The sequence below is a fragment of the Strix uralensis genome, chromosome 12 (genome assembly GCF_047716275.1).
Source record: "Strix uralensis isolate ZFMK-TIS-50842 chromosome 12, bStrUra1, whole genome shotgun sequence".
Classification (NCBI taxonomy): domain Eukaryota; kingdom Metazoa; phylum Chordata; class Aves; order Strigiformes; family Strigidae; genus Strix; species Strix uralensis.
Window position 1 is genome coordinate 13,399,576 of NC_133983.1, and position 60,948 is coordinate 13,460,523.

General features: G+C 40.4%; 2 protein-coding genes and 1 non-coding gene across 8 annotated transcripts in view; all 3 read left to right on the plus strand.

The window, feature by feature from the left end:
• The window catches only part of WDR88 (WD repeat domain 88), a 15,158-nt gene extending 7,383 nt beyond the window's left edge, over nucleotides 1–7,775 (plus strand). The window contains 6 exon segments of the mRNA XM_074881321.1: nucleotides 226–355; nucleotides 447–631; nucleotides 1,990–2,072; nucleotides 4,194–4,262; nucleotides 4,650–4,742; nucleotides 6,171–7,775. Coding sequence (XP_074737422.1) covers nucleotides 226–355; nucleotides 447–631; nucleotides 1,990–2,072; nucleotides 4,194–4,262; nucleotides 4,650–4,742; nucleotides 6,171–6,308 — 698 coding nt within the window. The 3' untranslated portion in view covers nucleotides 6,309–7,775.
• A 1,307-nt stretch (nucleotides 7,776–9,082) lies between these two features.
• TRNAT-AGU (transfer RNA threonine (anticodon AGU)) lies at nucleotides 9,083–9,156 on the plus strand. Its single transcript has one exon. It is a non-coding gene; the product is annotated as a tRNA-Thr (tRNA).
• Nucleotides 9,157–31,165: 22,009 nt separating this feature from the next.
• LRP3 (LDL receptor related protein 3) lies at nucleotides 31,166–60,499 on the plus strand. Of its 6 annotated transcripts, none has more exons than XM_074882065.1 (7): nucleotides 31,166–31,618; nucleotides 36,782–36,829; nucleotides 42,559–42,697; nucleotides 52,324–52,532; nucleotides 52,817–53,903; nucleotides 55,073–55,205; nucleotides 56,098–60,499. In XM_074882065.1, the coding sequence occupies exons 1-7, from the start codon at nucleotides 31,555–31,557 to the stop codon at nucleotides 56,908–56,910; spliced, it is 2,493 nt and encodes an 830-aa protein (XP_074738166.1). In that variant the 5' UTR covers nucleotides 31,166–31,554; the 3' UTR covers nucleotides 56,911–60,499. The 6 variants fall into 6 exon arrangements, with proteins under 6 accessions (XP_074738166.1, XP_074738168.1, XP_074738165.1 ...); XM_074882066.1 differs by lacking the exon at nucleotides 31,166–31,618 and adding an exon at nucleotides 33,596–33,831; XM_074882064.1 differs by lacking the exons at nucleotides 31,166–31,618; nucleotides 42,559–42,697 and adding an exon at nucleotides 33,595–33,831.
• Nucleotides 60,500–60,948: the final 449 nt, after the last annotated feature.

Sequence of the window (60,948 nt, forward strand, 5' to 3'; positions counted from 1 at the left end):
GGTTCGTATTTCATACTGACTGCAGTAACTCTGAGGCCTCTCTTCACGGAGAGGTAGGTGAGGAGGTGTCCTAGCCAATGAAATAGCAATTTTGAAATTACTGTGGTTTGGAAATAGACTGATGCATAGATGCTATGGGTAGTTCTGCCTTTCAGATCTGTGTTCTGAGCTCCAGATGTAATTATTCAAAATTACTAATAGTCTCACTTGATGTTTTTTGTATAGGTCATCATAAAAGTACAATCACAAGATGTTGTTTTGACCCTGATAACCAAAGAGTGACTTCTGTATCATATGATAAGACCATAAAGCTATGGGATATGATAACATGATCTGCCTCAATTGCAATTAATGAGTAAGAAACAATACTATAGTTAATTATCCATGACAGCATTTGCATCTTCCACAATTATCACACTCTTCCTGTGTTTTTGTCTGTGTTTCAGGGGACACAGCAATGCTATCTCAGATTGCTGCTTTACCTCTGATGGTCATTACTTGTGCACAGCATCCTGGGACAAAAGCTTAAAAATATGGGATATAAAGGTAGAACAATTTCAGTGTCATGAACCAGTTTCCTTGGATCAAGGACATGAGGGTTCTGTTAGTTCCTGCCTTTTTAGCCAGGATGGTGAGTTATCTTAATACTAGTGCATGACGTGTCTCAATGCCTATGTATAGGACATCTCAGATAAACCATGAGTGACCAATCTAATCATGTAGGTAATGAATTCATTGTTTCTGAGATAACACGTTTAATTATGAGAAAATGATGTCCATGTAAATAACTAAATTGAAGTTGATGGTCTGTGTTCTGTCTTAACCAGGCAACTGGAACACTTGCTTAATTGATATACCCATCCAGAGGTACAATGAAAAGATCATAATGGAGTAAAAGCACAATACTATGTTAAAAGATTAACTTAGCACTTGTGGATATTCTCCTAACATTAGTTGAAAAAACATGTTCAGTAAATACTGTACTGATCTGTAATAATTAGGAAAATGTGTGTGTCTCTCTTAGTACCCCCAACAGTAATGTTACTTCACAGCCCAAATAACATATGCTAGTAATGTACTTCTGAAAAACTTCATGGATGTTCTCAGCTACCCTGATGGAGCACATAAACTACCATGTTCAAAGTAGATGATATCTATGACTTACAGCAAGACAATCTGGCACCTGGAACTCAATGTCTCCTTGATGCTTGGATGAATAGGAGGAAGAAACAGACTCCCCAGTTTACCTGTATCTGAGTGGAGGTAGTGGGGAGCTGTTTCTCACCACCCTAGTTCCATTATTTTCACTAGATCATAGACAACTCTGAGTCCCTCCACAACATGAAACTGGTGTTACTTCAAACTGCTGCTGCACTGAAACAGCTTGTCTTCTCTTCACTGGGACAGACTAATATGAATTTCTGTACTTTGTAATCTAATTGGCTGTTTTTCTTATGCAATTTCACATTTGAATACTCCAGTAAAAATTACTCCTGAACTGCTGACAGCGGGTTAATCTGCAGTCATACCCAAACAGTGCCTTTTGACTTAGGCAACTCAAATAAATAAATAGCAGCTCTGTGGGGAAAAAGATGTCTGTGGCATCAAGATGTGCAGATGCAGATAAGCCTGTGAATATTGGAATCTGAAAGTATGCTTTCCACAGTTTTATTCACAGTTGACCTAATAATTCTGGAAGTATTCTCTATGTTTTAATTTTTAAACAAGTTATCTCCTTAATTTTCTAAGTCAACAGAATTGTCATGTATGGTTTTTTCCACTGTTTGCTAAATTTATGCATTAATATTTACAAAATTAAGAACATTATCAACAGGTAGCCTAAATGAACTTCTACTATCTTGTTAAGGCATGACTAATACCACATTATTTAAAATTTTTTATAAAGTCTGACTCACTGTTAGAAAGAGCCTCTTTTATTAGTGTGTATGACAAAGCAAAGATAAAATATATTCTGATTTTATATTTCAGCATCACTTGTTGTGTCTGGCGGATATGACGAAACTATAGCTGTATGGGATACAGATGCAGGCTATAAAAAGCTAAGCTTAAAGGTGACCTCTTACTTGGTCACTAGTTTGATGAGAAGGTGTCAAATGTATTGGTAGTTTAAAAGCATTGTATATTATCTGACAAATACTCTTGCCCATCCTTTTTAGATACAGGCAGGAATATATCCGGGACTTGTGCAATTTAATTTCCTAGAACAGTATATTCTTATACAGTTAGCTACAAAGATAGTACCTTTGTCAAGTCAGTTGTTAATAAACTATTACATTTATCTTTTTATGAACAAGCTCATTTAAGGATTACATTAGATGGAGTTATGCCTATGTTTTAGGAGAGAGTTTCTTCCAGCAAGTAACAAGGGCCTGCATATTGCGTATATTAATTTTGAAACATCACACTCCTGTATATCTGTATGTTTACATGCTTGCTTATGTCCACAGAAAACAGTACATTTAAAAGGGATGCATTCAAAAAAATGTAAATACCAGTGTTGAGGTTGTCAAGCTTAGGTCAGTCCCTAGGTTACATAGTTTACGTTACTGCTTATAGTGACAGGGATGTGGTCCACCATCTTACAATATTTTTTAGGATGGACAATTCTGTAAATGAGGTAGCTGTTCAGTATTTAGCTATCCCTGCTTAGAGCTAGGCCTCCTCTTTTCTTCCATATCCATGGTAATACTGCCCAAAATTTGAGGCAGTAAGTAATACCTGCATAAAATTTAAAAAAGGTCCAACTCTCACCAGGTTTTTTTGTGCCATCATGACTTTATTTTTTGCAAACATACCATATTGTATTACGATACCTTTCATTCGTTTCTTATTTTAGTGGAAACGATGCACAAGACTTGAACTAATGTTCAGACATGTGGATCAAAGAAAAGGATTAACACAATTCATAAAGTTACGTGCATGCATTTTGCTTTGTCAGAGTTCAGATCTGCAACTGTGGTTCCTTCCTGTCTTACGAATTTTATGGACTTTCCTATCTTATGAATGTTATGATTTTAATGGACTTTTTTTTTTTTTTTTACTTACTGCATACACTATTCAAGGCTTAGTTAAACCAGAGATCAGAAGCCTGTGCCTCACACTTGTTACCTTAAATGTAAGCTTACCTACCCTCTGGAACCGGAATTGTACCGATCAAACCTTTTGAGCCCTAACAGTACACATTCTCCACCAGCATCAGTGCTTTACATAATGCAGCTACTGCAAATTTCCCAGTTCACAACAATCACTGTAACTAACTCAGTTTCCCATAAAAAAGAAGGCATCTGTTTAAATGCTAATGTCTTTGTAACTATGGAGAATTCCAGTTCAGTATGTGTGCTTTGGTATAATTATATTCTGGGCTCATAACGAAATTTAAAAACATGTTTTAAAGATTCTGCTATAAAAACCACATTTTATGTATGCATGTTTGATGACTACTCTGTGCTGGAAAAATATATGTTCATCTTTTTATTGTATTTCTCAGATGTGTCATTTGTCTATCAAAACGACACCATGCCTTCCTAAACTCTAGGAATTTTATCTGTCAATAGCATTCATGTTTGAATAACCTCCCTAGCTGGAATAAATAATTTTAGATTTTAACCTGTTTCTATTCTTATGCCAACTCAATGTTGTTAACCTCAAATCAGCTGTGCTGCTGTTGTCAGAACAAGGATATCCAATACAGCTGCTTGACTTGGCCTGCTTTCAGAATTGGTTTCCTTCCCTTAAATGGGGAGAAGCTGCTGCCTGTTCCCACAGCTCTGCCCCTCCATTACCACATGATAAACAGCCTCAAGATTTTTTTAGGTAATAAGTATTAGAAGTCAACTCTCTCTTCACAATTCTTTATTAAACTGTTTAAAAAATAGAAAAGACCTGTGCTTAAATGGAGCTTAAACCCATGGTAACTGTGTAGCTGTCATTGTTCTAAGTGCTACAACTGGTGGTCTGGTTACCAGAGATAGTAACGGTCACCATTTTCAGGTATACGTAGGAAAGGATGAACTTCATAACAACTTCTTTTCTTGACTGGACATGAGGCAGTCTAAATAAGAATTTTCTTACTGCATTTCAAAATGGATTTATGGTACAAATAGGTTTTTTTATTATAATAAAAATAATAAAGTTTTTTTCATGTGTTATAGTTACATTTTGCTTTACTGTAGGGTCATTGGGACTGGGTGACAGATGTTGCAATTAGCAAAAACAAGAAATGGATTCTTTCAGCCTCAAAGGTAATCGCTAATTCCTGATGTGGTTTCAGGAGCTAACTTACAAATGGATGTGAAGACTTCATCTGTTATTTTCAGCTTTTTTTTGGCTTAAATTTAACAATGGTGTAGTTGTTCATAAAAGTGCTAAGTTGTAGTCAGTATTTACCAGAAGTAATTAGAGAAAATCTTTAAAAGAATTTGATAAGTATGTTTATTTTTGGTTATTTAAAAACGTGCAGGCAGTTTTAAGATTGATAAAGATTGTTTCCAAAGACATGATACTTAAATGTGAGAGAGTTTAGCTCTCAAATTGAGAGGGTTCCTCTAATGAGATGAGATTTCATCCCTTTGGAAATCACTGTTTTGCTAATATGCAAATACATCAAAATAATTGTATCTTTTTCTCAGGATTCTACTTTGAGATTGTGGAATATTGAAAAAATGGATCATATTCCTTCAGTGATAGAAAGTAGAAAATCAAGAGGTTCAAAAATTGCTCAGGTTCTATCACTTTGTTTTTTAATTACACCTCATACTTTATTCAGAAAGAAAAATTGAATGTTAAAGGAGAGCTGTCAGATTTCTACGCTAAAAACACAAACTGATTGCAAAGATTGTCAAGTTGTTTCTTGTGAGTTGGATGTAGTAATAACAGTTCTTTTTAAAACTGATTTTGGTAAGGACACCAGTTTTCATATGCAAGTGCATTTTTGGTTTTAGAAAACAAAGCCTCCTATGTGTACTTCTAAAATGAAATATGTTTTGGTTTTCTATACCTAATGCTTCTGCAGAGTAATTGGCTGCTTATATAGGAGTATTACCAAACCAAGGCAGGTAATATTCATGTGCTCCTGGACATAAATCAGCTTATATGAATTCTGAGGAATGTCTTTTCAAAGCTGAGACTGTAAGTATTCTGACTTCTAAAACATGAATTATAAAAAGATAAGAAAGAAGAACACTGACAAGCTTAATGCTATTGAAACATGCTTTTTGTTACAGTCCTTCAATTTGTTTTGGTGGTGGATTTGCAAGACCTTGTATATATTTTTCTCATTGTTAATAACCATTAAGTGAAACTGCATGAAAAAGACTAACTTTTTTTACTATTTCTGTAATATTTATCAGACTTTCTTGTTGAATAGCAGTTATTCAAAAGCAGTGTGCAGCTTTTAAGCTTTTAAATAAGTTTTATAAATGTGCCAGCAGTAAAAATGTGTACATTCCTAAAGTATCAATTAACAGAAGTTTGAGAATTTGGTTAAAATTGGTACAGGAAAGGATCTTTTGGTGCATTTTAGCAATACTTAAAGCATACCAAACAATTAGAAAAATGTCTCAAATTTTTTGTAAATAGTTTCACAAGTAGTGAATTGGGAATCCATGTTATGCTGACTCTGATAGAAGTGGATTAAACTTCAAGAGTATGAGTGTAGCGAGCAGAAAAACTTCTTTGTACTGACTACAGTGCATTAATATTTCATCTGAAATCATTGTTATGTATCAGTTTTCCTTTCTTTTTAAAATTTTTCTTTCTACATTTCTCCTTTAGTCAGACAATGATCAGGTAAAAAAAAAAAGTAAACAAAAAAAGCCAGAAACCACATAGTGATTATCATCAAGACAGAACAGCTAAAAACTGGATACCCATCAAGCCACCCAAAAAGTATGATACTGTATTATTTGAAAAAAAAAATAAATCAAAAGTTCACATAAAATACAGTTTTATTCAGGAAAAAACTCCATTACAGGAATGAATTTTGAGCAGCACTATCTGTGTCAAGTTTATGACAGCTATATGCACTCAGTGCATCCCAAAAATCAGGCAAGATACATGTGTGTATACAGAGCTGTACCTTCATGAGTGAAATAATGCACATCTGTCCCAGATGATTAACTGAAATGCCATTTTTATTATATTTACGCCAGTGTGAAGAATGTGAAAAACCTTTCTTACGCCTGCAGTGTAGTGACTCAGAAGTGATAACCAAGTGTGTATTCTGTTGTCTGTCTTCTCCAGTGAGAAAAATTTTGCCATTGCCACCTTCTGTTCCTCCTGACCTTTAAATTAATCTAGCAGTCCTGGGATGTTAACACATTTAAGTATAAATGGAGTGTCTGTTCATCTTTATGTAATACACATATAAAGCTAAGACTTTCATCTAACCTTGCTCTACTATAGTATTGTGTATGAAGAATAATAAAATACACTGTTCTAATCCATTAAATAGCTGTGACATATCAAGTAAAGAATAAAAATCCCCAGGAGTAGAAACTATATTTATGCTGCACGGTACTAGATAATAAAATTACTTGTCCTTTGGAAAATTTTAAACAATTTTAAATGAATATACTCGTTCCAAGTTCAATTTACTAAAGAAAATATATGGATATGTAAATTATTGAGAGGTTTCTTTCCATTCTTTAGATAAACCATTCTTCTTTACCATGGCAAGCAAAAAATCTTTGCTGTCAGTGGACATCAGAAAAAGGTTTTTGAATGAGACCGTGAACTTTTTTCTAACTTGTTGCCATACCACTTACAACAGTTTTGTAAAGGAGCTTTCAGGCATTGAGAGTAAGTTGTGTTTCATGTCTGACATGTTCCAGCACAAATTAGTTCTGTATAATAAAGGCTTCCTCCAGCAAGAAACATGGTATTTTTTTCTACCCTCTCTTAGGAGCAACCCTGAGAGGATTATATCTATTCAGTATATGTGAAAATGTCAATTAATAAAAGATTAACTGTTTCAAAATGTTTGGAAGCCTTAGTCCTAAAAATAGTGTTTTCAACCTATTCAGCATGTCTTTCTAAAAGGAACTTAAAGTGGGGAAAATAGGGGGGACAGGGCATGTGACAGCCTGGAATGCAGTCAAGCTGTAGAACACAAAGAAATCTAAGTAGGTAGATTTTTTTCTCTTGTTTAAATTATGTGAATTGTGTAGCAACAATTACACTTGAATCCAAGGTTAAATGAAAAATATTTCTAGGGAATAGGATGTTTTGTACAGATTTATAGCTTTGAATTATTAGGTGATAAATTGTATTATTTTCCAGCATTCTTTCCCCCTCTTTACTCCTTAATTAAATACTACTGTTTTGTTACGGGAGCTAAAACAAAATGCTGTGTCTATGGTCCTCATGTTTGTTTGTTTGTTTGTTTTTTAAACAGATCACATAAAATACGCATGGTTTATAGCTGAATTAATTTGGCTTTAATGTAGTTAGTAATACTGATCTAATTTCTCTATGTTAGAAAAGATTAGTCCTAGAAGAATTAATGTTATATTAGAATTGAAGGTGTTATTTGTTTCTTTCTTTATCCTTTTCAGCTGGAAAAATCAAAGCTCCAATTTTTTCTGCTGAAACAGGAAAAAAAAGCAGTTGCTCTGTAGAGGCTTGGTTCATTTTGCATTAGTAATGTGAATAGGTTGGAAATTTTCTTCTGAATGAATCTTTTATTTCACAAATGGAGAAAAACAAGGAAAAAAATAATTCTTGCATTCTGGCTTTAATAAAATCAGTAAGTTTTATTACTTATTGCTCTTTTCTGTCCATTATCATCACCTGTTTAGTGCTTAGTGCCACGTGAGTCAGCTTGTCCTCAGCCCTGACCTGATCTCACCTGCAGCTGTAGGCTTGTATTTGTATGCAGTATAGGTTTTGTGGAGAATGGGATAGTTACAGACAATTCATAAGATGGAGATTTATCTGCATTTTTTCTGGATCTTGTACCCCCAGTAGTTTGACTAATTCACTCAGTCCCTGTTCTAACTTGATGAGAAAGTTGTAAAACTGTTTTAGACCAAGTCAGCGTGGCTGCCCTTCCGTAGGGGTTGTTTGAAGAGTAACATCTATAATTTGGTTGTAAATATGCCTCAGATGCCTGTTAAATTGCCAAAGCCATTTCTGTGCTTTGCAGATTCTGATTACGCTCCAGGCCTGTAATCAGGCCTGTTGCTGAGCTGATCCTTCCCGCTACCCTTGGCTTGTGGGCCAGGCTCCGTGTTCGCTCATGGCTCGTTCCTGCCCGGTAGCACTGTCCGTTTCTTGGCCTGGCGCACCCTCGTTCTCTGCCCTGCACAGGTACGGGGTGAAGGGCCGGGGCCCTGAGGGAGGGCGTTTTACTGGTGGCATCAGTTCTGTGTTAAGAATTCTAAGTAGCTCTGTAGAAAACTACCCACTTCACTTTTTCTAGTTATTAAGCTTGTGTGAACGTGTGCGGGTTTGGTCAGGCGGCCTAGTGTTCAGTGTGTGCACAGATCATAAAGCACATAAGCAGTGTGTGCATGTGATGTTGCAGTTCCATTTTTTGCATCATTATAGATGATTGCAGCGTGTAGTCGGGGTCCGAGCTTCCCGTGGTATCTTCTGCTGTGAGCCCGGGGCAATCGAGACGCTGTGGGCTACGGCGGGACTGGAGCCTAACCGTAAGCAAGTATTTTTTTAGAAATGCTGCCATTTACGTGTTTCCCCTCGGTCTCTCCACGTGTTGTGCCGAAACAAACGCTAACGCTCGCGTGCAGTTCCCAGTGGCGCCCCGAGCCGCCCAGTCCCGCAGGGCGCTCGCTGCCCTTCTTGTCCCGCCTGCTCACAGCTGCGGCACCAGGCGCCGTCCGCCCCCCCCCCCCCGCGAGCCGCCGCCGCCTGTCAGAGCCTCGGCAGGAGCTGAGCGATCCTGCCGGCCTGCGCGGGCAGCGCCGCGGGCAGCGGGCGTGGGCTGAGCCGGGCCGGGCCGGGCCGGGCCGCAGCACTGCCTGAGGCACCGGGGCAGCGCGAGCGCGGCCGCGCGGGGCCGGGCCGCTGTGTTGGGGCCGCGCGCAAGCTAAGCCTATCGCCCGGCGCCGTGGCTTAGTTGGTTAAAGCGCCTGTCTAGTAAACAGGAGATCCTGGGTTCGAATCCCAGCGGTGCCTGCGCGGGGTAGAGCTCGCCTTTTGCTCCGCGGGCGCTGTTTTATCGACGGCGCGGACGGGACGGGGCCGCCCATGTCGCCGCGACGGGAGGGGGCGCCGGGCCGCAGCTCCGCTGCGATTAGGACGAAAAAATCCGGGGTGTATATATATATATATATAGAATCATAGAATCATTCACGTTGGGAGAAACCGTTGGGATCATCGAGTCCATCCAACCCGCTCTACAAAGTTCTCCCCTACACCGTATCCCCCAGCATCTCATCTAAACGACCCTTAAACACATCCAGGGATGGTGTCTCCACCACCTCCCTGGGCAGCCTGTTCCACTGTCTGACCACTCTTTCTGAGAAATTTTTTTTCCTAATGTCCAGTCTGAACCTCCCCTGTTGCAGTTTAAAGCCATTAAATCAAGACGTCTCAATTCGGACCACGCACAGTGCACGCCCCGGGCTCAGCACCCCCTCCGCGCCTCACAGCCGAGGTTACAGCCCCGCCCCCCAGCTGTCATTCATATAGAGCCAAGAAAATGCCTCTCAAAGTTATTTTTTTTCTTGTCTCCAGATCTTCAATAGCTTCTCAGTATGGTAAATGGAGCTACTCTTTCGTTTTGGGTTTTTTTTTTCCTCTTACAGTTTGAGTGCATGTTGACTAGGTGTCTGCTGCTGAGGCCTTTGTCACCCAACAGTACCAAGACCTAGCTTTCACCTCTTATTACTTCCTCATGGTACATAAAGTCTGGCTTTTCCAAGTGAAAGTCATAGTAAGTGCTCTGTGCTGTTCTCCAGGTAATTAGTGACACAGCAGAGGGACTGGTTTTCCTGGACATCTTTAAAGATCAAAGGCGAAATCCTGCCCCATTAGGCTTGTGAATGAGGTTCAATGAAATTATTCCAAATTTGTGTTACTGTAAACAAAGGCAGAATCGGCCCTCAGATCTAAAGATAAAAGTCTTAAAACCCATTAATACAAGTCCCAGTCTAGCAGCCATATCTTCAGGCATTTTTTTTGGCCCACACAGCCGTGATGGGAGTAAATGGCATATTTGGAAGGTCAGGTTTTCAGAACTCAGATCTGCGGCCAAATCACAGCTGACAGTAGCCCTAAATGCAGTGTATAAGTCTTAATGTCCAGGATGACGATCTTTGGTTACAACAGTTACCTGCAGGAATCTTTGAGTAGTATTTACTGTAAAAATGCAACATAGATAGTATTTGATATGTGATAAATAAAAGTAAACTGTAATTGCAAATTGCAAGATGTTTGTTAAAAATTAGGAGTATCTTGGGATTAACCTCCCATAGATTGGCATTGTGTAAAAGAAAACAAAAATAACTAGAGTTTAAAACAATTGGAACGTGCAAATTAAGGAAGATTTGGAGGAAAGAAGCTGCAGCAAATGTCAGCCAGGTCCCCTACTGCTCCTCAGCCAGCGGCAGTTTGAATCCTGCAGGAAACAAGAATTTTGAAAATAAAAATCTTGTGAGGATGTTTCTGTTCCTCTGACCTTTGTAGCTGGTACAAAATCATGTACCTTCTAGCACTGATTTTGAGCCACAGGTGAAGTGCAGAGTCGATGCACCTGTGAAATTTTAGTATCAAGAAAAACCAGTGATTTAGTGTCAAATAAATCCTGCAGTTGTGAACAGTGACACCAAGGAACCAAACTCCCATCTGGAGGAAGGGGTTGGCTGGGGCACCTGCTGCTGCGCTGGGTGGTGTATAAGGGAAAGGCATGTCATGTCCTCCCTGCCTACCCGTGCGTGGAACCCCCAGAGTCTCCTCTGGATTTGGCTCTTGGGATAGCGCTCTCTGGACACCTCTCTCTTCCCTGTTAGGGCCCCGCTTCCTCCACTTGCAGCTTTTTTGTGTATTAGGAGAGTAGTGCCTTAAATGAAGAACAGAGAAAAACAAATACTCTGGTAGTTTTGCACATGCTGTTTGGAACCAAACAGGCTTGTTCTCAGCTCTTGCACAGTAGAGAGAGATGACTTAGGGGTTCTTCTGGATATTTGTATGTGCTGTTACTCTGATAGCTTTCATCTAGTTTCTGTTCTTTAGCTTGTGGATGAGAACCCCAATGTTAGTGAGTATCTAGGTGTTTGTATCAAAATTGTTAACACTTTGGCACAATGAATGGCACAATGAGCCAGCCAGGATGGCACCGAAGTGGGTTGGTCACTCTGTACTTCAACATGGGCACCCTAAAAAAAAGCCTCAAAACATCTGAGGAAGGACAAAATCAGAATCATAATCGATTCATAAGCACAGACTTGATTCATCTGGATTCTGTAAGAGTGACTCTGTATTTTTATGTATTAGTCACAAACATGGAGCCGTGGCTTCTGTAACAGATTTCTAGGGTGATCTGCATACTTATGCGGGAAGTAATATTTTAAGGCAATATTTAAGCAAATCGAGTGAACTGTGGACTTTTTTTGGCATAGATTTAATGATATATAAATACATCATATAGGTTGCTTGTTTTGGCTCATACTTGCATGTTTCAAATATGTGTTCAGGAAATCCCTTCATCTGAGCGCTGACCTTTCACTGACTGCCCAGAGAGTATGGGTGAAGGACCTGCTGTGCTGAACTATTTGCTGTATTTCTTATTTAGGTAACAACATTAATAAGAAACCCAACAATTGGGAGGTAGAGTGAGAAAGCATACTTATCAGTGGGATTGTGTTTTAATACATGTGGTAAAAAAACCTCTGTTAAAATGTCAGAATACTAGTCATGCCAAAAAGATTCTGTATTATTTATCATGTGAGAGTCTACAAAGGTTTCTGAAGTAGTTTAAAACAACTAGACAAATCACTTACACTTAAACTGAATGTGCATGTTGAGTGTGCATGGTTTTTTGGTTTTGTTTTTTCTTTGTCTTTATATTTACATGTGGGAATAGGCCAGATGAAGTCCACTTACATCTAAAGTAAGATTGTAGTTACAGATTTGTTAATAATGTTAAAACTGCATTAAAGCTTATACGTGGTTTGCCAGGTAGCAGGTAGTAACAGCTGTCTTTGCATAAATATTTGCATTTTTAGTTTTAATGTGAGCTGAATAAACTTCCTTCTCCCACTCCTCACCAAATGTTACACCATTACATCAATAACCAGTGAAGTAAAGCAGTTGTACTCTGTATATAATCATGTAATCAACTGTTCTGAAATACAGCAAGTGGTGCTTATCGACCCCTGGCCTTTATGCTACTAGTATTTTCAGTTTTATATTTTAAAATACACATACAGTCAAGCGTGATCTGTTAATTCCCAACAAGAGAGAGAGCGTCTGGTCAGACGGGCCTTGTGCATCAAGAGACCTGTTCAGTGCTCCTCAGCTGCTGTTTGTCTTTGGACACACTGCTCTTAACTTTTGATCTCTTTTGCCATCTGCAAAATTACAATAATACTGAGCTCACAGGGTTGCTGGGAGAGTTAGTTAATGTTGTATGAAGCACTCTGAGCTTTTGGATAAAATCAATATTATTAAAGCCATGTTTTTATTTTTTCTTCTCAGTGAGCTCAGTCTTTCTTCAGTTAGGTCATGCTGGTACTAAGCCTCTTCAATAGTGCTGGCAAAGTTCACAGATGCATTTGGATTGTTTCTGGGAAAAGGGGCCTGACTGACTTCATCTCATTGATGGGGTAGAAAACCAACTTGCAAATAAAACTTCTGAAGGTTTTAAATAAAGGTGTTCCTTGAAAATTTAGTGTGTAGGACTGTTTTAATGTTCTTGTTAAAGGTGCTTATTAGCTGTTCAGGTTACTTTATGCTTACCTACAGAAATATACGTAATACATGTTTTTACAAGCTAGTATTTTTCTGTCAAGATACTTTTCCAATTTTAATCTCTCAAAATATTGCAATATTTTACATGAAGGTGTGTCATTATTATGTCAATATATGATTGATATTGTCTGAGAAGAGGTGTCTTATGATGAGTATTTAGAAAAGACTTTAACATCTCTCTAATTGTAAAAAAAGCCAAGCCTAAACCAAATAACCACACTGTGTAAGAAAGGAGGATGCATACCATATTTCTTATGACCTGTTCCCATAATGGCTGCCTCCTTCAGATGGAACAAATTAACACCTGGTAAAGACAGGGAATACTTGCAAGTTAAGTATGATAAACTACAACCTTTTGTAAATGCGTATTATAGGAGCTCACATACGACCCTGACCAATTCATGCAATAGACATAAATCCCTAGAATTGTTAATTGTGCTCTGGTCCTTTTATCCACAGACCATACAGTGTTCAGCAGTTTGAGAGCTGTAATGAATCTCTGAAATCATATTAAGGTGGAACTGAAGAATAATTTAATTGCCAAAAGCAAGTATACTGTTTAATTATTTAAACTGGAAGAGAAAACTCCCTGCCTTTGAAAATTTGGGACGAAGTAAACAGTATAAATTCTTGAGCAGTAACTGTTCGGGTCCTCTCTGTGGATATTACGTATAGGTAATTTAACCATGATTTTCTCTAATGGTTCCTAAAATTCACTGTGTTTCCTTAGTCATTACTCATGTTTACCTTAATTTTCTAGTGTGTAGAGGCAAGGACAAAATATGTGAGTTGTGGATTCATGAACAGGTCAGGAGGCTCTGTATTGTTCATGTGTATTCTGTGACCAAAGCCCCATGTAAGTCGTACAGTGCAGTCTCAATCTTAGCAAAAAGATTTTCAGTTTAGAAAGGCAGAATTTTTATAATTAAATATGTTGCCTTTGTATATTCATTGGCTGTTTATATGACACCTGCCTTTGACTTGCTCTTGTATGGTTTAAATGCAAAATCTGCAAAATACAAGCCAAAAGATCTTGGGTCAGGTGACTCCAGCATGAACCAGGTATACCAGTGCTCTGGCCTGAACCTGCTTAATGGTTTTCACATGACATTCTTATATGTTTTGAGTTGAAAGTAAAACGTTGGCTTGAACTAGTCTAATAAAACACTTTCCATCCAGAATAGAAAGGACCATAGTTCCAGGCTTTTATGAAAGCCTTAAAAACTAACTTTGGATGAATAAATAAAATATCTTTTTATGTATGTAATTGGAAGATAATTTTGTGTCCTAGCAGCTTTTCATGCTTTATCCCAGTGGTGGTGAATTTACTGAGGTGAGAAAGAGAGAAACAAGGACTCTGACTGCCTGTGTATTCACAAATTGAGTGTGTTTCCTTCTGTTTTCTAACAGCAGCTACATCACTGGAAAATGTGTTCTAATGAGAATATTTATTTTTTAAATAGAAGACTAAACTACTGAAATAACACTGCTTTATAGAACTTTGGATTGGGCCAAGTGACTTTTAAAGCCCAGGAACTACATTTTGAGAGGTGTCAGCTTAGATTCTAGCTTTATTCTCAGCTGCTGCTGCAGGTTCTCTCTGTTGGTATCTGACTGACATAATTTGAACACTTGATATTTGACTTGCATGTGTAAGGTGTACACCAGTGGTGGAAAAAAATTATATATTGGCATACTTTATTTGACTTAACTACAGGATATACAGTACCTCTAAGGAGCTGTAGGGTAATAAATTTAAGTTATCCTGCTAAGCGTATTTTTAATAAGCTTTTACCTTAGGCAGTTGCCAAAAACTCCGTAATTTGTACCTGTTATTTATTTATAACTGAATTAGGAGCACAAAACTAACCTGTTCTTGAGAATCAGCTGCTGAGATTCTATCAAGGTGCTATAGAAGAGTAACATGTGAAGTAATATCTCAGCAGCTTAGCATTTATATAAAAATAATGTGAAATGGTGAAATAAAAAGCCAGTGTCTGACATGTTAAAGAATTCTCAAAGTGGCAGGAATTGCTCCAGAAGATCTTTAACTCCTGTGCTGTTGTGACTAATAATTTTCTTAGGAGTTTCATAACCAGCTTGTTCTGTAAAATTGTATCCAGAACTTACACAGTCATGGTGACTCTGCGCAGCTGACTTAATGAAGTTGAGTATGTTAAGTATCACTTAACGTAAGAAAATAACTATACTCGAATTGGACCAAAGGTACATCTAGCCTAGTGTCCTCTGTATAACCATAGGTAATAGCACATGGCTAGGGCAGAACTAAGCATAGGGCAAACGTGCAGTGATATTTTGCCAGAATACCAGCCTCTGGTGATTTCCAGCTCAGGGTCTTGAACTCTTGCATACAGACCTGATCAAATTTAATTTTTCATTTCTCCATGTCTGTGAATAGGAAAAAGTGAAGTGACTCCTGCAGGCAGATGTGCATATTGGAGACATCTTTATCATAGGGACAGTTGCCTAAAGAAGGAAGAGAATATTAGAGGCAAATGTTTAGTGGCTGTTTATTGCAGCAGTGACTATAGGCTTAGGGGAGGATGCTTTCCAGTTCGCCTGTGAGCTGGCATTGCTGCCTGCATGTTATTCACAAAGATTTGGGTGAAAACATTTGATGAAAACATCGGTGTGAAGCCACATTGGCTGTTAACCCCAGTTTATAAGACTGCCCTTTTGTATTTCCTGACAGACTCTTCTGTGATGTGTCATGCTTCAGCAGCCATGTCCAGTTGCACAGTGTCATGCCTGTATAATGTGATGTGATGTGATGATTGTGTCATGAAAGGATTTGCCAGAGTGTAATATGTCAGCTCTGAACTGGGAGTGGGGGGAACTGTTTGGGATACTGTAGTCTGCACATTGAAAAACAAAGACATTTTCCATTTATTGATTTGCTGCTTTTAGAAAATATTGGGATGGATGGTTTAATTTGTAAGTAATTTTCAGAAATGATACCTGTGACTTGTAGACTTGTTGTAAGATTTTCATTGTCTGTTCTTACAAAATAAGCAATGACATTAAAGTGTCTTACTGAGAAGAAACTGACTTGGCCCCATCACCCAGTAGATCAGTCCCTCGTGTATTCTGCTATTGATTTTTACAGTCTAGACCTTTATGGAGGTAAAACTGACCTGTGAACTTAGAGATAGATATCCCATAGACTGTCACTTAAAAGATAGAAAACACGACAGAGGGCAACAGCAGAGAGAGTAAGAGATGGGCAGTGAGCAATTTAGATTCTTCACATTTAGGATCTGTGTTGCTCCAGCTCATAAGTACACCTGAATAAAAAAAAAAAAAAAAAAAGGTTTTGAAAGCATGCTTGTATTTCACTTCAGAATGAAAACCAAGATTCTTCAAGCATGGAGACAGGTTAGCTAGAAAATTACTAGTTGTGTGCCTTCCTGCAGCAAAACGGAGAATTTTTCATCCAAAAGGCTAAAATCTATAGCCACAAAATGTGGGGTTCTGTGGGACCAGTGGAAGAAGTGAGGCAATTTTGGAGACGTTCTTTGACCACTCTGAAAAATGTTATTTTATTAGCTATGGTTGGCTTATGTTCAGAAGTTCACTTTCTTGAAGGTGTTTTTACTTCTTGTGTTTTAAGTGTACATTGCCTATCTTGGCAATTTGGATTTGTCTTTATTAGATGGTGGAGCTATTACAATTCAGTTTATTTTCAGCTTAACCTTCTATTTCTGCTCCAATAGGTTATAAATGGATAAAAAAAAATGTATATGTAAAAATAAATTTTTATATATTCTTTTTCTGTAGGAATAGTATAGATTTGAAAGCTATGAAGCCTGATGTCACAGAAGGCCCATGTCCTAAGTGTGATCCAGGTGGTGTGAAGATGGACTTTGCAGTAAGAAATACATGCCTGTAAAAATCATAGAATCATAGAATGGTTTGGGTTGGAAGGGACCTTAAAGACCATCTAGTTCCAACCGCCCTGCCCTGGGCAGGGACACCTTCCACTAGACCAGGTTGCTCAAAGCCCCGTCCAACCTGGCCTTGAACACTGCCAGGGAGGGGGCAGCCACAGCTTCTCTGGGCAACCTGTGCCAGTGTCTCACCACCCTCACAGTGAAGAATTTCTTCCTTAGATCTAATCTAAATCTACCCTCTTTCAGTTTAAAACCGTTACCCCTCATCCTATTCCTACAATCCCTGATAGAGTCCCTCCCCACCTTTCCTGTAGCCCCCTTTAAGTACTGGGAGGCAACTCTAAGGTCTCCCTGGAGCCTTCTCTTCTCCAGGCTGAACACCCCCAACTCTCTCAGCCTGTCCTCACAGGGGAGGTGCTCCAGCCCCCTGATCATCTTCGTGGCCTCCTCTGGACCCACTCGAGCAAGTCCATGTCCTTCTTCTGTTGGGGGCCCCAGAGCTGGACACAGCACTGCAGGGGGGTCTGATGAGAGTGGAGTAGAGGGGAGAATCCTGAGTGCTTTGCTCTGGGTTCTTCTGCATGAGCCTCGTTCCAGGATGTTGCCTTTGTAATCCTGGAGATGTAAGATTGCACAGATTGCATGAGCACACGTATACTACTGACGTGGTTGCGGGAACTTCTATTTCACACATTGGAAGGGCCAGCATGCAATTTACAATGCATTCAGCAACAACAGAAAAACCAGCAACTTATCTCTGTTTTAAGTCATTCAAAAGATAATGCCTGTGGTATATGAAACAGGGAGGCATCTGTCTTTCCTTTTTGCAACAGGTCTTTCCTTCAAAAAACTGTAGTTAGGTTATGATTAAGGTTCAAATATACAAGGATATTTTTAATATTAGTCGGTGAAGTAATCAAGAATTGACCTCATTGACGTCAATGGCAAAACTCCCACTGACTGTGCTGTAGTCAGGTTTTCATTCAATAAAAAGATAATAAAGAATCTGATTCATAATGAAGGGAGGAAAAGATGAATCAACCCAAGCTGTGTGGGTAGAGTTTTTCCTGTGTTATTAACTGTGCAGTGCCATCAAAACAACAAGGTCTGTTGTCCTTATCTGCTGTAGTGTTTATGGTTATTCTTTACTTATATACGACTAAACACAATTAGCCCTCATGTTATTCCTGCCAAAGCCTGTATTCCTGTCAATAGAAACTCTTGAGTGCTGAGTTTTTCTGAAAATCTCTTGATAATATTTTAACACAAGAAGTATTTTGAAATTATCTGGATTACAGATTTTTTTATGACATAAAGTTTGATTAGGTATTGTTTCTAGATGAATTTTTTGAAAAGAAATGTGCTTTTTAGTATGTATACTATATACATTAAAAATCTTTCTTTTTCTCCTGTGACAGCAAAGTGTAATGGTCAAAACTATTGTGAGAGCAAATAATATGACCATTTATACCTATAATTTCATTTGACATACCTTGGTGAATGAGCATACTAGAATGTCATAGCCCAGAAAGAATTTAGTGCAGTGTCCCTAATTATTATGTATTTGGGTTAATATTTGGAAAAATGTCTGATATAAACTATTCAGTTAATTTTGTGTGTTTATTTCTGATGAATTAGATTATACATAGTGCTTTTCATATTTACCGTCAGTAACAGAAATTGTCAAACAACATGTTAAGTCACTTCTGTTTGGCCAGCCCTAAGTGGCTGTTATTTTCAGTACTAGACTTTTTTTTTTTAATTAACATTTTAATTTGCATGTAATTTTCAGTCAAAACAGAGTCACTCAGATTTTTCTCTGTGTGGGTTATGCTTTTTTATTCGGTGCTTCTCATGGTCATTTGGGTTATCTTTATATAATAAATACGCATTGATGCATTGTCTTAATTGAGCAGGGTACCAATATCCTGTTATTTCCCTACCTTTAAAGCTACCCAAACCCAGTCCTTGTACAATGTTATCTATATTAGCTGAGTTCTAAAGTTTGTTCTTTTGTTTTCTAATAGAATATCCTTTAAAGTGTAAGATTTGTTTGTACAGTCCTTAATGACTGTAACTGCACACACCTGAAGGCTGGGATTATGCAGACTGTTCAGGTACCATTATCCCATGACAGCCTTTTCTTTTGCCTGAGAAAATGTATCCAAGGTATTTCTAGCAAATTCCTTAAATGAAACTGGAGTATGTAAGGTTTGCATATTGAATGAAAAAAAAAATGCTTAAGATTTTTACTTCTCACTCTAACCAGCTGAAAAGATACACAGGTCTCTGTGTCCTGCAGTTCTTTGACTGCCCAGAGAAATAAACCTTTCAGTGAGTAGTTAACTTGGGGCACTTGGTCAAGGTGAGTATACTGCCTTGGTTGCCATGGCCAAAGTCTGCCCCTGTTCTAAGGTGGCAAGAACAGGGTGAACTTCATGTGCTCTTTTAATACTGTTTCCCATGAGGTCAATTGCCATTTCTTACTGGCAGTCTCTTTGGCTGCGGTCTGTGGAAACAGAATCTGGAAGATTAGGGAAGAATTAATGAACTAGCAGTTGCAAACACAAATTTGGAGTGATTAGAGCCCAAGATGGCTATGAGTTAGCATATTTCTTAAAAAGGTGCTAGTAAGACCCGTAACTGTAGTTTAGATACAGTGGTCCAAATTTGGTTTTACATGACTAGAAATAAAAGAAGGATTTAGTCACTTCTTTTGGTACCATCTTGTTGAATCTCTGACTTAATTTCCAAATTATTTCACATAAACTGATTATGCAGCTGCTGCTGGTTTCCATATTTCAGCAACTCTGAACATGGGGCCCTCAGGAGATCATAAAAATAGATTTGGGGCTGTCTTGGCACCACCGGCTTTAGCTCTGCCTGACACTCGTCATAGCTAATTTGGCTGCAGAGCTCTTGGTTGGTGCTGTACAATCTGAAATTGATCCAGATCTTTGCTCTGTTGTCTGTTCTTCCCTGTGAAGAACTTGAGGAAGAATATTCAGTAATGACCACTGGAATGAAAATTGCCCGTAAGGAAGAGAGCAGACTTTATTCCGTAAATACAAGTATTTCTGAAAGTTATAGTGTGGTAATACTAAAATTGCAAATGCTTGCATATCGAGATTTATGTATCACTAATGTTTTTTGCATTAACTTTTTGTCCTCTGAATTCTGGACGTTACAGAGCTTTGCACAAATTCTAACAAGCCCTTCTGTGCTGGAATGCATCAAGTAAATTGCCCGCAAATACAGCTAGACTTGTGCCGAGCTAAATGTGGGCACTGCAGTGAGTAATTGTTTCCAACTGGGATTACTGCACTTTCAGTAAATCTATAGACATGGGATGAAATATTTAAAATTTCTTGGCAGTTAAATATTTACTAGTGTGCCTCACTTTTGAGAAATAGGAAACCTCTGTGATTCATACCTCTGTATCATTGCAGTCAATGGGCACTGCTTTGTCATTAAGTTCAGTGAATGTGGGATTGAGAACAAATGAATGAATCAGAATACAAAAATTCTTTGCAATAGAGGAGACAAGAAGAATTGAATTTGTGATTGCTACACCTGTGGCCATGGAAATGGATCAATGCTATGTTCATTAATGAAACAATGGTATTAAATGTTATCTCTTTGGATCACTTTTTTTTTTCAAGCTAGTACAATGCCATTTTTATGAACATAACTTCCACTATTTTTTTGTAATTAGAGCAGAAAAGCACTGCATAGGTCATATAAAAACATAACAATTATTGTAATTACTTTCACTTATGAAAGCTGACAAGTTACTGTAGCAGAATAATATTTTAAAATGCATAGGTTTTCCTAAGTTGTGTGAAAATTATACGAGCTGTGATATTTTTAGTACTCCACAACATGAATGCATAAAAATATTTTTGTTCATTTGTTCTAAGATGATCTGTGAATAATGATAGATTCATAAAAGCTGATTACATTGAACTCCCAAAGCAACTGGTTGGCTGAGTTAGTAACTGAAAAATCAACACAATCTGTCTATAAATGATTCTGACAAAGTGAATACAAATTTAAGTATAAATAAATACTTATTCTTCTATTCAAATAGGTTTTAAAACTGGTTTAATCTTCAGAGCGCCTCCCCAGACATGAACAAACCAAAGAATATGCTGTCATGGGAAAAAAGTGCTATAATGAAGGATATTTGAACACTGATAGCTGTAAATGCATATGCCAATCTGGGTATCATGGGAATTTCTGTGGTATGTGTACGGCATTACCCTGAACTCTCAAATCTCTACAAGATCAAAGTACTTTTCTGTTAGCTACTCTTAATTTAGAATTTGTGACCCTGCTGGTTCTGTCTACCAGCTCAACTGCTTTCTGTTTAAGGGAATTCATAAACGGGTAATGTATAAATATAGAGAAACACATGCATAAATTGTTTTTTATTATTCTTCCCCCCCACCAGCCCCTTTGGAACATCTGTTTACTTTTGAGATTTCCCAGACTAAAGAACTCTGTACAAAAATAATATATTTAGGAAATCACATAATTCTGATTTTAGGTAGGTACCATTTTGTAACATTCCCGTTCACCTGCCTACTATTTCAGATACTGGTGGATATTATCTTAAGTTGTTCTATTGCAATTTTTTTTTCAATTTCCTTATTTCTGTTAAAATAATATTTTCATTAATTTAGTTGGCTTCTCTATCTGGCACCTTCATTTCCCACTCAATTAAAGGAATAACTGGAATGTTTTGACAGCCATGTAAATATTCTGGGAAGGGATGACATCTCGGGGCAGTAGTGCATGCAACCGTGCTGCTGTTGCCCTTAAGGATAAATAAACAAATGTCAGCTCAGGGGAGTACCATTGATCTCATGTGAGAGGTTGATGCATATGAAAGAGGATCTCAGATGACTTCTACCTTCAGAAAAAGGAAAGTGCAAGGGCAGGAATTTTCTCACATTTTCCTTGACTTTGTCTTTCAATTTTTGACAAATATTTTACTGCCTCTGTTTGTCATTCTATTTACATATGATGTTGTATTATAACACTGTGTACAGTTACATAGTCCAGGTCTTAAACTGTGTGAAGAATTTCTCAAAAATCTCATGAAAGCTTTGTGAAAACAAGTACCTGTGCTCTCTTAAAACGGTTTTGGTCCTCTAAATCTACTCTACTTAGTAGTATCCTCATACTCTTTTTTTTTTTTTTTTTTTTTAAATTTTTTCCTCTCCAGACACACTTATAGACTATGTGTGTATGAATCCACAGAGCTGCTGTCTTGTTCATTCAGCTCCTTTCTTATGGTGTGGTTCTTACACAATTGTTGCAGTGATTTTCCCTTCACATTCTTCAGCTCATTTACCACACGCTCTTCTTTTATTTACATGCTTTGGTCAGAATGTTCAACTGGCATCCATAGCTCCGCTGCACAGACTGAGTCATAGTTAAAGGATATATTGGATTACGGAGTTTTCTTTGTGCAAAAGAAAATCTGACTTTTCATGGGTTTAAGATCCATTGAAGGTTGAAGCAGATTTGATTCTTCTGCAAATCTCTACCATTAATTTTGTTCCATGGTTTTTGCTTATCCTCTTTTTTTTTTTTTTTGTTTTCTTCATCTCTTTCAGTAATGTGGTCTGAATTAGCATGCTCATTTGTCAAAATGTTATTTGGTTTTATATTAATCAGATAGAGTTAACTTGCATGCTTCAGACAGCTTTTACTTCTTAGAGATTTTTGTACACTGTTCAATACTAGAAAATAGCTCAAGCAGCAAGGAACAGAGATGAAGTCATTACACCTTCACGGCAGCTATAATTTCCTATCTGCAGCTACTAGCCCACCATCCCTGATGACATGCTTCCAGTTTTTGTTTGGGACACCGAGTGTTTATACAATAAATACCTATTATTGCCCTTGCTGCTAACAGTTGGTAGAATCACTGAGGTGCCAGAGCAACAGTGTTCGTTTATTGAGTGTGACACAGCAAAGAGAGCAGAGCTTTTCGTATGGTGGAAACATACCTCATGACTTAGTAGCGATGTACTTGACATGTCCCATATCCCTTTCATGGTAAGGATTGGCACACAGTCTGCATAATGATCTGACATTCACATGTGAGCACGTTGGTATTTCTGTTTCCTGGTGCTTTAAACTTGCTTTGACTTTTAGTGAAATTAGCTGAAAGGGTTATTGTCCTGATGAACCAATACATTGTCATCCTTATGTCCTTGTTAATACAATACTGTGAGTCTGGCTGTATTATCCCTGTGAAAAATAAGGAGAATTTTGTAAGCGAGCTCATGTGTTCCTTTACATCCTTTCTCATTCTTCCTGTGGAACAGCCTCACTGATCCATAGTTCCAAATTTTTGCTGTGTTTTCTGTCTATGCATGTGAAGAAGAGCTTTGCAATCATTTGGGAAATAACCTGTAATTTCTTTTTTATGGACCCAAAGTCACTGTGCTATGAATATGTATTGAGAACTTAGAGAAAAAATGTGGAATGATTGTTAGTAGTAATGATTTTAGCTGATTCCAAGGACACTCTCAGACCGTAAAATCATTAGGACTTTTAAAACTGTGTGGAGTATTGCAGTGAATAAGAAGTGCAATGCTTTGTGCAGAACGGGTTTAACAGAAATTTATACTCAAAAAACATGCCACTGGAACTTTAAAAATATAACTGTAGTAGACAAATAAGGAAAATGAAGCCATAAATCAGTGTTAGCGACAACCCCTGGGACAAGTGGAACACAAGTTACATTCTCTAGGACCAAATAAAGCCTATAAGGAGGTGTCTGGGCCAAATTTTAATGAAAAAGAGTAATGCATTAGTAACACAATAAGTAGTAGAAAAAAAATTTAAAAATATTTAATTGTCAATGAAACATGACAAGCCTGGTTATCCCTACCCTTTGTTGTGCTTTTCCTGCTGAACTGGTAATTGTATGCAAGTAAAATGACAGTCTATGATAAGTATACTGGATAGTATAGACTATAACTATATTTTGTTTACAGTGGAATTGCTGCAGTGCTCAAAGTCCAGTTCAGAACTGTACTGCGGGTATTGCAGTGATTTTTACCCCAGTGCTTGCAGGTGGCACTGGCAGAGCGCCAGCTCTGACTTGCTGCACCATTCCTCAAACGTCAGCTTGCTGAATGTCATGCTCTGGCTCATTTATATCAGTCTTAAGTCTTTGCACAAGTTTTCCAGTCATAAGACATGTGGATGGAAGATGTCTCTAAAAATTATTAGTGTTCCCAGCCAATGGGCAATGTTACACCAGAGAGCATTTTCTAGGCTGGCAGTGGGAACACTACAAGGTAGCGTGACAGGGGAGCTGCTCTGCAGCCTCTCCATCTGCGTTGCCGTTGTGTCCAGCCCTTCTCCACACAGTACAAAAGCCAATCACTGAACTCATTCGAAGGTGTCTTGTTCAGTCCTAATTATATGTTTTGCTTTTCCATGTATGCTCATTTTTAGATATGCCTGTTTGCATGCAACACGTTATTTAATTTCTATTCTTTTTCTTTCTTTTTTTTAAAAAAAACATAATTGGAGGCTGGAAGCACATTGCTGAGCAACCTCATGTGGCTATTTTCATCTGCTCTGATAACAGTATGCATACTGAGCAAAGAAAATATTTGTTCTCTCCCTAGGAGATAGTTTTAATGCACATTCATTGTGTTCATCCTGTGACTTACGGGAGCTTTCATCTTTCTAATACCAATCTGTTTGATCTCCTACTTAAATTCTGAAATAAGTCTGTAGTAATTCATGCAGCTAGTGTATGTTTGGCTAAGAATGTATTGATAGTTTGTTTCATTTTCTTCTGTAGGAAAGAAGTAATATAGACAATGCCAGGCCTTACTGAGCCCATCATTTTTGTGAATTTCTGGATGTGAAGGCGAATCTGGAAACATGTTCATACACCTGAAATGTGATTCAGCCTTAGCATTGTTCTTCTATCATTTACAGCAGAAGAGACTCACTTCTGAGTTACTTTAGCCCTCATCTACCCAAGATTTTGTATATGAAGTAGAACAGTAAATCCTTTAATGACTCCAGCTACCAGAGAGAGTAAGCCCCTAACATAACCAAAGCATAAAAGGATTTATGATAAACTAAATTAAATCATCCAAACTCGGCTCATCAATAGACATGAAGGAATGGGCAGAAGAGAGAAATCAATTTAGCATCTTAGTAGATCAGGGGCCTCACTATCGTCTTGCAGTGATTTTCTAGTACGTAGATAATAAAAACTAGCATCACCACAGTTTAAATCAATCCAAATACGGTTATTAAATGATAAAGTCACTGGGGAGGTAGGAGGTGTGGTGTAGTGTTGAAATAGCCTTTTACTGTGCAGTGACAAGTGAAATAAATTTGTGGGAACTCATTGTTTGCGCTTTTTCTCTTTCAGGTGTCCAGAATGACTTGCTGTCCAGTGGAGCTGAACGATTTTGATAAGGAACCTGGATAAAATTCCTCATATTATTTCTGTAAGAATTAGAAATGAAGACAATTCTAATCCTCTCCCATAATTATGCTACATGTTTCAAAACTTTGATTTCAATAACACTGTTAAATGAAAATGAGACCTAATTTACTTAATGGAGCAGGTTATGCAGACCTTCAGCTTTGCTAAGAGAGCTAAGTTAAAAGTATTAAAAAAAATTAAGATGCAATTAATGCTGCCTTGATAGTAGTTACAAAGACAACTAAACCCTTTCAAGAGAGAATGATTATATTTTATTTTTCAAGCAATTACCCTAATGTAATTGCTACTCATAATCTGGCCTGCTTGATACAAATTCAGGATTTCATTGAACATTCAGAGTGTCACAGAGGAATATCACAGCTTTGCACTCTCTTTGGAAGAATGCCTATACATGGGTGATCTTATTATAGTATTTCTCCATCAAACAATTTGGATTCACTTTCCTGTAATACCAAGTTGCTTATATTTATTCCCCTCGCATTTCATAAAATGAATGTGAATTACAACGGGGTTTTTTCAGCTCTTCATAGAATACATGAATAACAAATTCCTAAAGAAGAGTAAGGAAAATAGTTCACTGTGAAGTTTAGTAATGATCTATAATGGATCAAGATGGGAATAGCATTAAAGTTGGTGCAGCAAAGTACCCTTGAGAATTTTCTTCCCTTTTGGGGAGAGTGTAGTTGTCACTAAATGTAAACCTTATTAAATCCAGCCAGATAGTGTTATATGGTGGTGCAATATGAACCCTTGTAAAAATAAAGCTAGCAATAAACTATGTGAGGTTGAGACAAATAATGCATGTTATCACACCTAATGTTTTCTAACCAACTTTAATGCCAGGTTTCAAAAAAGAGAAGTGATAATTTAAATATATGGGATTGCAGGCTTGCTTATCTACACAACTCTGTACTACCTTTGCATTGAAACCAATTTATGCTGAAAAAGTGATAAATGCATAGAAAGAACTTGTGGAACAGGTAAAATTATAGTCTTAGTTTAAAGAAATCTCAACCAAATTAATCCAAAGAGAAAGATGCTTATAAAAGAAGCATAAGCTTTTATGAGTTACAAAAATTAGATATAGAGGGAACTGATGTGGAAAATATAAGAAAATTATATGTAGTCTGACTAAACCAGAGATTACTTGCATGGGCAGGATAAGGTTCCAAGTTATTTTAACATTTTTACTACTAATATTGATGAAATCTATCACCTCTTTGTGAACATTGCTGTATCATTTCATGATGTCTTCCTCTTTTTACTGCATATTTTTTAAAATAACTTGTAATATCCTTTGATTACACTCAGTAGAACTTTATCAGAACTTTATTTTGGTGGTGTTGCATGACTTTTTTGTGATCCAATTCTGTCAAAAGCATTAAAATGAATGAACGTGCCTATAGGTCCAGCATATATAATGTACAACTTCTACTAATGAAATTTCCTAGAGCCATCTCCGTATCACATGTTCTGAAATGGGATATGAAGGCTTGACGCTTAGCTGGCAACACTACTTTAGCTTGGTGCAATTCTTTTAAAGTGATTTTGAAATGATCTGCAAATCATTCTGAAGTAGAACACCTAGAATGGGTTCTGCTTGTTATGTTTTCAAGGTAGTTTGTGTGGATGTTGAATATTATCATGAATTCCCCTATGCCAGTAGATGCTGGAACATATGTATATGTAATTTCATGTATAATTTTCTAGTTTTTACATATATTTCTATGAACACAAAAGTGTGTGACTGAAAATCAGGACTCAGAATTTTAAGTTAGTCTTACATGAACACCAAAGTATAAGAATAATTCTAAATTGAGTGGGTTTTATCTTAACAACAAGTTAGTGGCACGGATAGAATCTGCTAAAAAAGAATGTGCATCTGTTGCTTTGCTTTCAGTCCTATATGGTCTACTGTTTCAGTGAGATGCAAGGATATTGTTTAATGGAAATGAGAGATGCACTTTACTCATAATTATCATAAAAAGGGTTAATGCGGAATGTAGAGGTGACTAGATACATTATTTTATTACAATAATAGACTCACTGAAGAAAAACTCTTTTATGACACATTCCATTATTGCTGTTACAGACCCGTAATTTGAAGACTACTGCTCAAAAACCCAGACGAAATGATTTTACAATCATGGGCCCATTAAAGGTTTAAGAATTGTCTGGTTAGATTAGGAAGAATTTAGTTGTGGAAAGTGTTGTGTGATTTATTATGCTACTTAAAAAGCACACAGACACATGTAGTTGTAAAGCAGGCTGCAGAACAGCCAGGTCACCTCCATGCTGCATGCAGGGCCTTCTCACCTACGGGTAAACTTCATTTGTATTGATCCGCTTATTATTTCTGCATCTTTAGCATAGTAGAAGTATTTATTTTAACATCCAGTTCTCTCATCCCAAGTAGACAGGACGTGATACTATTGATCCTCAGGCCAATCGTCCATTAGGCATCCATTAAGATCCAGAGTGATAGACAAATGTGAATTACAATTATTATAATTCCATCAAAGGGCTGCTAAGATAAGGCACCAGCCTGTAGCTCAGCAAGGATAAGGATCACCTGAACCCCCGAGATATTACTGTAGCCACACTTTATATTGTTGAAATAAAAAGGCCTAAAGCAATATCTCAGTGTGCTGAGAGATGTCCTTTAGTGAACCGTGGTGTTTCCAGGCATTAAAGCCCTTAGCCCTCTGTTTCACCACTCTGCCAGTTTTTCACTATCAAATAAGAATCAGCAAAAGGGAACCTGAGTCTGTTCTTCAACTTTAATGTGCTTTCTAGCTCCAATGCTTCCCGTAGACAGTCCAGAAAGCGTCTGTCATCACTGTTGCCCTGAAATAGTATCAGCCTGGCCTGGTATTTTCTCATCCTCTTCTGCCTTTTCTTTCTTATCTGGTGTTTCCTTTCCCATGTTATAATTTGGTCTTTTTCTCTATTTCCCTGGCCAAATCTGACTCTCAAACTTTCTGCTGAGTGAATTAATTTTAAACAAGATATGGTGCCATGAGCGTAGCTCTGTGGAATGGTTTTATTTTAGACACATCTGAAAGTATTTATTTAACTGAGCAGTGTGTTTAAAATTGCACTCTTGAGCTTATGGGCAAACGAGGATCATAGTTCTAATTAATATTTTTAAACTGCATGGCACCCCAGGCAAATTAAGTATGTGTTGTGGCTTAACCCCCACCAGCAACTAAGCACCACACAGCCACTTGCTCACTCCCTCCCGGTGGGATGGGGGAGAGAATCAGGAAGGTGAAAGTGAGAAAACTCAGACAGTTTAATAGGTAAAGCAAAAGCTGCATGTGCAAGCAAAGCAAAACAAGGAATTCATTCAGCGCTTCCCATCAGTGGGCAGGTGCTCAGCCATCCCCAGGACAGCAGGGCTCCGTCGCATGTAACAGTGACTTGGGAAGACAAACACCATCACTCTGAACGTCCCCCCCTTCCTCCTCCTTCCCCCAGCTGTATGTGCTGAGCAGGACGCCCTGTGGGCTGGGACATCCCTTGGTCAGTTGGGGTCGGCTGTCCTGGCTGTGTCCCCTCCCAACTTCTTGTGCACCCCCAGCCACTCACTGGTGGGGTGGTGAGAGGAGCAGAAAAGGCCTCAAGTCTCTGTAAGCGCTGCACCTCTGCATTATCAACACTGTTTTCACCACAAATCCAAACCAGCCTGTACTAGCCACTGTGAAGAAAATCAACTCTATTCCAGCCAAAACCAGCACAGTATGCTTTTCTCTCATATTTTAACCATACAAACGTTTAGAATTGTGCAGCTGTTTTCCTTGATGGAGCACGCATAATTAACAAATACCTGAAATATCTGTCCAAATGCGTACCTGGGTGTGCATCAAATGGGCCTTTGGTATGAGAGCCCTGATGATGTATGTACACAACTGGGCAAGTTACCTGTCATGGGCTTGGGAAACCCAGCTCCCCGCACAGCCACTCGTGTCCCTCCCCACATCCACTTTTGTAATTACACAAGCTTATTAACATTCTTGAATGTGCTTATTTTTAACCTGTTTTTGGGCGGTACCTGATCTAAACCTGACTCTTAGATGACAATCAGAAGTTTGACACAGCACAAAGCTTTCAATATATCATAGCAACTGTCATTTATACTGTTGCATCTCTTTAGTGAGAATCTTACTCATGGTGTACATGCTGCTAAAAGGTGATGTTCACTGTTAGCAGATGCCTCAGCTTTACCTCAGCATCCCAGTTCCTTTTACTGCTGTCTCTTTTCTTATTTTCCCCTTTTGATACAATCACTCCACCAGGTCTAGTCAGAGTGAAGAGCTGAGCCTGGGCCCATCGACGACAGAATAACCGAGTCCCTGGTTTTGTAACTGAATTGAACCTACCGCAGCTCGCCCTGGAGGGTGTGAGAGTTCGGGGGTGTGTGTCATTAGCACAGTTAGACCTTGATGTTGGATGGAAACCCCTGAAATATGAATTTTACGTGGGAATTGCATCCCTTTCAAGGGAAACTGGGTACAATAACGTATGTTATTGATTGTTTCGTGATGTTGATTTTACCGATCGATATTTAATTTAGCTATCAGAGAGTTTCTGTTGTAAATACGCACAGACTGCACGTCTGGTATCTCTCGTGTGATACAGCCGCAGAATACAAAGATGCAATTTTTTTAAAGCATGTCGGTAAATTTTTATAGTGAAATGCAGCAAGACTTCCTTTTGCCCTAGAGGATTAAACTGTGCCCTGTAGCACAGCACTCATTTCTGTAGTTTAAGAAAAGGTGCTGTCATGGAGTTTTGTACTGTTGTTGGTGTCTGTAGCTGAATTAAACGGCTGCTCAGTGGGCTGCAGCGCTTGTGTCAGAGCAGTGTGGCAGCGCCGTTGGGGCTTCGCTGCTTGGAAGAGAGAAGCTGTGCCTCCAACAGAGGAGCTGGTACAATGAGAAGTTCAGGAAATACGTGAGGTAGAACATGAGATAGAGAGGGTATCTTTCATCGTTCACCATTTTGCTATTCTACTCGTGAAGTTCCCAGTTAACTTTGTCGTCTCGCCGCTTGTTGTAAACACGTGAGACTCTTCGTTTTCAGTGGAATAGGATGGTTTTCCGTCGCTTGTATTGATCCAAATTGTGTTGACTTGCTGCGGATCCGTAACCCTGCTGGTATCGCCAGATTCCTTCAGGTTCACACCCCGCAGGGCCTGGAGGGATCCGGGTCCCATCCCTTGGGCCGCGTGACCCGCAGCCTGCTTTGAGGGCAGCGGAGAGCTCCGGGGACCAGCCGAGCTGCAGGGAGGCTCCTCTCCCTGTGCACGTTACCTCTGACGGCCCCTTCTGAACCTTCAAGGCGTTCGCTGTGGCGGGCCGCGGAGGAGGCAGCCCCGGCCGCCGCTTCCCGGAGCCCCCGCTGCCGCCCACGGCCCCGCGGCGCAGCTTCGGCGCCAGCCCTGCCCGCAGAGGACGCAGCGGCTCGGCCGGGCCCGGGCGGCTCCCCCGGCCCGGCGGCGGCCGGGGGGCAGCTCCGCCCGCCCCCGCGCCGCTTCCCCCGGCAGGGGGGGCCGGCGGGCCGCGGCGGCGCTGGGCGCGGCCTCCCGCCATGGGGCCGCGGGCTGCCCGCAGCCCGCCCGGCGGTGGGGCAGCCCCCTGCGGGGCGCTGCGCCGCCGGCCCCGAGCCCGGCGTGGCTGCCGGGGCGCGCCATGGCGGAGAGGGCCGGGGCGACGCGGGAGCGGGGCGCCCGGTGCCTGACAGGAAGCCCGGCGCTGCGGCGGGCGGGCTCGGCCCTCGCCTGCCCTTCCGCCCCGGGCCGCGCTCCGCCTGCGCCGCCCGCCGGCTCGCGGCGGCCCCTCAGGTGTGCGCGGAGTGGCGGGGCGCGGAGCGGGGCGGCGCTCCCCTCGCCCTCCGGCCTGGCCGCCGCAGCTGCACGGCGGGCCTGTCACGTGGGGCGGCGGAGCGGCGGCGGAGCGGCGGCGGCGCTGCGGTCTGTCCTCCTCCACCTGCCCCGGGGCGGGCAGCGCGGGCCGGCCATGGGGCTGCGGCGGCGGCGGCAGGCGCCCGCGCCACTCCCGGCCCCCCGGCCTGCGGGGGCACCGCAGGCTGGCCGCGCCGCCGGCTCCCGCGGCTCGGCGTAGAGGCCAGGCGGGCGCGGAGCTGCCGTGGTTCCCCCCCGCGCTGAAGGGCAGGCGGCGGCGACCCGCCATGGAGAAGGCGGCGGCGGAGCTCCGGCAGGGCGCGCTGGCGCCGCTCACCGCCATCTGCCTGGGTGAGTGCCGGCCCCGCCGCTGCTGCGCGGCCGGGCATGTCCGGGCACGGCGGGGCGGGGGGCGGCGCGGGCACCTGCGGCGGGGCTGCCGGGCCCCCTCGTCCGCTGCGGGAAGTTACCGGGGCGGGGGAGCGGGACAGGACGACGACGCACCAAACCGGGCCGGCGGATAGGCCCCCCCTCCTCCCTGCCCGTGCCGTCTCCGCTTTCTAACAGGGCGGGGGGCGGCGCGGCCGCGGGTCCCTCAGGGCGCCCTCCCGGGTCGCCGTGCCCGGCCGCTCCCCGGCGGCGGCGGGGCTGAGCGGAGTTCTGCCCGCTCCCTGCGGAAACCAGCGTTTTGTCCTTCGCCTTGAAACGCTACGGTAACCCCGCATAGCGTTTAGGGGGAAAAAAAAAAAAAAAAGTTTAGACATGACCGGTGCCTTCTCCAGACTTTAACTCTTGTGCGGCGCGGTGCGGGCAGCGGCTCCCGGGGCGGTTACGAAACTGCCCGCGGTGCCGCCTTGCCTGCCCGGCGCTCGGTCGCGTTTCTCGCCTGCCTGTCACTTCTCTGAGTGGCAGGGTGGAAAAACATTCCCCCCCCCACCCCCCCACCCTGCCGTTTCTCTGCCATATTCTGCTCTCCTCCCTCCCTTCTGCTTGAAGCAATTGCTCTCCGCTCTGCTTCGCAGCAGGTGTTAAGTTATGGCAACGTGATGAAGCGTATTACTGGTTTCCAGTCTGTCAGCCCTTTCTGTCAGGGAAGATGTTTTTTGTTAGGGAGAAGCGTTGACGCCTGTGACTAGAATGAGCGAGCGAAAGGCCCTGTGTATTTAACAGGGGCACGTAGAAATTGGGAGTTATTAAAGCTGACTGCTCCGTTCCTGCGTGCTGCCGAAAGATTCTGGTGGAGCAGCGTCGTCAGAAGCACTGTGTGCAGCTGAGCGGTGCCGGGGCTGCTCTGAACTCTCCTGACAGTTGTTTGGTAAACTGCTACAGCTCCTCCAAGTAGCATGTACTGAAACCGCAGCTATTTGCTAATAAAGTGGATCAGAGTTCATTTTTAATAATCCCAAATCACAGTGTTCATTACATAAATGATCAGAAATGGGTATCTGGCCAGACTGCTCGTTCTATTTTTGTAAAAGTGTTTTTTTAACATCAGTGCTGCCTAGAAAAATGTAGGAAGTTGAAGTTTAAAAGCTGCTCTGGTTACTTCAAATGTATCTATTTTAATTAACGGAAGTGCAATGTAAAAAGCTATCTAAACTACAAACCAGTTTGAACATCCGTTCTAGCTAGTACAACTTTTTTTTGCCGAGACTTAAAGGGATGTCAGAGATGTGCACAGCATGAGGATAATGTCTGCTGCGCTGTTTATTTAAAGTTAGAGAAGGATACAAGTTTCCACCACATCTCTGAATTTCTTGGGTGTTTTTTTTGTGGCTCAGTCAGACCTTCGTTAAAGCTTTTAACAGAAATAGCATGGTGGTTATTAAAATGACTAATAAGATAATAGAAGATTAAGTAAACTCCAGAGTTTTAAGTGAGAACTCTTCTTGTATTTAGCTGTGGGTAATGCCAGGCTGAAAGTTTAGTAGATTTCTGCTTTCTATGACTTCTAGAATTTCACTGTCTGGCTCTTCTTATCAGTGGGAATGTTTTATTCCTATTCCTTGAACAACTGACAGTAGTGGAAGTTGGGAAACACAGGAGGTGGGAAGCTTGTAAGGTATTCTGCTTCAGTGAACCCATAAGAATATAATGCTGCTGCTTTAACTATTTTTCGATTTTACTTCCTGCTTGTCTGTCCTTTTGATCTCATTTTTGTTTCTTGCTTCTTGCCATTCTTTTCTTTTACTTTTTGTTTTTCTGTAGGCTATAGGAGGTGTTCGGTGTCTGTATCAATTCACTGCCACTGACCATTGCTGTATGTGACCTCATCTGTAAACTGCTGCTCCAAAGAATTGAACTGGGTTTGTTGCAACTGCTTTTTCACGAGGCCATTTTGTTTCTCATTCTTGAGAAATTCTGGAGGCCATAGAAAGTTATCAAATAGGAAGTAATCAAAACAGCGAGGCTGATGTCTCTCCTTCTGGCTGTGGGAAAAGCCTGGTAGCTGTCATTTGGTTCAGAGGTGCCAAGATGTAAATTTCCCTTTTGATCCAAATAACTACTTTCCCAGCTGAAAACCTCACCCTCAGAATTATTTAGCAATCCAAATGAATGGCACGGTAAGTTTCCTACATGGAGTTCAAGCCAACTGAACTGCTTCTGTTTTTTCTGGCTTTCCCATAACTCTGCCCTACAGTTAAGAAAAAGAGTGTCTAGAAAACTTTCTAATATATCTCTAGTCTCTCACCTATTTTTATTTTGACAAGATTTTGGTTTGATAAGAGACAAGGAGACCATCAGGGAATGGCTGTTCTTTCTTTAGGTCCTCTGACACTTTTGAGAGCTGAGTGCTTCAGAAAATGCTGGTTTACAGTGCTCTTGTGTCTTGGTTTGACAGTCTTGAGTGAGACTGAGAGTGAGGAGAACAGATACTGGAAATCGTAAGCTTACTCAGTCACTGGGGAAAGTACCTGATGTGAAACTTAGACTTTATTTTAAAGAACTGTTCTTGACTGCTGACTTAGTGTGAAAGAGTTTGAAAATGAGAGCAAAGAACTTGCAACAGCAGCCAATAGATGTTTTGCATTTGCAGAGGTAAAAGAGCATTTTTGGGGGTTGTCTTTCTTAGGTATCTGCCAGGGCTGATGTGCAAAGCTCCCTATAACTGTCCTTCTGGTAGCAAACTAGGGCTGTCTCCTTAACAGTCCTCAGAAGAAAGTAAAGTGGCTCAGAGTCAGCTAATTCCACTCTGTCACGCCCCTTGTCCTCATGCTACTTATTTCCATTTAAAGGGCACAGGGGCCCCTCATCAGCCATGCGAGGGAACCCCTGCTTGGGAGCTCGTCTTCTGTTATGGCCATCGTGAAGATTTGGGTAGGAAATGGGAAGAAAGATTGTAGAATGGTAGTACAGACCCGAACATTTCCATACAGCCCACTTTCAAACACTCCCTTCAGTTGTGGTGATAATAGTTATGCAGAGTATATTCATGTACTTTCTTTGGAGCAAAACAAAATATTTTAATTTTAATGAAATTACATTTGTGACTTAATCACTGGTTAATTTCTTCTCAGTCTTTATATTACTATGGTTACAGGAATAGTGGTGCTTTAATACAGTGTGAGAAAATGTTGTGTCGCCGTTATTTCTGTGATCCAGGGTTTGTCACAAACGGACGTGCTGCTCTGTCACAGAGCGAGAGTTAACGGAGCTGAGCTGTTTCCTGGTACAGGATGGTAGTGTTGCTCCTAGGTGTGCTTACTGACCTATTGGAGCAAGCTGGTGCCATGAAACAGAGGAAATAATTACATGTCATGTGTTGTTATCATATAACAAATGTTACATTAATTGTGTAATAAAATCAGTGCTGTTAAGGTCCTTTGAACATCGTGTTAATGCTGATTAACACAAATCTGCAGCTCAGGCCTGTTTCTTCTCAAGCCACAGCGTACGTATGCTGACATTTAGATGCACTTCTTCCCTTGTGCGTTACTAAAAGCTCAATCCTGCAGCCCCTCGGAAGGAGCTAGAAGTCCCTGCCCTTGCGGTAGTACCCTGAAGTCCTCTGTGACGGGTGACACCAGGAGCAGTCGTTCTCTCTGGTTTGTGGGGCCTGGCCTCAGCCTGAGGTCTGTAGCAGTCTGTGCGCCTGCCGAAATGGCTGTCTGCATTTAGCTCTTGGGGCTCTGGCTTCAGGAGGGAGAAAGTCCAAGTTGTGGACATCCAGACCTAAGTCAGGAAAGGACTGCTTCAGGCACCTGGCCTGCTGCAGTTCGGTGATAGTTCAGATCCACCACTGACTGAAAACTGACTGGGCTCAAACTGGCAAGCTAAGGGATCATTTTTAGCTTTTCTATTTCCACCCCTTCAGTTCTAGGTATATTTTTCCTCTTGTGCTGGTTTAAGTTATACCAGAAGGTGGTCAGGGCAAGGGTCATTGTTTTGTGATGTGTTTGGACAGTGTCTAAGACAATGGTGGCCCGCACTTGTACATGCTACTCTGAGACATAAATAGTGTTAATTGTCAGCAGCTTCCCAAGTGACTGTTGGGAACAGGGACAGTTTCTCTTCCTCTCTTCTCCTATTGTTCATTTTTTAATGATGTTTTTTACAAATGCTTGCCAACAGATCGACTATAAAAAGATTTAAGACTTAACACATGCAAAATAAAGCCAAAGTGAATGCTTGAGCTGGGATGTTGTAAATTAAGTTTTGGTAACCTTTTAAACCTTTCTAATTCATTTAAATATTTGTCATTTTATTAATAGGCTGTCTTTGTAGATTATAGAATACTGCTAAAATGAGAGCAGTTAGTGAAATATGCTGTAATTCTTAGAGAAGTGCCTTAAAGAATATATGGGGAGTCTGATATGATACTACATGTTAATGCTGACCTCTGGAGCAACGATGACAGGAGAAATTTTTTTTGGCAATAACTACTCTTACCAGATCACTCTAATGGTATATACTGTGAGAGGAGACTTCTGAGAAAGTGAAGAGTATTTGGAGACTAATTTGTAAGTCAGGTGTGTGTTGCAAGCACCGCCTCATCCTGTTTTGATTTTACCAGTGGACCTTTTTGAAAACTTCATTGCCTTTAATTAGTCAAGGTAATCATGTTAGCTTTAGCGGTTTATTTTCAAGGTGACATTTACCTGAGAGGAGCAAACTTTGCTTTATTCAGAGGGGACATATTTAAAGATAATAATCTTATTAGTTGCATTTAAGCAGGTAAAGTAACTAGCTGTGATGATGAATGTTTTAGTATAATTGTTGTTCTGTCTTCCCCAAATAAAAAAAAATGCTGCAGAAGGCAACTTAGAATAGATTGGCAGTTGTTTCTTTTGGTAGCGTATTTGATAGATGCTAAACTGACATTGTGTTGAATTTTTTTATAGCTACAGTGAAGGATAGTAGTTGACTTGCCTGTGTAGATAAGCAAAGTTCTTGTTAGAAGTCTGCGGTGTATTTATATTAACACCCCAGCGAACACCTAGAAATGGTTAACGACTGGCTGACACCCTGTGCCACTGGAACCTGTACCAACATTATTTTTCTGTCTTTACACAGTGAATCTCTTCCTGACTGGGAAAATAGAAAGTGCTGTTACCTCATTAGGTAAGACATACTTTTCTTATTTGCATTTACTGTTCTTTTGAGTCGTTACTGTCTTCCCCATGCCAAGAGATCTTTTAACAAAACAATATGACCTTTGTTTGAGAGAGAGTAACAATGACATTTTAGGAAGTTTAGGACTTCTAAGTCTTCCTGGGGTTATAGACTCCATCAGTGTCACTGTGCTAGGAAAAAACTGTAAGTTTGAGGCTAAGGTCATAGTATGTGCTGATATATTGAGGGGAAAACTCAGTGTTTAGGAAATGTGCCTGGGAATATCAAGCCAGGGACAGTGGCCTATACCCTGGGGAGCTAAAACAAGAATGTTAAAAATGCCTCGTGAATGTCAAAGTGTAAAGTCAACCAGAATTGCAACACTTGGTGTAATTTCCTTCTCTATAGCAGTACTGTGACTTACTGATGTTATGGGAACATTGCAGTCAGGGTCCTCTTAGTGATAAGAGCCCTCTTGTGCCTGTCAATCCATAGTCATGTTGGCAGGCATACTTTATGCCCAAAGAGGTTGCAACCTAAATTAAACAGAAAAAACAAATAAGGGAAACAGGAGGAAACAGAATGGGAAAACACAAAAATAATTCTAAGGCAGTGGGTTGATAAATGTGGGAGCTTGAGCGTTCAAGTCAACATGGGGGTTTGAGAGAAGGTTTAAATCAGTAAAAGGTAGTAATTTTATGATTAGATAACTTCCTTAAATTTAGCTTAGGGGAAGTGTGGATGAACCATATAGGACGTGTGTTGCTTGCAACACAGTATTTATGGTTTTTCATTAGAAGAAAGTCCAGAATGTCATCTATGTCCTAGTCTGTTCTGCCTGTGTGGTTCTTTAGCTTTTCACGGGGTTTGCCATCCGTTTGCTGTATGGTATATGAGTTTACAAAGTGTAACTTGAGTAATTATGCTGGCCTAGACTGGTGATATGCCTCGGTCTGAAGTATATAATGCTTCATCCAGTTGGCTCAGCTGCTTTCTAATGCTGTTCTTTTGCTAGAAAGAGAGAGAGTTGTAACATTTGGCTTTTATTCTTTCAAGTATTCTGAAAACCTCAGAGTACTGTAGCCTTCATGTTTTCTTGTCTTGATATAGTTTTGAGTTACTTTGTCTCCTGACAGCATGACTGGAGCTGGGGAGAAAAATGATCATAAAAGGTCATTGCAATAGTGTGATCCACGTGTAGCTTCTCTTACCTGTGCGTTGGAGGGTAACAGGTTAGGATAGTGCAGTTGTAAGGCAGATGATGTTCCTTAGGAGCCCTGATAAAAGTTGGGAGGAATGCTTGTTGTCCTAAAACACATCCTGACAAAGCAGCTTATTACAGTGTTGATCTCCATGATAAGGTGCAGTGTGGTTTCTTTTCAGAAAGCTAGTAATAGCAGAAATAATGAGTTCTGGAGAATGCAGGTCGAGTCACCATCTTGGCTGTATTGTACAACAACTTTAAGCCAGAAAAGCTGCTGCTGCTGACAGGGAGCAGACCTCCCCCTGAGCCCCCTTTTCCCAGGCTTGCCTTGAGCCAGTTCAGCCTGTTGATCCAGCGGAGTGCGAGCTCAGCTTTTGTCATATCAGTGAGTTGAACCCTTGGGCTGTGCCTTTGCTGGTTCTGATATCAGGGGCAGAAGCAGCCTGCTGGAGACTGGATAAAATGAAAAGGAGTCTTAAGTCCTTTTCTCTCCACAGGCATAAAGGATCTGCATTAAGCAATGTGTGCAAGCCCTCCTTCAGGGAGCATTTGGAGAACTTGGGGAGAGTTTCCTGCTGACGCTGAGATAGCTACTGAGGAAGGGTATATTGCCAAGCATTTGGTTTTCAGAGAAGGTTCCTTGTGGCAGGTGCAAACCATCCTTTATCCTGGAGCAGATGGTTGGGATGTGTCCCTTGGGGCTGGGGCAGACCCTGGGGCATTGCAGAAGAGTGTGAAACTGCAGGATTTATTTTCTACTGGGATTGTCTGAAAATTTATTCCTGCACAGTTTAGTGCCCCCAGCGCTGTCCTCTGGTGGAGCTTGACGTCTGTTCTGTTCTAGTTGCTTTTGCAAAAATAGGAGTAATATTATTCATGTAAAGTTTTGAAGTTTCTAAAACTTCTTGCAAGTATTTGTGGCATATTTAACTGGTAGGGGGAATCTTCTGCTGTTTATGGTAGAAGAAATCCATTTGATTATTACAGAAAGAGCCTCATTAAGATTTATGCCTGCTTGACAGAAACTTTCTGAACTCAAACCTCTTCTGGCATTTGTTTAAAGTTTTTTTTAATCTATGAAAGATTCATTATTGTCTGTCTTAAGAATTTATCCTTTTTAAAAGCACCATCTCAGTAAGATTTTTGGTGGGTTGGTTTGCCAATCCAGGGATTGGTATTCTGTAATGTTTCTTCAGTAATTCTAAATGTGTAAAATGTAAGCCCTTTGGGACTTTTAGTAAATTGGGTTTTCACTTTTCTTCTGGGTTTGTTCAGAAAGGCTGCAGAAAAAGTTACAGGAGAATTGTTGAAAAAATGTTGTCACTGCTCTTCTTGTGTGTTGTTGTTGATGATGAGGCCTTCAGACTCCAGGACTGTACCTTTCTATTTAGAGACTTCCCTTTCCTTTAGATGTTTTGGCAATTTGAAAAGGCTTTTGTTTATTTTCCTTAAGGAATCACACTGTCTTGCTGAAGCCCAACTTAATAACACAATACTTATACATGTATGTGATTCTGCAAACTTCATGGCCAGGAGCTGAGGAGGGAAGTGGTGCCCCTTTATTGTCACCAAAACCCCAACAGTATGAAATTGTGCCCTTGCGTGGTTTTTGTTTTGTTGCCAGCACTGAAGGCTTTGTTTAGTAGAGACTTTTATTTCAAAATTTATATAGGTGAAAGAACAACTGCTAAAAGCAACGCTCAGATACTTCACCTTGTCTACTACACAGCAGTCAGTGCACAAAGAGTAAAGAGGCAGGTGACTGGTTAGGAGGGAGATCTAGTGATATATTGCAAATACCATAGTAATGAGCGTTGGTGGGAACTGAAAGGCATCAGAAGCATAAGGCAATTAAGTGAGGTTTGGGTAAACACAATAGTACTTTTGGGGGGTGGATGGGTGTGTCTCCCCAGTTTGCTCCAATAGGTTTAGGGGACTGTGGACATATCCTTAAAATAGTGTAATTGTGTTTTGGCAATATGAACTCAGATTAGTGGTCCATTCAAATCAGGAGCCTTTGTAAGAGCAAAGCAGTTGTCCTTTTAATTTTGAGTAGGGCAAGTCTGAACTGCTTGTATGTCTGAGGGGTAAAGCCATGGGAAAATATTGAGCAACAATGACCATTGCCAGGTGAACTGCCCAAAATGGCATATAGTGTCAGTGCGGCCCTTACCTTCCTTATGTCCTTAGATTTTCACAGCTACAATTCTGTTAAAACAGGAAATCTTTTTCTTTTGTCCATTCTTCCTTCTGTGACCCACGTTTGTAGCAGATGTGCAGTGTTAATAAGAAAAAGTACTTTTTATTGAGAACCTGAACTGTCATGTTACATCAGATCAACTGCTTACAAATTAGGAAACTATACATCATTGCAAAAGAAAAAATGCTAGCAATGTTACTTCAAAGAAGCTGGCATGCTTCGAATAACAATTGCTCAGAATCTTTGTAAATACTTTCTAAAACTGAGAAACAAGTACTTGGGAGAATAAAAGCTCTGCTTAACTGCACTGATGAATGTGCGGGTGGAAGTGCTCATGCGGAGTCATCAGCGTGTCAATGGGACTTCCTCAGAATGGAAAGTAAAATAAGCTTTGTGTGATTATGATTCTGTTCTCTGTTCTAATGCATATAATATGAATAAGGGATATTAATCCAGAACAGTGCTTGGTACAAGGGGAACAGAAATATTTGCAGAGCTGTTGCTTGGAAGCCTCTGGATAGTTCTGTCGGGTGTATTTGCTCTTTCTGCTTTGTGCATTCTATTTCCTTCCCATTGAGAAGTTTTAGTAATCTGACAGTTAAGAAATGCAGTCTTTCCGGCTCCTTTTATGTGGTTGCTAGCTCTAGCTAGGTCCTCTTATGCTGCTATGATACGTTGATGCAGTGACAAGCGTGTGGAGGAGCACATTTAAAGACCTAAACAAACTGAGAACTGGAGTTGAAAAGTCCTGTGGATCTTACATTTGCTTTTATAATTCTGTAATTGCATCTGCATCTCAGTATTTTGCCAGCATCTAGCGTGGAGCGTCTCTAGTTTTAAAAATGTGATAACAAAAATGTTCTTGTTTTTGGTAACTGCTTTACTGCAAAATATTTGTTTGGAAAATAGATGTTTTAATGTATTTATGTATTCTGTATGGTTTTGTGGCCTTTGAAACTAGTAGGAGTTATATGCACATGTTTCAGTGGAATGCCCTGCTTGGAGAGTAAAAATGATGGCTTTTTAAATGTTTTTGCCCCAGGTAAGTTACCTCAAGCTTTTTATATTCCTGTGGCTCTGACTTCAAAAGTGCTTACTGTGAACAAACAGAATAGCACCAGGCACAGATTTGCTGGTGGGGGGATGCTGGAGCCTGGCCCCAGCCAGGAGCTCGGCAGGCAGCCGTGCCACCTGACTTGATTGCAGTCAGGCACATCTTCACCCCATCCCTCCAGTGCAGCTAAATCTGATCCGGACTGTGAATTGAAAATGATGCATTTATGTGGCTGAATTTCAAGCAGTAGTATAAATCTGAGATTTATAAAATGGTATATTTGGACATGTATGCATATGAGGAAACTTGAGGTATAGGCGACCTTTTTTTTCCTTGCCACCTTTTTAAGCTACAAGAAAGTAAGCTTCTGTCAAAAATTGGAATATTTAGCTGCAGTCCACGAGTCATGCTCTAGATAGTCATTTGTTTTAAAAATAGTTTTAAAAATATTTTTGGAGAATGTTCAGAATAGCTATTGCGTTACACAGAATTTCCCCTCTCATAGTCTGCTGAGAGTACATTTTCCCATCAGAACAGCTTTCCCACTTGTCCTTGGAACATTTCACTTTCATTTTTGAATTGCTTAATTACAAATTATAAGTATTTGATGTAGCCTTAATTGGCCTGCTCTTTTTCATAGGAAGATCTGAAAGTGCTTTGAAAATATTGAGCTTTATTTAGCCCTGTTTGCTCCTTTCCCTGTCTGGAAAATTTCTCCTATCTATGGGAGTTCAGAAGGAATTTAGAGTATTTAGTAATGTTCAATAAAATATTTTAGTCCAGTTTACTTTTTTCTTTTTTTGTTGGTTTTTTTTTTTTTTTTTAACCATTACAAACTCTTCAGGTCTGTCATATGGTTAGGAGAATAAACAACATGTCCAGGAACATGTTACAACAAAATGAGCTTCTAGGTATTTTACATTGAATATGGATCTTCTTCAGTCACTGGGTGAAATACCCTGGCTTTGGGAAACTGGTAAGAAGGAATTCTGTATTACGTCCTCTTGGCAGATCCATGCAGTAATATTGATTGCAGCCTTTGGTAGATTCATACAAGGTTATTGATTGATCCTGCATTGAAATGCAGGTTATGCTTACCTACACTTAGAGTGGGTGTCTTAATTAAAAACCAAGGCAGGGAAGAAAGCAGTAAAAGGATAAAATTGTTGACTCTTGTCTGTCTGCAATCCCCAGGAATTGATGAAAGCTCTTGTAGATAATGTGAATTGTTGATTAGGCAAAGCATTAACAATAATATTTTTTTCCCCCCTTATTAACAGCTCCTTGCAGTGGAAAACTGGAACAGCACACAGAGAGACGGGGAGTCATCTATAGTCCATCTTGGCCATTGAACTATCCTCCAGCTGTAAACTGCAGCTGGTTCATTAAAGGAGATAGTGGAGACATGATAACAATTAGGTATGGTTTGATATTCCATGGAGATAAAGGATTGCTTTACTGAAATGAAACAAAATGCGAGTTCTTATCTGATATACCAGTATGAGGCTGTTTGTCAGAGCTACTGAATGGTTGAAGGAAGCTGAAGTTGATTACACTGAAGCATGATTGCAGGTTGGGCACGTCTCTCATTTTAGAAGTGTTCCACTGTGTCTTGTTTCTGTAGGCTAGTTCTGACATCCATTATTACATATGCAAGTCACTTGTAGTCTCTTAATATCTTTATCTTCACAATACCTGGGAGAGATTTCATCCACCTTTGATAGATGAGGAGGTGGGAAACAGTGATATATTTACTCACATTAAATAGTCCCCCTTCTCTTCATTGCTTATAAATAGGAATAGGTGAAGGCTATAAAACCTGGAACAGCCTCAGTGGGATACATAAAATTCTTAGAGCAAAAATGGCTTTTTCTGTAATGTCTTGAAATGGTGCTGTGTTTAATTAACAGTTGAAGATAATCATGGCTTATTGCTACTTGTTAACCGAAAGACACATGCTTTTTGGCTTAATATTTATTTCTAACAGAATTAAATAATAGAATTTGTGGCACAATTTCCACTCATTCTATAAAAATACTATTCAGAAAAGGCTAGAATGTATTAGGAATGGCTTGTCAAGAATGTTTAGGCTATAATATCAGCATACTGTGAATGTGTTTAATTTCTCTGGGCTAATCATAGTATCCTTCTCAAACCAAGAAATTCTTATTTAAAAAAAAGAAAAAAAAAGCAAACCTGGGAAAGGGGTTTTTGTTTGGTTTTTAGTACTGTTGTATTTGACACCATCTGCTCATTCTTTGCTCAGCTGCTTAAAAGGACTGCAAACCTCTTCAACTGCAGATGCTCAGCAATTAAAAACAAATCTGCCACAGATGGAATAATAGGAGGGCTCCACCATCCATAGGTCAAAATACAAACTACTCATCAAAAGTAAGGAAGTAGATACCTGCCAGCATTTGAGATCCATAAATAGAAACACGCTTTTAAACCCCATTAAATTGTATTGGACTTGGGGAATTTGTTTCAAAGCAGAGATTGTTGGAAACTCTGAGGAAGCATACAAATGAGACACGGGACTTGGCTCTGGAGAATAGTGCTGCAATTTATGCTATGAAAACATCTCGGAGCTCCCGGTTAGAATTAGGGTTCTCTTCTGCAAGTATGACTGTAACAGAGGCTAAAGAAATGAAGGAAAGATGAGTGAACTGGTAATAATGTGTGTATACAGTTTAGATGTGTGCATAGCAATATGATTTGAAAGATTTCTTCTCAATGGGTTTGTTTTCTGTCACTGCCATATCCTGCCCTCCTATGCACATGCAAACAATGGGAGCTATGTGTTTACATCCTAGGGAGTAGTGTTGTGGTGTTACATTTCTGACTATAAATGTACTTGGAATGACTCACTCCAGTGTATAAAATGCAAAATGTTACAGCATCAGAAGGTTTCTTTAGAAGATTGTAGCCCTTGTAATGCCAAGGACGTAAAAGAAGCAGTTGACTTGCCTAGGCTAGCATGATACAGGCAAATTGGGAAAGAGGGTTGAAATACAAATGTTTTTTCCTCTTAACAGTTGGGTATGCTTCTTGTCCTAGCAGCATGCTGATAAGGGTATAAAAGAGTAGCTTTTTAAAATTTTCCTAGGAAAATCAAACATCTGGATTTTGAAAGGTTTAAAAAAACCCCCACCTCTTTTGTGTTATGTTACGCTGAATATATTTCCTTTGATCTTGAATTCTCATTGACAGTAACACAGCAATGTTATATAAGTATCATATTTGAGATACAGCAGGAGTCATCAAGGGATAAAATTGCAATTGAAAGTAGTTTTGATTTCTAAACCATTTGCAGCCAGTGGTCATTTTTTATAAACCTATATTCAGCAGCTTTCAATAGAACAGTGCCCAGATCTACACATGGATATAAGATGCTGCCTCCTGTGGGCATGTCCTTTAGAAGCTTTGTCTTAATATCTACCTTTCACGTGTGTGTATTGATTTTCTTCATATCCTCACATTTCTGTGATTATTGTTTTGCTTTATGGTTTACTGTTTAGAAATCCTTGGGGGAGACTTCACAAGAACAGGACATACATGTTTTTTGTGCTTATACCTCTCTGTTAATTGTGCATGTTTCAATACTTTCTTCCAAGTTTGTGTGCCTGAAGCAATGGTGCTGTTGAGACCTGGGAACAAGTGTGTAGATACTGTTTTCCAGGACTGTGTTGTGTCACTTTAGATTCAGGTAATCAGTCTGTTAGTTATTGTTTTGGAAACTACTTGACTTTTCCTCCCATTTTCTCTATTTTTATACCTATTTTCACAGAGGAATACATAAAAATCCTGTAAGATCAGATAAAGATGTCATATGGAGTGTCTTTGTACCATTCTTTACAGGCTTTATATGTGTATGTTTCCTTATATATGAGAAAAAGATCAAAATTGGTTTTGTTTAGCAGTTGCTGTTACCTGATGGTTGTAATTAACCTGATGTAGGCAGAGTATAAATTGCTTTTTATTATAAGAATTTATGGGACTGAGAGTAAAATGTTCTCTATGTTCAGAATTCAATGTAAGAGTATTGAAAAGTGATCTACTTCGTGATGCACTCAGTAAGTCTCTTATTAATTGAGGTGGGGAGGGAGTGGATCACCTTCATTGGCTTTCACTTCAGTGATTCACGTCATCGGTGTTGAAAAAATATGTTTTCAGGTACCACCTGAGTTTCAATTTGAGTAAAACAGAGGCCTGTTCATGTAAAGGCTTCCTGGTCTGTAATTGTATGAAGAATTAAATGGACTGCTTCATAGTCTATTTACCAAACTTGCAGTGTTTCAGAACTTGACATTAATTGGAGAAAACTCATAATAGCCATTTATTTCACTCAGTTGCATGTGCTCAGCTTTTGAAAACACAGCCCCTGTGTCTCTTGCCTAAGGTTACACAGTGAGCTGGTGCTTGGGAGCTGGGAGTAGAATAGAGCTTTCCTGACTTCCAGGTCCTTGTGCTTCAGCGGTTAAGCAGAAGTTTTTAATGAGCCAATTAAGTCATCAGTTGTTCACAGTCTGCACTTGCTGTGAGAGGTTGGCAAATAAAAGTAACTTTTCTTGCTTAATTGGCTGGTCTGTTTTATTTTGGGACTGTGCTCTACTGATCTACCCGTAATATTTATTCTCCATTTTTTTAATGAGTTTAGAGGGCCAAATTGGACTTTTATTTATTTTATTTATTTACTAATTACTTTCATTCAGATTTTACATCTGCTGGGCCTCTAACAGTTTACCCTTTTTTTTTGTTTGTTTTCCCCATCATCCCATGTTTGTCCTTTTCCAGTTATTAAGAATGCTTCTTTTTTTTTTGCTTTAATCTGTAGTTGCTCGTGCTTAAATTACTAAAAGGGTTGTAGGGAATTCCCTACATTATTTATAGAAGTACTTTTTTTTCGTAGCTGCTACTGCTTCTTTCAGTGCAGATGGCAAAAAGCTTAGCTCTGCTTAGCATTGGTTTTGCAGGTAGCACATTATTTTCATATTTTCAGAGTAAATGAGTATTTATGATAAGCTGGTTTAATGAAGTTCTTTCCAGCAACATAAGAATACTTGACAGTTAATAGGAAAATATCATTGTAGGCTACTGTTGTTTTACTTGAGTAATTTTACAGGCAAGATCTGATACATAGCTGATTCTGTGATTTTCTGTAAGCTCTGGGAATCCTGCTCAGTGTTGGAGGTAACCTTGTTTCGGTATCATACCACTGAAAGAAAAATCAGATGATTTTACCTATTTCTGCAGAATCCTGTAAAAAAAGATCTAGTGCTGCATTTGTCAGTTCCTGTTGAGTTGTTCTGATCCTCAGAGTTTGAATGCTTCCAGTGTTTAATAGACTGTTCTTGTACTTTTGTATAAAATTAGGGGATTTGTATAAAGTTAGGGGATTGAGCAACTGACATCATCTACCTGGACTTGTGCAAAGCATTTGACACTGTCCCACACGACATCCTTGTCTCTAGATTGGAGAGACAGGACTTTGATGGATGGAGCACTCAGTGGATAAGGAATTGGCTGGATGGTCGCACTCAAAGAGCTGTGGTCAGTGGCTCGATGTCCAAGTGGAGAGCAGTGACAAGCGCCGCTCCTCAGGGGTCGGTGCTGGGACCTGTTTAACATCTTTGTAACAACGTGGACAGTGGGATCGAGTGCACCCTCAGCAAGTTCATGGACAACACCAAGCTGTGTGGTGCGGTCGACACACTGGAGGGAAGGGATGTGCCATCCAGAGGGACCTGGACAGGCCTGAGAGGTGGGTGTGTGCAAACCTCATGGGGTTCAACAAGGCCAAGTGCAAGGTCCTGCACATGGGTCGGGGCAATCCCAAGCACAAATCCAGGCTGGGTGAGGAGTGGATTGAGAGCAGCCCTAAGGAGAAGGACATGGGGGTATGAGTGGATGGAAAACTGACTGAGCCAGCAACATGTGCTCGCAGCCCAGAAAGCCAACCGTGTCCTGGGCTGCATCAAGAGAAATGTGGCCAAGCAGGTCGAGGGAGGGGATTCTCCCCCTCTATTCCGCTCTCATCAGACCCCCCCTGCAGTGCTGTGTCCAGCTCTGGGGCCCCCAACAGAAGAAGGACATGGACCTGCTTGAGCAGGTCCAGAGGAGGCCACAAAGATGATGAGGGGGCTGCAGCACCTCCCCTGTGAGGACAGGCTGAGAGAGTTGGGGGTGTTCAGCCTGGAGAAGAGAAGGCTCCAGGGAGACCTTAGAGCGGCCTTCCAGTACTTCGAGGGGGCTACAGGAAAGGTGGGGAGGGACTCTTGGTCAGGGTATGTAGGGATAGGATGAGGGGTAACGGTTTTAAACTGAAAGAGGGTAGATTTAGATTAGATCTAAGGAAGAAATTTTTTACTGTGAGTGTGGTGGGGCACTGGAACAGGTTACCCAGAAAAGCTGTGGCTGCCCCCTCCCTGGCAGTGTTCAAGGCCAGGTTGGACGGGGCTTTGAGCAGCCTGGTCTAGTGGAAGGTGTCCCTGCCCAGGGCAGGGGGATTGGAACTAGATGGTCTTTAAGGTCCTTCCCAAACCAAATCGTTCTATGATTATTTAAAGGAATTACCTGTGGAAGAGTCATTCCAAAAGCTAGGTAACTGGAGTTAGTGCTTCTGAAAAGCATCTTTCAGAAGAAACAAACCCTGCAAAATTTGGTCTAGTAATTTTGATCTTTTACACCAGTCTCTCTTCCTGTATTGTGTTGGAGATCACAGGTAACTGTGGGAACAGCCTAAGGGACAAAGCATTTTAAAGGATGTTCTGTGTGTTAGTGATGGGTTCTGTACTTTGTTAATATTGCAGTTCTTAAGTGCTTGAAATACCAGTGATTGGCTCCTGCAGTATTGTGCCTGAATGTTTCTCCTCTCCCTGCCCTCTGAACTAGGGCTGTCTGCTCTGGTTGTGAAGAGGAAGAAAAGCCTGGAGGAAGGCAGTGTTCTTCCCTTTGTCATTGAGCACTGAGATGCCAGAGCGGAGGAGTGTTGCTTATAAGTGAAGCTTGTGGGTGAAGGAGGGTGTTTGCATCCCAAGGAGCAGCTGCAGTGCGGTGGGGAAGGCTGTAGTTGAGGGATGCAAGGGCTGGAGTTTAGTGCCACGGTGCACTGCTGCTTGCATGGTAGGATGGACCTCTGTGTCTGTATCCCACTCTTTCAGACATGTGCTTTGCTGGAGAGGGTTAGTGACTGAACCAACCCTTCTTTTGCTTTTCCTCCCAAACCCCGTGCTTCCCTCCCCAAGTACTCACTGATGCTCCATGAGATACGGGTGACGTTATCTGTTACCACTGTCTGATTCAGTACAACTTGATTTTGTTTCTTCTTTTAATCACAGAAAATGACGTGGGTTTTGGATACAAAGGGCCTTAGACCTCCCTCAAGAACTGTAACTACAGACTTCATTCAGAACTTTTCCAAAGACTGTAAGATGTTTGTACAGTTCTACAAGCAGTAGGAGCGCAAGACTTTGTCCATTTTTTCCACTGCATACTCTCAATCATTCAACCACTGGGCTAACCCTTTTCACAGAAAAATTTGCATTCCAGTTTGAGAAAGTTCAGTGGAATAAGTAAATGTCCCTGCGCTCTATTTTGTGGGTAGCAGGATTAAATTATTCTTCAGAAGACTGTAACAACAGCAGCGCTAGATCTAATTACAGATGATGAAAGAAGTGAAGTAGCAGAGGTTGAAAACACTATTCAGGACTCTTAGGTAAAATACATTAGTGGGCTATTGAATGTCAGATTAGTATGGCAGAAACTTCTTACACAAAGCCTTGTCGTTCCAAATGCGTTATAAAGTGAAAACTAATTTTATAGATTTATACGTGTGCACATATGTATGCATGTTGTTTTGCATTTCTTTACAAAGGAGTGTTTTTTGTGCTGAAGTTGGTTGATGGCTTCTTCAAATATATCATGCTTTTGGTCTTGAGTAAAAGTCAATTTAAATGGGGCAAAATTTGTTTTCATTGGAGATGATATAACTTGAAAGGATGCTGGAGTGTAGTGACAATGCCTTAACCAAAGCAAATTTGTCTGTTAATTAGTTTGCATGAGATAAAACATAATTGCTTTGACTGCTTTGGCCCTTAGAAGAAGAAATTTTATAACTGCTATGGTGTCTGTATAATACTTTACATCAGAACTAGAACATCTGTATTTCGGAGAAATTGTATTTATTCAGTGGTGTTTGAAACTCCTAGGCACCTGTGATTAAGATACTGTTTTTGAAGAAGAGTTCATTCTTATGTATATTCTGTATTGCCCTTTTTTGGATACCAAGGCATTTGTTTCGGTAGCTTGTGCATCCCTGAGAGGCATGGTGTTTTCAGGGAGGCTGTTAAAGATGATACTTCCTTGCAAGTCTGTTCTGCCTCATTACCCTTGTACTCAGTTTTGTGACTAAAGCTTGTGTTTCTTAGTGGAGAAGTATGGGATTCTGCTCTGCATCAATTTCAGATCCACAACTGACACTCAGGAAAATCAGTTATCCTCTGTATGCCTGTGCTTCCACTTTGGAAGATGGGACTGAAGTTTCTTCCTTTTCCACACCATTTATAATAAACCAAAAAAAGCCCTTTATTAGCAATGTACAATAATATATTCTCAAGGTGCAAGTAGAAGATATTGTTAATTATAAACAAATGCAGGTTTTCCAGAGGTATCGCTATCATCTGCAGAGGAGTTTTTAAACAAGGCATGTATATGTAGCTGACTTTTCTGTACTCTTCCTTTGTGTGAATCTTAAGTGTTAAACCTTCCCCCCCCCCGCCGAAAGAAATGCATTTTAATGCAAGGTGCAGACAGCTTATTATGTAGGCAAATTCTCCCCTGGGTGTGTGCAGCCTGTGTTGTGTAACAACACTGATGGGTGAATTATTTACCTGATAGACAAAAGTAGCTCTTTTCAGCAGAGTGGGGAAAGTGAGTGGCTGTGGGACTAGGCTTGAGTGCTGGGAACTTGGTAGGATAGGAGAACAAATTGTTTAGCTCTTTAAGGTTGGTCCTGGTATATCTAAAATAACTATAAGAGATCAAAAGATTTAGTAAATGATCTTGTTTGTATTGCACGAGGAGAAGTTTTTCTAGTCATCCCCTGCCCCCTCCCTTCCCAGTTCTGAGTTTCCATTTCTTGATTCAGTGACTGTTCCGTTTTCTTAAAAATTTTTGTTGTTGGGCAGATAGATATTTCTAATACTCATCCTAGTCTTTATGACAAGAAAACCTTGCAAACAATCCTCCAAGTAGATGATAGAAGCCCTTGTTGATGTCTGGTGCCAAAATGAGTTACAGAGAGCAAAACCAATGTGGTAGCTTAGTAATGCTGTCTCACGTATCTTGCAACAGACTAGACGTGGGTGCCCATAGTTTCACTGATGCTTTGTATAATTCCCCTTCATGCTGTAGTGCTCATTCGTACACTTTCGTGGTCATTAAAAAGTTATTTGCAGAGCACCGGGGACAGAGATACTCTTTAGTTTACCATTGCATGGCTGAATACTTAAACCTTTTCATTCTGAGTGCACAGTTGTCTAAAACTTCCTTGCAAGATATGCTGGTTTCAGAAGCTTGATGAGATCGCTTGTAGCAAAGAATTAGGTGCTGTGGGAATATTTCTTCCCAGCTGGAAGACACATAGAACATGGTGAGAGAAAAGTTAGAAAAGAGGAAGGACATATTTCTGGTTGGATTGTCCTTGCCTGCACATATGTTGTTGGACATCTCTTGATTTCCATTTTAACCTAACACTTCCAGTGCTCTCTTACTGCTCATTATCTTGATGATAATTTTTTTCTGGTGAGTTATGAAACCTATATATTAGGCAGAACCTACAGGTGTCTGTGTGTAGGGTGGATCTGCTTAAATCAGTTGGCTAGTTTATGTAGTTGCTGTTCTTTCCCTTTCACCTTTAAACGGCAAGATCTGGCAGGCGTTGACAGTCTTTTGTAAATACACAGTGATATCAGAAAATTAACTTTCCATTTATCTTTTTCAAAGAATTCATCTTTTATGTTTGTGAAAAATCCTTTGTGGAAGGAGGACTGTATTTTGTTGCAGCTTTTCAGCCTTTCTGAAACTTTTGTCTAGGTATTTGCATGCACAAACTTCTACCAAGTTAATTTTGTGTAGCTGAGTTATATGAAAGAGGACCAAAATTAATTTCTAAGTGTCGTGAACAATGTGCCCTTTCCTAATGACTGTGCTTCTCTGTGCAATGCTATTGTCATTGCAGATTACTGAATGCAAATGTAATCTGTTTCATCAGACTGAACAAATACACTATATGGTTCCTGAGTTACAGGTTATCTGGTTGTGTTCAGTGTTCTGCAAACAATTGGGGCACCTCTTTGCACTAGGTAAGATACTACTGAATAATCACTGAGCCTGGGTCAGCGGAAGGGCTGGAGGTTTGACTGTAAAAGGTTACAGGCTTGTTTGTGTTTGCATTCCCGGAAACAGAATATTTTAGTTAGACTTTAGGTTCCATTTCCACCCCTTGCAGTCCTCTTCTCTTCTTGCCCTCTCTCTGCATATCCATATCTTGAAGAGTTGTTTTTTGTCTCTTGCATTTATCCCTTTAGGGTTCTTTTTACTGCTCCCTATTGTTTTTTTTCCAAGACAGTAGTCTCCCCTCTCATCCCATAGTTTAATAGCTTTTAAGGTTGAAAAAGACTGTTAAAATTAATCTACCTTCTGTATAATATATTCTGGAATTTTGCTTTTACTCATATCTGTATTTTAAGATGCAGTTTTGTTTAAGGACTCTGAGTAAAAGAATCATCATCCTTTCAGCTTTTGGAGCTACTTGGCATGCTGTTTATGCCTGTGAGATGCATGCTTTTCTGAATTGGGGGAATTTGAGTGCTTTGTTTATATGTACTCAATATACTGTAGGTGTATCGTTATCTTTGAATGTGATCTCTCTATGTCAGCACTACTTGGTGCAGAATGTCAACTGTTACAGTCTGTTTTTTCTTTGTTTGGCTTTGTTTTAGATCTATGTCCTCTTTGTAACATGTGTTTTCTTTTGTTACTAACAGTTTTAAGAACTTCGATTTGGAAGACTCTCAGAAGTGTGCAGTAGACTGGTTGATGATTGGCCCCTCTTCCAAGAGGGAGGAGTACAAAGTGTGTGGATCTTCCATACCTCCGTCTTTCATCTCTGCAAGGGACCATGTTTGGATATATTTTCACTCAGATGCATCAAGCTCAGGACAGGCTCAGGGATTTCGCCTTTCTTATATTAGAGGTAAAACCTTACAGTTTTGTTGCCCTCACTTACGCTCTCTCTGGCAAAACTTTAAGACAGTAGTATTTTTTGTTGACAGGAGTCTTGGGCCAGTCTTGATGACTGTAAGGTGTTAGGATGGTAACACTGACACTGTTTCCGCTTGGCTTCTTAACAGTGTTCCTGAAGTGTACTGGCCTGACTGATTTTCTTGTGACATGCAGGGTAATAGACATTAAAAAGTGACATCAGATGGTTCCAGAAGTTCTGATACTGACGTTTTTCCTCCTTGCCCTCTTTCATAGGAAAGATAGGTCAGGCTGTATGCCAGTCAGATGAATTCCGTTGTGCAAATGGAAAGTGTATTCCCAGTACTTGGAAGTGTAATTCCATGGATGAGTGTGGTGATAACTCGGATGAGAGAAACTGCACTGTCCCTCCAACAGAGCCTCCGTCCAGCATCTGTCCCTCAGGAATGTTCCAGTGCAGTGCAGCCCACTCCACCAAGTGCTTGATGAACGAGCTGAGATGTAATTCAGTTAAGGATTGCAGTGATGGTTCAGATGAAGATAATTGTCCTGATCTTTCCTGTGGCAAAAGGCTGGGTAACTTTTATGGATCTTTTGCTTCCCCAGACTTATTCCGTGCTGATCACAGCAGATCAGACCTTCGTTGCACATGGTACGTGGACACACAAGATAATCGACATGTTCTGTTGCAGCTTGATTTGCAGTTAGGCTACAATGACTACGTAAAGGTGTATGATGGCATTGAAGAGAGAGGTGATAAATTAATGCAAACATTTTCATACCACAACAATAGGCATTCAGTGAGCGTGGAGTCATCAAAGGGCCAGCTCACTGTCTCCTATCATGCCCGCTCCAAGAGCACTGGCCATGGGTTCAATGCAACCTATCAGGTGAAAGGCTATTGCCTTCCTTGGGAACACCCTTGTGGAAGCGATGAGGAGTGTTTCACAGATAAGCAGCATTGTGATGGGTGGTGGCACTGTCCAAATGGTAAGGACGAGGAGAACTGTCCTGCTTGCCAGAAGAACGAATACCCATGTGAAGGAAACAGTGGGCTTTGTTACTCAATACTTGACCGCTGTAATAACCAAAAGAACTGCCCAGATGGCTCGGATGAAAAAAACTGCTTTACTTGCCAGCCAGGAAACTTCCATTGTGGTACAAATCTGTGCATCTTTGAGACTTGGCGCTGCGACGGCCAAGAAGACTGCCAGGATGGAAGTGATGAACATAACTGCCTGGTGATCGTTCCCAGGAAGGTCATCACAGCTGCACTGATCGGGAGTCTCGTGTGTGGCTTGCTGCTGGTGATAGCACTGGGTTGTGCATTTAAATTATATTCTCTGAGGACCAGGGAATACAGGTAAGCATCTTGCTTTTATGATGCTCTAATAGATGTGGTGGTTTTCTTCTTTTTGTTTAATGGAGAAAAAAAGTCCATTGTTAACCAGAGAATTTGCAAAATACTGTGAAATCAGTCCAAGGAATTTGATGACAATTAAATAGCAGTCAGTGCATTAGGTTTAGAGAAGAGTGTTTAAGATTTTGGAAACAGTGAGGGGAATGTCAGCTCTTCTGTGATATATGGGAAATATACATTTATTGTTCAGCCCGGCAGAACCTGTATCTAACTTAAATCAAAACTGTTTCAGCAGTTTCCTCTCCCACCTCCTCCTCCTGCAACAAACCCCTTGCACTACCAAAAACGGAATGCTGAACTGTTATCTTGAAGTCTTTGCTGAATCTGAACTGAATAACTCTCCCCCACCCTCCCCAAATACTGTCCTTCTCAGTTCTGCTAAAAGTGATGTCCTGCAGTGGTGGGGCCTGTTCTGAGCAGGAGTTTTTTACCTCCACTGTTCCCATCGGTATGAGCTCTGCCCCTTTACCCTGGTCCTATATGCCTTGCTGTAGGGATAGTGTGTGTGTGTTTCTGTGTTTGTGCAAGTGTGGCTCTGCCCTTTGGGAGAGAGTCATAAGGGACTTTCTGAAGCCTGTCTCTTGTCATGTGCACCAGCTTTGTGCCGTGCTGCTGACACTGTTTGTGTTTTCAGCACAGTGTGCTTTACATTCTCTCCTGATCAAATCTGCATGATTAAGGAGCTGGAAACCAGCTGCCATGCTATGTTGGGAACTTCGGTGCCTTGCTTCTGGCAGGACAGCCAAAGATCTCTGCAGCTGCAAGCTGCCCCTGTTGTGTGATTGTTTCCAGTTCTTAATGTTGTATTTTCCAAAAATAACCTTGCTGACAAGTTACTGCTGTTACTGGCGTAAGCTGGCCTATTGAAAAAATTCAGTTGCTGCAGAGTCCAACCTGGGACTACACTAAAGAGTTTGCTGATTTGATTCACTGATGCATACCCTGTACTCTTATTCCTTTTGTTTATTTTAGCATCGTGAGCCTAGCTGAAGGTTTGTGGTTTTGTTGCTAGCGTGAAGCCCTCTGCAGTGCTTTTATACATTAATGTGAGGGAGGCAGGACAAACTGACTGTTATTTCTCTTGCATGTTTTCCCTCTGGTTCTATTTCCAGAGCATTTGAGACCCAGATGACGCGACTGGAGGCAGAGTTTGTGCGGCGGGAAGCTCCACCTTCCTATGGGCAGCTGATTGCACAAGGACTTATCCCCCCAGTTGAAGACTTCCCTGTGTACAATGCTTCACAAGTATGGAGACACGAATGCCAAGGAACCTATCAGCAGCCAAACTACTATAAATTAGATAGAATGAATCTGGAACTGTATTCTTTTGGTAGCTGTGCTAATTATATGGCAGTCATATCAAAATGTGTATGTTTTACTTGGAGCTGAAGAACCACAGTTATGCATCTTTGTGCTGTGGGTAGTTTTGAACACATTAAATGTATTTGCTAGGGAACAGCAGCGAGACAAGCACATGCTGTTTTGCTGTACATCAAGATAGAATGGACAGGGACGGAGAGAAAGGTCAGAAAGTAAATAGGAAAAAGGCTTTTCAAGCTGAAACTGTAGTAAGGTGTCTCACAGTATTTTTTGGAAATTCTGTGATTATTTTTCATTTACAAATACATTACACTGGGAAGCCGTTAAAGCGTCCTTCTATTTCATTGCTTAGTTCCCAAAAATCTCCTGTACTCTGTCAAAAGTATCCAACTGCGATACAGTTCCTAGTGTGATAAAGCACTTGTAGTTTGTTACTTGTGTGGAGAAGTAGTTTGCCTTGGCCTTTTTTCTCTACTGTTGTCATCAGCTTTTGAGGATTGTCTGCTATTGCTGATGATAGAGGACTTGGTCTGCAGTTTGGTCCTTCGGTGGTGATGTGATCGTGTGAGTGGAGCATCTTCCTCGGCAGACAAGTAGAGCTTAAATTTGGAAACACTCTAAGGGCGAGTCTTTTGGTACAGGCAGAGCTGTCTTTGGTATTCTTAAATAGCTCATTAGGAAATACGTGTTTAACAAGGAAGTGCAGGGATCAAGTCTGAGAATTCTGGTAAGGTGGGGATACTAGTGGAAAGAACAGGGTTTAGGAGAAGTCTTTTGAGTATGTGTGAACTCATGGTTTGTTACGTCTGTGTTACAGGCTTCTGTGCTGCAGAACATTCGAACAGCCATGAGGAGGCAGATGAGACGACACTCGTCAAGACGGAGCTCATCTCGGCGGCGCTTGGGCAGGCTCTGGAACAGACTCTTCCACAGACCTCGGGTGAGAGGACAGATCCCGCTCCTGACACCTGCCCGCACTTCACAGACTACCCTCGGTGATGGAATCATTAACCGTGCTGATGGGACTGTTCGGAGTCCTCCACCTTCTCCCGAAGGACCTGGTTTAGAGGCAAATGCCCATGGCCAAGCCAGGGGCATACAAGAAGCTGGATGCAGCAGTTTGCAGCCAGAGACTGAAATCACAGAGCCATCGCCTTCAAATGTCTTACCGAATACTTGCACAGCAGCACACGCAGAGCCTGAGGCTGGACACGCTGATAAATCTTCAGGTGCTGAGACCTCTGGCAGTGAGCTTAAGCAGTCCAGTAAAGTGGATTCAGGAAAAGCTTTCAGAGATCCTTTATCTGAAAGTGTTACAGAAACAATCCATGGAGGGTCAGCATCCAGAAGGACTGTCCCTGAGGACAGTAGTTTAAGTAGAAGTCATCCGCTGAGTGAAGAGCCATGTAGGTTACCCTTAAAAAAGTGGGAGTCTGCTTATCCAGACAGCCCTGTGCATGTTCATATCCAAGTGGATGGACAAAACCGATGTTGCCCTAACTCATACCGGGAGGAGCCTTTGGGTATTCATGCGGCTTGTTGCCATTCTGTGGAAGTGCCAATGTTAGAGTCCTCTACTCCCCTCTCTGAAATCAATACCAGTGATGATGAATCTTTACTGGTTTGCTAATAAAAATTTTTGGTTTGGCCCTGTAAATTTTGTAACTTCATTGTTTATATGACAGTGCACTTTGATAGGTGGTATGTTTGTGCTCTCAGCTTTGTCTCTTAAAACCAGTGTCCTTTAATCCCGCAGGGAGTACAGTACAAGACTAAATGGGACAAGTTTTTGTCTTTGTTGCTATTCCTGAAACTCCAGTGGGGTAGAAGTAGGCCAGTATGCGATGTCAGGGGCTAGGAGAGCAAGAATGTTTCGCTGCAGTTTGGAGACATCTCCATCCTCTGGTATTTCTTCTGTGCAGTTATTCACTCTGCATTCAGGGAATTAATGTTCCTTTGCTTTTCAAGTGGTCTTACTGAAACTAGAGAGAGCTCTGTTGGAACCTGGGGCAGTCACCAGTCATTGTAACTATGAGTACTAAACTAGAAATAACATTGTCTTTTTAGACATCATAATTTAATCAAAGTTTAATAATTTTAGTTACAAATACTTAGAAGGAAATAAAATCCTTTGTAGCTTTGTCTTTGTAGAAATTGCTCACTTCCTTTGCTTCCTTCATAAATGTTTTGATGGCCATATGTAACTTGAAGCATTCACTAAAACCAAAGTTTCTGTATAGAATACCCAGAATGATACCAGGTGTCTTACCTGCTACAGCTTTGTAGTAAGAGATTAGCAGTGTTCAGTATAAGCAGAGTGGATTGAACCCCAGTTGCAGCAATATTTTTTTTGTGTAGTCATATGTTACATTCTCTTCATAGTGATGTTGTGAAGGTTGAAGAATTGTTTGCTTTCTCCCTACCCTGTTTTTCCCCTTCCTCCATCTGTTTTCAGGGATTTCTTTTATGATTATACCTCTTCGGGTGTGCCCTGAAGAATACTGAGGCTTCACAGCTCTCATTGGCTGCAGTAGGAAGCACTGAGCACTTGGTAACTGTCAGGATCAGACTTCTGTTTTATTCTGAAATAAAATCTGCTTCACAAGTGTGCTTGTAAATCTGCTGCCTAGGTGCAGATGTATAAATCAGGTTTTTTTTATTTTTAGAGAATGCTATTTTGTTTGCTTTTTTCTTTTAAGAACTGAAATAGGTCAGTGCCATTTTCAAAGCTGACACTCTGTGGATTGTACAACACTTAAATGTAAACTGGTGCCTTTTCGGTGTAATTAAAAGCAAGCAAGTTATTTACCTGGAAAAAGGGTAACATTGCTTAACCAGGAGTGTGACTCAGTGCAGAATGACAGAACGTTACTGTATGATAGCATGGCCCTGTTGCGGTGGTTGGGGTGTTGGCCGGGCTCTCCCTTGCTGTAACAAGAGCTTTGCTTCAATTCCCCTGTGACGCAGTGACAAACTAAAACGCTTTATATAGGAGTTAACAAGGAAGTTGGTGCTGTTGCTCTGTAAATACCCGAGTGCTCTGAAGCCTGTTTATTGCTGTAGGAATTCAAGTTGCCCAGAGTTATTGACTGAACTTGTAAAATTGAGGTGGACTTTGGTATCTGTGGACCTGGGCTCTGCTGTCCACAGGACCCTCCTGGCTGTAATGGTAAACGGGCTTTTGCAGTGAACAGTTAAGTTTACATCAAAGTGTCAAAGATGTTTTTCCTTTAAATGGGCTATATTTTCCCTTGGATCTTTTACTAGGACTCCCTTTCGGAGTGCCTTAAAAAGAACAAGGAATAGGACTTTGGCTTTACTGAAGTGTAACATGGAAGAATTAAATTGAAGTAATATTTTTTTTTTTCCTCTTCAGTTGCAAATTGGTTTCATGCTGTACATTCCAGAGACAGAAGACTCAAACTCCTTAAGGGCATTAATAGAAGGAAGGGCTTGTGGCAAAATGCGTAACAAGTGAGAGTCATGGTTACACAAAATAAATATTGCTTACTCGTTTTTTCCAAGTGCTTTTGTGATCAGAATGCATTTCATCAAAGGAAATGTATTTTCAAAAGAGATCTTGCTTTCATAGCATTTGTAAACATTTTAGGTACATTCCACCTTTGCAAGGCCATGTACTGTAGTCATTACACTGCCAGGGTTGTTTGCATCTAAGGCTACAGGTTTTAGTGGGGTTTTTTTGTCTAAAGGTAATTTTAAATACATCGAATTGTATGTGTAAAGTAGTTAACTATAATTGGGAGGAAGATTATATTTCAAGGTTAATATTGTGCAGGTATGAAGGACCTTAGAAATAAATGTGTACTTAATTCTGTTACAGAAATGTATTTCTATAATAAAATAATGTTGATCATACTATGCCTTAAACTATGGCTGCTGTAAGGCTCTTAAAGTCGAAATACATACTTCAGAATACTGCTGTATTTTGGGAACAACCCTGAACAGCTAACACTGTATTTTATTTTCAGATGTGTAACTTCACATAATTTCTTACATGTATCATACGTATTTTGTGTACTGATCCATTTGGTAATTCAGTGCAAATTTCATTCAGAAGGTTTTATTTTTAGAAACTTAAAAAAATCCAGGTTAATAAAAATCTGATGCTTGAAATGTACAGAAATTTTCACAGCCCTCACTGCTGGAATTTATAGCCTTGCATCAATGAGAGATACAAGCCTTGGTGCTCTTTGTAAGCCCCTAACTTTTGTATTCTGCAAGACAGTATTCTCTCCTGGTTCCCCTAGCTCATTCCTTGGAGGGAGGAGTCACAAATTTATTGTTAGTTTTGCAGAAGAAATCTTTATGTCTGCGCTGTGAGCACAAACAAGTGTGTTGCAGTGTCCTGGAATGTCAATACCTGAAGAAAACACAAAGTCTGCCTTAGTGTATGTCTGCCTTTCCTTCAGCTCTTGTAAGCATTAAGCAGTGAATCAACCATCCTCAAAGACACTGTTCTATTTCATCTAAGCTGCCTCCTTGTATTCAGAACTTCTTAAAATTAAAAAAAGGTGAAAAACTGCTACTATGCCAGACGTGAACAGGAAGATCTCATTGTTAGATTTCTTTGCTTAGTGGAAAATACCACTTTATACAACCTAAAGTTAATCAGCTAATAAACTTGTTAAAAGTTTTCTTATTTTAATAAAGCTTTTCTGCACTCTTTAAAGATTTTTGTAGACAGAAGAGAAACTTTAAGATAGCTTTTTTTGGTTTTGTTTTAGTTTTAAAGATGCAGAACTCTCCTGTCCAAGCAGCCAAAAAACATCACCCTAAAAAAATCTGAGTAGAGAAAACCTACACTGGTTTAAGAAGAATGGAAGCTCATAGGCAGCATTAAGGGAAGAGTTGACCCCCTTATGTTTTCTCTTACTGTTATTAAAACATGGTGAATATTTGTTTGAAATTCTGGCACCTTCCAGCTTGTGTATGAATCTGTAACATCCCTTAAATGTACTTGTTTTCTTTTTCTGTTCTCTGCTTTTTTTTTTTTTTTAATTTACGTGTTGTATATATTCATTTAGATATAACATTTTACTGTAACGTATGTACAGGTATATGGTTCAGGTATGGCATCATGGTTGCCAGTGTTTGCTGGTTCCTGGACAATGATACTAAGTAAGTAAGATGCTGGGCATCATCGTACTTTGCTCTTGCTTTGGATCTCTTAATTTTTAATAAAATTTCACATGCCCAGAGACTGTGGGTTTCTGACTGTCACTCTAACACCAAAGATCGAGGGTGCCTAAATTGTACTCCCACAGGCTTTGCTTGACTCTGACTCTGCATATGCCAACCTGTGGCTCAGTGTGTTGACATGAATATGAACGATGGGGTTTTTTGGTTTGGTTTTCTGTTTGGGTGGTTTTGGTTGCTTTTTTTTTTTTTATTACATGCTTTTTCTGGTAGCTGAAGCTGTGGAAATGCATCACTTTTTTAGATAGTATCTGTGAAATCTTACCACTAGCAATTGTATACAACTGCCTTTAAAATGCATGTATGTATATGCTCCAAATAACAAGAAGGAGCCCTGAAGTGTATGGCTCTTTAGGTGGTTAAAAAAAAAAATAATTTCCTGAAGTACAGCCTCTCATTCCTATCTCTGAGGGCAATGCTTGCTTTGGTGATGCTTCCCTGTCCCGTTCTG

Excerpts from the sequence above, each read along its gene's own strand:
- LRP3 (XM_074882065.1), top strand. The coding sequence starts at position 31,555 with ATGGAGAAGGCGGCGGCGGAGCTCCGGCAGGGCGCGCTGGCGCCGCTC. Across the intron at positions 52,533-52,816 it reads TCGCCTTTCTTATATTAGAG|GAAAGATAGGTCAGGCTGTA; the intron begins GTAAAACCTTAC and ends CCTCTTTCATAG. Across the intron at positions 53,904-55,072 it reads CTGAGGACCAGGGAATACAG|AGCATTTGAGACCCAGATGA; the intron begins GTAAGCATCTTG and ends TTCTATTTCCAG.